The sequence below is a fragment of the Manduca sexta genome, chromosome 21 (genome assembly GCF_014839805.1).
Source record: "Manduca sexta isolate Smith_Timp_Sample1 chromosome 21, JHU_Msex_v1.0, whole genome shotgun sequence".
Taxonomy (NCBI): Eukaryota; Metazoa; Arthropoda; class Insecta; order Lepidoptera; family Sphingidae; genus Manduca; species Manduca sexta.
This window is the reverse complement of record NC_051135.1, coordinates 1,536,152-1,608,240: the sequence shown is the minus strand read 5'-3', so window position 1 is coordinate 1,608,240 and position 72,089 is coordinate 1,536,152. Positions and strand designations below refer to the sequence as shown.

Below are 72,089 nucleotides of genomic sequence, written 5' to 3'. Positions count from 1 at the left end.
TAACTGCTTTGTCCAGTGCCACTAGCACGAGTTTACGCGTTATTGTATTATAATAATTTCAATTAAGTAAATTTTGTATGGAAATTTTAATAGCGTCACGTATTTGAAACTTAAATACGACAACGTTAAAAATACGTGTAAACAATAGTAAATCGTGTAACCATACATAAGCATGTGTCTAAATGTATAGAAAAGGCAGCACGTGTCTCTTCTTAGACGTAAGAAATCATCTAACGAATACTAAATACGTTTACTACTCGATACGAATAAGTAGCTACGTATTCCCGCTACGGGAATAAACTGCGTAAATTCCTGCCAAGGGTATATAATATGTACTTATTTTAATGGATTTAATTTGAATGGCGAGACGAGCTTACCGTTTGCCACCTTGAATTACAAAGTATTGATTGGTATTTCACTGCGCTCGCCATCCTGAGACATGAGATGTTAAGTCTTATTATATCCAGTAGTAACACTGGGTATGTAAAAAAAAGAAAAGGTTTCAGTAGTCAAATCCTGTTAGCTACCTAAAAGCATGCTTTGTAGTATTCCTTAGCATTGTGACACTTTTTCATCTATAACACAAACAAATGATATATTGCTTATATAGAACAATGTTATTGTTAAACATAACAATAACAACCCTTTGCCAATTTTTGCCAACTACCGTTTCTGGTTTGTTACAGTTTTGTAATTCCCTGTAATTTATGGTAGCTATAGGTGGTCTGTTACAATGGTTTTGGCAAGTCATATGCCTTTGGAGGTCATTCGTTGGCTCCTTCCCTATATCGATACTGTAGTCGTATCATTTTGACAGCGGTTCCCAATTGGATTGATACTGTGATTAAATTGTGGGTTGCATGATAAAAATATGTTTAAGAAATATGTTTTTAAGATTGATGTTATGAATTTAACTTTTTGCTTTAATAGGAAACCTATAACTTGAGTACTGAGGACATTAAAAGAAACGTAAATATAAATGTGTCTTTGCATGTTGTCTATGGACTCCAAAATTACTGGAGCAATTTGAGTAATTTCTTAAAATATTTTTAGTAATCTAAACTAGTCTAGCGGGTGATCCTCAGAAGTTTCGTAACGATCAAACCACCACAGTCTTCCAGTTATAGTTAAACATTCGTAGATCTACGTGCATCAAAAGAATACACAAATTCTTAAAGCAACTGTCATCGCAACGCCACGGAACAAAGTTTGAACACCACTGTAAAAACTGCGTGGCATTCTCCACAATGGTGCGCTAATGATCGTCTTAACATTCAAATCGCCCACGCGCGCCTTTTGTCTCCAAAAACGCCAAGTTTTTCATTCGCACAGACTATTTTTCAAACAGCACGATACTAAATAAAAATTGCCGCAAAATGATTGAAGGATGTAGGTCAACGGGTTGTCTGAATGGTTAGTTTCTTGCGACATAAAAAGCTTTTAAAAGGGAGGTTGCCAGTTCATGGGCATTACGCTTCGTTGTTTTGCTACTGGCTGTTAATTAACTCGCCATAGACGTACGCAATTTAATCAATATATTTTTAGTTTAGATTTATTGTTGTTTCTTGCGCTACATATGCTAGAATAAGAATAGGTTGTCTATATTAGTCCTTAATTTTGTTAAAAAAAAAAAATTTTTGTTTATTGCTTGATGATTTAACAGCATTTTATTGAAACCTTTTCGAGCCGATGTCCCTGTCAGCTGAGCTGATAAATCTCGCGGTTTACAATTTTCTTAGATTTCTGGGCCTCTGAGTCAAGCAAGACTGCCGTACATTATACTAGTGGTCAAATAATATTTAGATTTAGAGTGGGTCCTATCATGGGAGTATTATGACATACTCTCTTTACTCAAGATTAGGATTTCCCCGTTCTATAATTGTTCATGCCACAAAAAGCTGGATAAGATGTCGATTTAATTAATAAGACTACAACAAAATCAGACACTTTAAGATGCTCAAATCGAACTACAGACTAGAATAGAAATTTATTCTTTGTATGAACTATATATATCTCAAACTCATGTAACAAAAATAGCGTTATAGCATTGTACCACATATCCCTTCATGCCTGGATAAATCCTAATGGATTTCGCAATGTGTACGCGAAAGACAAAAAATAAAGATTCCTTTGAGCGTATTCAGAGAACATCCAGTCGTTTCCGTACGGTACGTCTTGAAATAATAAGTTATGCGTGCGCCTAAGGATGAACCGCGTGACGTCGCCATGTGACACTACCACATCTATTAATCATGAACACAAGTCGTTTTATGTTCCGATCTCCGAGGAGCAACTAAAATAATACCAACTCGTACAGACGCGACGTTACGAAACGCGAACCCCGCTTCATTAACAAAAATTGTTTACGCATTTCTATAAATAACATGAGAAATATAGCCAACAAACGTCTTTGACGGCAAATGATGCGTATTTACAATTTTTATTTAATTCTCACAACTTTTTAGCGTCAATGTACGTAATCATTAACAACGTGTCACTAGTATTGTTAGTGAGGAAATGGAAAAATCCACGACCAGATTCCACAACGGAACAATTTCACGCGTCATAAAATATCGTTGTAGAATTCGAAAATTTCGCATCGAGATGAAAACGAATCGAAATGATGGCGTCCGTGTCGAATAATATAAATCGATTTGTTTTCAAAAACGATGTCATTATCTTTGACGAGGGATGAGGGGCTCTGATGGCAGGCTGTAATATCTTTGCCAGAAAAGTTTCGCTCGCCCTAAAATTACATACGTTTGTTGTTTTTTATTGTGTGGAACTCTTCTATACGAATATATAGATACAACTGAATGGTATTCAGTTTTAAATGAAATACATTCACAAAAAAAAACATATCACTGACGCATAATAAGTGTACAATATTAATTGTTGTGCTAGAAAAATAGATACAGCTATTTTGACAATAAACACGGTGTATACTACGCTGTAATATGCAGCACAAGGTTGCAAAATAGCTAAAAAACTGACTAAACTAGCTACAAACTACAGCTTGTTAAGTACAGCTGCCTAAGAAATTACTCATTAAACAAAGCTGCGGCCGCACTATATTAATAATTATCCACGTTTTTTTCATATTTTGTTGTTTTAAGGTTAATACAGACAATGGCGATATAAATTTGCAAGTACTAGTCGTAGGAACGAGGAAAGTTGCTCTTTTCATTTCTTATGGATTAAATTATCAAAAATTCTTAATAAGTAATGCTTAAGTATGTTACTAATGTTGATTTGCAAATCGTGCCTTGTATGTTCATTTTACTGCTTTTAGACTAAGCCGTTTAAGCCACGCAATATTTATTATATAGTTTTAAACAATGTATTCAATTCCTGGCAATTTAATTTCGGCTTGTACTTATTTTCATTTTTATGTTTTTAGACCTACCTGTTAAAGCCACGCATCGTGTTTTAGGTAATTTTAAAAAATATATAAAATTTCTGGCAGTTTAATATAATATAATTTTTAGTTGATATTTACCGATTCTATACCTATATAATATACATCGCATATACTAAACTAAACCGTAACTGTTAATTCCTTCGTTCCCAAGAGTATTGCAACTGCCCCTTTGTAATCCGGCGAAGCTTGCCAATCAACACTCCAGTCAGAGGGACATATGGCCCTCGGGGACAGAGGGACAGAGGGCAGGAGAGCGGGAATCAAAATGGACGATGAATTGTAAAAGAGGGGTGGAAGAGTGCATTACGTTTTTCGCTCCCTTGAATGAGGATTTGTAACGCGTTCCGATTAAAGCTTGTGTGTTTTTATTAAAAGCAGAATCTATTGAAAATACACTCATGCGTTTTATACACCAAAGGGTAAGCACAAACACAACCAGTGCACTTTCGTCGTATGTATTCCGCTCCATGCGATAGCGAGGTGTGTGTCTATCAAATATAATTAATTTTATAAATAATATTTAATTTAAATTTTGTTTAACTATGTAGAAGCAGTTGACCGTAGAATCGACTCAAATATTTTCACGTACAATAATATCAAAGTTAATTAAACCTATTGTATCCACGCACTATTTCAATACAAACTTTCACTTTGCTTTTAATCCTATCAAACTCAACAGGTAATGAACTCGGCTTAACTTACCCTTCGTTGAAGGTGCTAATTAATTGTAAAAGTATCCAGAGACCAGCGCAGTCCATTAGGCTTAAAACCCTAGCTTAACGTTAAGCATTGTTTTTCCATGACCCTTGTATTCCCAAAGTCCAGTTGAGTGCTACCGCAAACCAGTATGTTAAGACCCCGCCCGACGTAAATGGACCATGTGATGAAGGTTTCGAAGTATTTGGACGATCTGACCACAACTTTTGTTTTATTCATCAAGGCTTACCTGCTAAGAGGCGGCTGTAATTAGATTAAAGGTGAGGTGAAATTAAAGGCACTTACTGGCACTTTGATGTTTATTGTATAGTTTATTGTTAATTGTTTTTATTTTATTGCTGATAAATTACAATGTAGTTGATGCTTATCTATAAAAAAATAATAGTTTTGCTACGTCATTACGTATCTAATATGGCTTCACATCGGAAAATATCTTTGCCTCCAAAGATTTTAGTACGATTTTTAACTTCGGGATATTTTCCGAAGAATCTCTGTCAGAGTACCAATAATGTATACCTACATTATTACGACCTGAAAAAGGTCCCCCGAAAATAAAATAAAAATGAAAATAAAAGTGCCAAAAATCTTTTACATACCTAAAGCTGGCCCTAGATTTATATCTTCATAAATAAGCCTCCAGTGATTTTCAAAAAAAAACGCTTCTCCGCAAAAAGCATTGTCTCTGGATTCTCCGGTTTTCTTGCTTCCGAGGCAAATCCTAGTACCGAATCGACCAAAATTTGACTCGTGTAAAAAGGAAATTAAATATCATGTATAGAGACTGAACTACTCCTAAATTATTTATGGTTCTTACACATTTCAAACTGAGGTTCCTAATTATTTTTCCTTCTAGTAAGTTCTTGTAAGTAGTTTTGAATGCCAATACATTAGGTACCTACTGGTTTGCAAGCATAGCAATTTCAAGTAATATGAAATTTATATAATATTATCATCACTTCACGTTAAGAGATATAGCATAATAGGTCCCTTAAGGAGCGTAGTTAAGTACTGAACAGAAATTTATAACTCAAAGTTCTGGATGATGTTTTTGGCTCTTATCATGCCATCTCTTTGCACAATCGTAAACGCTACGATACGAGAATGATATATCGTAGCGATATATTTATCGACTGGATGTGTTATTCCTATACATTTATTCTATTTTATTAGCATTAACACGCATAAAAACGGATTAGTGATGCTCTCAACACATACAGCAAAAACAAATTTCAATATTTTTTTATAAGCAATCAATTTTATTAATCAAAACTGCACATTCGAGAGAGCATACGTGTGCTATTAATTTAGACTGGCGCACGCCGATCATTAATTTGCAACGAAATTATAGAAGTCATCTTTAAGTAACATTAATACGTAAGTGTTCGCCAAATAAATTGCTCCCTAAATCCATTTATAATCAGCGGGTACGCATTTACTAGTGTGATTAAATTTCGCTACGAAATTAATGCCTGTTAACAAAGGTCATGCCTTTCACACCTAATATAGAACTTGTTATTTTTTGTTGCCGATTGCCTACTAGGGCGTTGCGATGCTATAATTGCCAAGCGTTATGTGAGAATATGTGCGTCATTTTTTGTTATCGTTAACGTCGTGGAGTTCTTGAAGCAAAAATAATGTATTTTTTTTTTCTTATATACCGCGAGTATATATAAAATATAAAGGGGCGATATCCTAGTTAGGTGTGGAACGAACTGCCGAGACGAATGTTCGCAGGTTAAAATCCCAATGGCACACACCTATGACTTTTCTAAAATAATGTGTGTATTCTTTGTGAATTATTGTTTGCTTTAACGATGAAGAAAAACGTCGTGAAGAAACATGCATATCTGAGAAGTTCTCTATAGAAATTTTGAGCTTGTGTGAAGTCTACCAACCCGCACTCGGCCAGAAAATGGTGGACTAAGGCCTACAGCAGTACAGGAGGCCCGTGCCCAACAGTGGGACAGTATATAATACAGGGCTGATATATATTATTTATACTGCGAGTATTAATTTAACCGTAAATGCTAGGTGGAGTTGTGATATTCTTTGTACTTTGGGCTATTGAACTCTTGCTCGCTTTTGGTTCCAAACTTTAAATAACCGCTCTAAAACATTTTTATAGATTATAAATTATTTCATATTTTAATTACTATGTTATACATCAAGCTTTGTAATCTTGCAAACGCAATACCACTTAGAACAGCGGCCTAAGTCAAAAGTAGTTTTGGAATGAAACGGATATCACATAAGAATGTATTGTGAGTTAATTTATTATTTCTAAAACAGTTGGTGGATATGGCCTGTCAATCAGAATAAGTACAAGTTATAAACAGGTGTAGATCATGCCAACTTGACATGTATTTGATGTACTGCTTTAGGCAAAAATTATAAAGTAGTACGTATTTCATTTCGGGTTCCATCAATCCGTTTACCATTGAAGTATTCATAGAAAGAAGTGCTTCACGAAATGTTCGTTCAGTAGTAACATTTTGATTTGCAGTAGATTTCGTCAAGCAATCGAAGAACACCTTAAAGGCGACAAAGAATTTGAATAAATAAGGTCTCAATATCTAATGATTTCTAAGATGGTTGGAAGCTTGGAATCTAGTTCTAGATTTAATTAAATTGGAACCCAAAAGACTGGATGCCAGACTTCAAGACACTGTGAGCTTATTCTGCGTAGATCATACCGGTAATTGATAAAACAAATTAACATTTTGTATAATTGTAAAATGTAATGTAATGATAATAAATAAAAAAAACGCGTTAAAATTCGTGAAATAGTTTTATTTCAATGCCTCAATAGTTTTCTTAATTTTCTGCCGTGAAAGTTATAAATCGATGTCCTTTATAGACATCATTTATTCGATAAAATAAAGTTCCTTCGTTAAAATATTTATTCCTCAGCTCATCTTTCATTATTGTAAGAGAATCAACGAATCTAAAAACACAGATTAATATAGTAAAACAAATTCCAGAATACATAATGCCTTTCACATCCAGTGTACCAACATTAAACAAAATCACAAAGCTTTCCGAAACCGACCACATCAAACGTATAAATGGAAATAAAATGATATAATGTCGATAGGTATGTACATACGTCTGGGCGGAAGGCTCGGCCCGCCAGGCGGCATGTCAAACAGCGGGAGTTCCCGGTGAAATTGAAAAACAGTCTCCCACCATTTTCGCTCGGCGAACGTCATAAATCTATGTACAAAAATTCTACAAGCTATTTATGAAATCTATCAAACGGACGGTCCGATCTATCCGTTTGTAGTTGAGGCCAATGAAGAGTGTAGCAACATTTTATAATTTCAATAAAATATATTTTAAGACTGTTGTAACAATAATGTGGACCGAATATATTTTGACGCCAATAGATGTACTCTTAAGTTTTTTTTTTTAATTATTCCCCATAATATCATGTATTCTTGTGAAAATTAAATCTCATTGAACGCTCAAATTCAATGCAAAATTAATCTACTACGTACCAACAGACATAATAATAAAACTGAAAAATAGCCTTTGATTCCGAAATGCAAGTCGAAGTATACATTATGCCAGTCTTAAACTTAAAGCTGATGCAAATTCATCAACCGTGGGAAACTGATTCAGCAACCTAGACCCGTCTCATAATTTTATGAATATAAGTAAGACTAGAAAATTATATACTTAATCACGGTCGTTTTTTACTCAACCCATTAAATACATTTACGTAATAATCTCATACTTAGGTAATAATAGTTTAAACAAAACATTTGGCAGACAGTGTACGCCGATACGATGTGGCCATTGTGGGATTAATTGCATTAATCATGGCCAGTGACAGCTATTACATTTTTGGTGCTCGACTTTTGGTAAGCCCGAAACAATCAACGAAGTACCATTTGAAATACGAAACAATACAATGATCCATATTCATTACAACAATTACCATTTCCATTTACAATTGAAGTGTTGGTATTCTATATTTAAAATGAAATACAATTTGTTTTATTATTTTGTGCTCTGTATTATGGAGACAGATGCCAGCCAAGTTTATTATAAAATTTAAGATAGACTATCTTATTGTTAATGCGATTTTAATAATTTTAACATGAGTACTTCCACCTTGATATTAGATTTTTCTTCTCAGTATTAGTCTAGAGCCCCCCTGTCACATCATGGGACGGAATACACACGGCGGAAAGTGGATGCTCTAGTTGCGCCTCTGCCTACCCCTTCGGGGATAAAAGGCATGAGTGTATAACTGCCTCCAATCCAATAAATATATTGTTAACTAAAATATATTTGAAATTTCCACTAGCAAGTAAATGATGAAACTATATGCGGACAGTTCAAATAAGTTTTATTTTAAAATAAATAATTGAGCACATCCCTACCTACACTAAGTATATAGTAAAAGTTATATAGCTCATATTGCGAGTGTCAAATGTTGTTTGTTGAACCAACCCACATGAATTATAAACTATGAACTAACGACTTTTTTCGGAATCCAGGCTATTACACAGGTCGGCAGAGCAATAATGTAATAAGTTTTTACCAACTTTACATTGATATTAATGAATTCAAACATTAGATTTTACTTAAGAATAGGTATCTTAAATTGATAACATCAAAGTAAATTTTAAATTGCAACAGCCTTTAAAAACACGAAGATCGATTAAGTTTTAAGAGCTTTTATCCATTAAGTTGATGGTTCTTGGATATAATGACTTCATTACTACAATTTTCCATGTCGTAATGGCGCCCAGACTCCTGATGATTGAAATTTAAATACCCTTCGTATAATAAAGTGTCCACATATAATCAAGTGCAACAAAACATCAGATAGAATTTGTGGCTCCGTGCAATAGTTTGCACATTACTGATGAATTGAATTTGTTTCAAAATTCTTTTAATATTTTGTTTAAACAAATATACATTTTAAGTTTTCTTTATCGTTAAAATTGCTACATGTAACTGTGTAATAAAATCATCTTTTTTCTACCTACGTATTTAATTATTTAAACCAGGGCCGATTTTGCTGCAATTGTTATAGTTTCCCCGAATGTTAAGCTTCTTTTAGTATTTATATTTTCCTACATTATTTTTTGCTATGGAGTATATAAATTATAAATGCTCGTACATTTTTGATGCACCATCATAAAAATCACTTCATCTTACACAGTAAGTCTACGAATACTTCGTATAAATATTGACACAAACCATCATTAGTCGCCGACATCGAAAAGAAAAAATAAAATACTGAACCAAGTACAAAACCAACAAATCAATAACTTCGGGCTGTTGACAGTATCACATCGTCTTATGTACTCATACTTATGTTTTTTTATTCGGGTAAAGCAATTTACTATACAGCATATTATAATGTTTAGTTACTGCTTTGCTCAAAGAACCAGAAGACTATTAAAAGACTTTCGATGCCATTCATGTGAAACTTGTAATAATTTATAACCATATCAGCAGTAATATAAAACCTATTTTGCTGGTGGAAGGATAGGATATTCTTTATGCAAAATTAGTAACAACCATTGTTCATACTAAAAACCTGCTGAAGAGATTTTTTGTGAGTCATATTTCGGTGTCAGCTGGTATTACATCCAGTAAAAGAGACCAGCATAATTGTGATGATAATTGAAGAACTTAATATCTCATTGGTCGAAATTATATTTGGAGTACCTTGTAATTACCATTAGGCTTGGCATAATCCCTGTACTGCAAGATAAAAAACGGTGAATATAGATCTTTAATCAAATTTCTTTAAAAATACGCAATTGTGTAACAAAAGGCATATGACATAGAAATCTAGGTAGGTAAAGGTAACGCAAGCGGACGCGTGAGAGCGGCGCGCGCGCACGATTGGTCTCGCTGTATATGGAGACGGTGCTCACAACGCAATCATCAATTATGGCCGATTGTAACGGGGATCAAAGAGGCCGATCACTCATGCGCAACTCAAATGTAAATTATGATATACATTACATGTGCGCTGAAAAAACGCATGCGCTGATGACATATATGTGAATCATGAGACATTTGTTTCTCGAAACTTAATACTTTTGTGCCCGTTTATCTGAAAGTATGTTCTTGGGAAGCATCTTGAAAGAAAGTATTGAGAAGAGATCCAAAATATATTGTTTCTGTCAATCGTTTATGTAGTAATTATGAAGATATTTTAAATGATATTTAGCAATTTAACTGTAATATGCTAGATATATGTATCAATATGTGTTGCACGCTTTTCGTTTCAAGGGCTTTCTAAGAATTATTCATGCAAAAGCGCATATTTAGATCCTTTCTTTTGTAAAAAAAATATGTAGTAGTAGGAAATGAAACAGGTTTGTCATAAGGATTAATTAGTGAACACTCAGGCCTGTTACGAATTTAGAATGATATTGTAGGTGCTTGGTTAACCTTTGAGGGTATAAATGGGGAATTAGTAAGGAGCGGGGAATTTATTTGGCCTCTGGCGATCATTACCTATAGAAAGGACTATAATAAAAGTATGAATGAAGCAAGGAATAAGCGAATTATGGCAGCCATGATGTCAATATGTAAATTCGAGAGAGGCCTCCGCGACGCGACGTCCTCTTAGCACTCGCCCCTGAGGATGACCTACTTAATAGGTCGAAACTGGTCGGCGATTCCGACTACTTTTATACGTGAGTAAAACCGTGTTGTTTTGACTAATTTAATATGTCTCGCGTAAGTTTTAATAATAATATGTAAATTGCTTGCATATGTTCAATCAGACAATTTATCATTAATATAGAATCTCAAATATGGAGCAATCGTGGCGTAGGAACTAGCTAGTCTGGCTTTAAAAAGAGAGAGAGTTAAATTATAGGTATGAATAGATTAATTAAGGTGATTAACAAAAATATTTCAGATCTGAACTTTGTGAGACTGAAATTCCCTCATATACCCAATAACCTACATTCAGTCTGACAACTTACTGTAAGATAGCATATAAAAATCTGTATGTACTTTTAATACACAAGTTAATAAGAAAAATAATAACACGAAGACATATCGATGATTACAATCGAACAAACTGGGTTAACGGACATGAAAACGTTCGTCTCATTTACAAGCCGCACAAAACAAAAGGTACAAGATTCGATCGTGAGGCACCAAGCTGATTTGATATATTCTGTGCTGCGGAATCGTGCGCACTGGCGCGTACATTGATTTATTACACGTCCATTGAACACACGTCTCAAAACATTCAAACGATTTGATAAATATAACAGTTTTTTGAAAATATTTAAATATTCGTAAATTGATTAAGCGGCCGTAATGACAGCTAATAAATTCCTAATACGTGATTTGATTGATAGGTAATGAGAGATGTATAGTATGTGAAAGTGAAGAAGAAATTGTAAAATATAAATCACATACTATAACCATAATAATATATAAAAAGATATGTCAAATATTAAAGAAATATATTCTATCTTCATTTTCATAAAAATATGTGGAAATCTTTAGGAAGGGCCATGTTCAGCAAAGGACATTTTACGGCTGACAATGATGATGATGATTCTATATTCAAATAGATATAACATTTATTTTATCTTTTCTAGAAACAATCCAACATTTAGTTCTCCATAGGTTACCAATATATTATACTCATATACTTATATATAACTAATGGTTTCTGTATAGATACTCACCTACATACCGCCTCCAAATCAATCCGAAATCAGCGGAAGATATCAGGCAAACTATAGTTATTCTATAATTAAAACATCAGATTCCTCACCCATTATTTTTACCTCTAAGATCTCCGTAAACAGGATCAACACTTCAAGACAATTGTCTCCAAATTACGCGCGAATTAAGCCCAAAAAACAACTGAATGGCTATGTTTACAAACATCCTAACCTAGGCTAATGATGAACGACAGGGCGTGTTCGGCGGTAATCAGCGGGCCGTTGACCCCTGATAATGACTGGCCGATGACGCTGCACGTAAACCACGTGCGGCCACCGTTACGTACAATGGGAACTGGCAGATGGCGTATTAATCAGTTTTTTTTAAATTGTTTGCTGTTGAAACATTTGGAACTGCAAATAAGTTGGTAGACCTAGAAAAGGCTTGGTTAATACAAGATTAATGGAGCTAAAGTTAGGTCTAATGGTATTACTGATATAAGAAACGATTATGGAATCATTAAATTATGACTGAAAGTTGAGGAAACTTGGAAGCTCCAATAATTTACAGTGCAAAGAACTAAGAAAATCCAGAGAAATCCTTGAGCATCCAGGGTAGATGGTTAATAAATGATGAAACAGATACTCAGCATTACCAATTAACACCCACACAATACCATTGAGTGTACCCAATACCCAACGGTGTTGTGAGTTGGCAACCTTTACGAAGAAAGATTAGATTCTAATTTACATAGGTAGGTTTCACATTTTTATATACAGAGAGTAAAGCAACCACGCAACTAATGTAGGTACCTAGATACATTTTGAAAATCCATTGGTAAACAAAAACTCTAACTACTCCCATTCCTGCCGCAGGAACAATATTTAAAATAATTTCACCACTAACTATTACTCTTAATAAAACTGACTACGACTTTTTATTGTTCCCCATGTTCATTATACCAATTGCTATTCTGGAATGTCAGATTTTTGGTCGATCTAACATTGAGACGTCAAAGGAATGAAGACAAATGCCACAGCATGACTTTCAAAAAGAAAGTCACTGCGCAAATTGAATCATGTGCATTAACAAAGGATGTGACATACATACGAGCGTACATGCAATTATAAGCCATGTGCCTGATGTTCTACTTTCGCTTCATTGTTCACTCCCCTTGTGTACTTAGTCCTTTTGATGGTTGGAATTTGTTCTTCTGTAACTGGGTTTTGAAGTAAACAGTCTGATGCTTTATTTAAATTTTAACATGTATCTTGTAAATGTATTTTTGTTCAATGACTTGTGTCCAGTAGAAAATTTTAAATAAAGAACAATATCTCCTCTAAATTTAAGTATCACTGCATATTCACCTTTTAAACTTTTTTTAAGTTAAAGTATTTTTCTAGGGCTAATGCTATATTTATCATAATTATAGACGATTGTGTTATATTAAAATAAAATTTTGTATTAAGAACAATTTCTCAACGCCTTATTTTCACCACATTTTCTTTGCTTGTGGCCAAAAATATATCTTTTAAATAATTTGATTCTTATTCAACATGCCTATAAAATTTAAATTCAGGATCTTCTCTCGATATTTTATCGATATCTATTTGGCTATCACTAAATCATTCAAACACCTTACAATGTAAAAGTCACGTTTTATACCTACGTAATCGTTCAGAACCAGGGGCATAGTTATTGGCTACAATTGACATGTCCGTCTTCATAACGGAAGCCGTCGCATATCGTACTACCCACAACTGCTATGTCACCGCACTTATCAATACGATATAACCCTGTAGTGTTCAAGAAACTGTATACACTAATTCGCTTTCTTTGTATTTAAAACTATTATATTTGACACTTACTGCTAAGATTCTTCATGTCACTTATTAGAATTTACGCAGTTACGTAATCTATCATTTTTTTTTTCTTTTATTGAGAATTTGTTCACTGCATCTAAGTAAGAATTTGTATACACGTTCTAAAATTTTAGTAAATTATTTAGGCTTGTGGAACTTAGATCTCGCTGACTCACTATTACAAGGTCTTATCTTTTTACGAAATTAGGTCAACACGATACTTTAAAGATACTGTTAAATGCTGTATTTCTTGTCCTAAACAATTCAAAACTAAACACGGCTAGCCGTATTAAAGCTTACAAGATAATTACAGTAAAAAAAATACCGAACAACTCAAACACAGGTAATATTTTATCACACGTATAGTTCATTTAGATTGAGAGCAGTGTGAATTAATTTATCGTTTTGTGGACTAATTTCTTGCATCACATGTGTCACTAGTGCAAAATCATTAAGCCCAACTACAACAGGAACAAGTTTAAACTACCAGTTTTAGACGGTATTAGTCAAAATCTGGAAAATTGCGGACATACAAACATACGCGACGAGCAGAGAACATTCTATTTCCAAGTACATCCATGCCTTATATCTCCAAAGGGGTAGACAGAGGCGCAACACATGCACCCACTTCCCGCCGTGTGTATTCCGTCCCATGATCTGATGGAAGACGACCGTATCGTCATATCGGACACAAATTCCAGACTCAAAGCTGATACTGAGCTGAAAGTAGGAAAACCCAATGTTACTTTGCCCGACCCTATCGAACACATCGCAATACAATTACGCCACCAAGGCAGTCATCTTTGAAGCCGGTTCAAAATTTTAAACAAAAGCCTAAACATTGATAAAGGGATCAAACGTAAGTATACGTCAATGTAATACGGGCCAAATCCCTATTTCCATAATCGTATCATAGAATTATAGGCAACATGACTAGCATCAAGTTAGGTACAATCGGATATCAAGCGGTGCGCCTGACATTTAAATCGTGATCGACCGGGGACTCGAACGCGCTACCACAGACTACCGGAGCCCCCGTGATGACTCAGCGTTTATTCGCCACACCTGCCTAACTACCCGTATTAAATTTTATTGACCGTGACTTTGGAAATTTTGCTCTTATTTTCACATAATAAAGACCACATTTCAGTGAATGATGAAGTTTAGCCTTTTTGGTGGTGAAGCTTGGTTAAAATTTTATGTTAAACTACGTCATTACATCGGGTGTAGTATTGTCTTTGAATGCGAATTAATTGAGTCTATTTAAATTCTTTATTTGTGCATTTTAACTATTATATTTTAAAATATATATACAAGTCGGCAGGTAAACGAATTGTAGAACACATAATAAATACATATTCAACATTTCCCACCACGTTCGACCTTCGTCAAAACTTTATCTAACGCATCCTTATAATCATACGCCTTTGCCTGCCTACGGTTTTTTACAAAAAATATAATTCCTTGATCCTCTTAATGCTAAAAAAAGTAAAGATGGTGTATTTAATCTACAGTCACGCCAAGTTATCTGTGAATCGAATGGAGCCTTTACATTAATAACTTCGGAATACAGCAATGCGTACACCGGACATGATTAGAAAATACCGTATAGAAACTAATTCAGCTACCTACGTCGTTGAGAAATTAGTATTTTACACAGTTAGTAGCAATAAATTTATTTGTATCATCAATCCGCCATGACAGATTGAGCACTGAGATGATTTTGCTCGTTTAATGCTTTCTTTTTGCGTTAACGGCTTTTCGTTAATCTAATTTTAAAAATGCTAAATAACGTCAAGTTTTCGGCATTTCAATGACGGCAATCAAATTTAAGAAAATAATAATTGTGTATAATACAAAAATCGTGTCAAACACAATAAATTTGATTGTAATAGAAACATCTTTGTATATTTTCTTTTTCTTTCTTAAATAGAAACCATAAAAATCTCAAATTTATCCTTTACATGCAACTACCTTTCCCACCCATCAGCTAGATACATCAGCATCACTGTAAAGAGGATGTTTTTAATCTAACATTTGGAGATTGACAGGTGGGTTCGTTCCCGCCGAGCCGGCAGTATCAGGTAAAAACTTTGATTAAAAATATTTCAGCGAAAGCTCGCAGCGCTGCGATGTTATCGGGCGTGGCTACCTTTTTATCTTCACATTATTATTTTTTTTACACAAAAATATGTTTTGTGTGCTCAGCTGCTCAAAGCGTTTGCTTTTATGTACTATGGAATCTGTAGAGACTTGTTATGTACGGGATTGTAAAAATTATGTGGAGGTTTGTTGAATGTGAGGAAAACAAATGTTTTTTTCCTCTAAATATTAACTGATTTAAACTAATTGTAATTATTCTATTGTAATTAAAAATGTAATTCTTAGGGACAACGTTGAAATGAATGTAAAAAACGTATAGAAATAGTAAAAATATTGGCCCAAAAATATACTTTTCTTTTTCAACATGACCTTAATAAATTATACGACTTCTTACTTTTTTTGTACTGAAAAAGTGCACAGTTTGACTTTTATTCTGAAAAAGACATTCACACTAGCGGAACCGTAAGCAAAGGCTAGTATTTCAAACTTCAAAGAACTCTTAATTTAAAAACATAATACTACACTTTTCTAGGAAATGGATATTATTTATTTTATCCTTTTCCAACATTTATCGTAACAATTTAGGTTTTACTCAGAAAATATATTACACAATACTTATAAAATGTGAACAATAAATAATACTTCATTTCAAATACAGACATAAGTAAACATATCAATACAATAAAATGCATCCGACGAGCGGCCATATCTCAAATTGTACGGACGAATGCGTCCAACAGTGGCTCAGGGCACCCTCAAAAAAATACCGAACTAAAACCATCCCCCTAAAATAATTTGAGTGAAAAGAAAGGAACTTAATACACTCCCCTCCATAGCCGGCGCACCCCTCGACGTGCCGACATGATGTGTATGGGCGTGTGTGCGTTTGTGTGAGTGTGTGGGTGACCCTCAGTACGGAGCTGACAGCTTAGCACGGGATGAAGAAAGTTATGAACTAATATTTTCTTTGATCATGAATGTAAAATGTTTTTTATTTTATAAACTTTAAAAAAATCTTGTGGTGATGATAGTTAATTTCAGTGTTATATCTTAATGAGCATAACATTTATCAATATCTCCTCCCAACTCTGAGCTGGGAATATTTATCAAAAACACCTATTTGTTATTTTCTATTTTTTTTTCTCATTACATATATATGTTAATTACATTTACCGCGCTCTTTATTCGATTATTATTAAATCATTTCATTTTAATATATCAATAAATATTATTATTCCATAACATATTAAAGAGAAAAACCTTAACAATTAATAAAAGCGGCTTTATTAGTATTTTTCTGCTATAATAATAAATAAATTATTATCAAACTTATTTATAAAATCCTATTTTATTTTTATTGGGGCAGTCCATTGAAGGCTTAAAAATCACACAGTCTTAGTTTATTTGTTTGCATTTGTCACTCTTCCATAGATCATCACAAACAGTAAATCTTTCTTAGTTTCATAAAGATGTCCTTATTTATTTTTCATTTGCTCAGGTATTTCATAATTATAAAATATATTTTGGCACCCATCATTACTCAAGTATACAAGCAATAGACGTTTACTTACCTCCAAATTATTTTATAGACTTTGAAGAAAAAATCTCAAAACACATTCTAGTCATAATCTTGCTAACTATAAATACTGTTTAATCAACAGTAATTTACAATCTCGAGGTACGTAAAATATATTTATTTCTTTCAACAAATAAATTTCGTACTTACTACTATCCTGTACAAAACAAGAGGGCAACGCGGCGCTGTGTCGGGAAATCACACAAACACATTCATACTCGCACGCACACTACTGCAATCCCCATAGAAGGGCACAAAAGCTTGCTCGACTGACTACTGACATCAAGACGAGTGATATACATACATAGATATTGTAAACGAACCCTTCATATATGGTATCGTAGTTTTTAGTGGGTGAAATATTTGAACTAAGTTGTTATGGTGATTATAAATATATTTTATATTTTTCGTTTTTTATAAGTAACTAGTTGCCGCGACAGACGTTGTCCTGTCTTACTTAAAAATTTGCAACGCGCATTCTGTCAATCGCTGACAGTTATGTAAAATTAATTTTGGGGTTTAGTTTACTTAAATTTTCTAATGTTCTACTTCACTTCTATGATTTTTTCTTTTATAAAAACCTTTTCTTGATAATAATTAACAAAACAAAAAAGGATAAGCGAAATTGTTCCTACCGTTCACGCGTGATGCTATGGCCAAGGGAAATAGAGCTCCATTTTTATACATAGGTATATATATTATATTTAATAAAAAAAGAATTTGATTTTGTTGAGAATTAGGTTCCATTTACAACTATTAGTTATAAAAATAACTACGCACTTGAATATTCTAAGAATTCACATGTTTTACGCATACATTTATTTAATTTTTTTTAGTTTTAGTGGTATTAGTTATAAAAAGAACTACGCACTTGAATTTTCTATATAGTTTACGTATTTTACGCAAAAATTTTATTTATATTTTATTTTAATTTTAAACACAAAATAAAACAGATAACTCCATTAACAGTTTTATTTATATTTTTATTCCAAATAATTCTCGATATACAAACTCAAGTTATACAGGATAAATATAATTTGTCCCTCGTAATATGAGAATCAATTCTCAAGCTACAATAACATAAGCAGTCGTCCCCCACAACTCGCGTCACGTACGTTTCTGCAGCTCTCAAATCGACTTGAGTATGGATTACATTTCTCCAACGATTTCAACCATTCTAGCAAAAATGGGAACAAGAATAAATATTTAGCGTTTCTAAAAAACGTCTCGGATATTTCTTAAAGAATGAAAATTAAGAATATTAAGACTGATTTTGCAAGTCATGCTGACAGTTCTTTATAGATTTTAAAAATATCTAATATCTGTCTGGAGAAAGTATAAACTTGTTATTAATAAAGTATTTTCAAAATATCGTAACTTTTAAAAATTACAATCATAGTCATATTGTTATCAGATCATTGTGCAAAATTTTTATGTCCTTTTTTCTAAAACATAAAACACACTACAAGAGGTTATTAAGGCACCTTACGGCACTTTATTTAAAGGAAATTCACTCTTACGACCATTGAATACTCTAATATTGTAAAAGTAGAATTCCCTAATTGCTATCGCGTCTAACTTGACCCATAATCCAACATCCGCCATATTAATGTGGGGAGCGGTGTGCTCGGCGCTACGCTCTGAAAGCGCCCTGTAACGCGACGTCTCGATGTATTGAAATTTGTCGTCTCCCCGCCCCTACAGCCCTGCATTCGCCAACTTGCTGACTGGATCAACTATGACATTATTTATCGTATTATACGTTCTAAAACAGTTTTAATATATTATTTACAGTTTATTATCATCTAAAATATTAAAGTTAGTATTAATTATTGTAAAAATTAAAAAATAAAATGAATAATGTAAAGAATATATTATGTTACATGTTTGATAAAATTACTCAACCTTGCCAGTGATGAATGTAAAGAGAAAAAACGTAAAAAGAATAATATAACGGTAATATATCTATTTTATACACATACCCATACTGCTAAAATTCTGTTTAATATCTAATATTATTTTAATAGATTTGACATCAAACCATCTTAGGTAGTACTAGGTCGTATTCTAGATAGCCATGCGAGCTTCGAGAATTTATGTGAGGCTTAACTTGTTTCTTGTTTCTTTGTGAATTATCGCTTGTTTTAACGGTGAAGAAAAACATCGTGAGGTACCCTGCATGCCTGAGAAGTTCTCTATAAGAATTAAGAGGGTATTTGAACTGTGCCAATTAATGAGGGTATGTGAAATGTCCAAATATTAACGGTGGGACAGTATATAATAGAGGGCTGATATTACTATTTATTTTATTAACTTGTTTGGCAACATCGCGAATTCTAGAAAAAGTTTCTTTGAGAAAACAAACTTCGTTACTAACGCTTTGAAAGTTTATATATGTAGGTATATCTGACAAGTACAATTGCCAAAAATAAAATGAGTAAAAATTACAGACACACGCTTAAATTACTTGACATTGGGTTTTACTTCTTATTGTGGATTTACTGTATTATTATTGTAGATTAAAGTTATACGTCTGTATGCATCAAATTGTTTGCTTTGATGATAATTTAAAAGGTTAAATATGTTAAGACGTATCTGGTTTAGAATGTGTGTAGCAATCTCCATTTAATTCGTAAATGTTTGATACTTACGTGGAGTTTTGATTCACTTTACTTTCGTCCGCCAGATCCTTAAACGTTTTCTTATATTAAACAGTAATTTTAAATTATATATATTTAGATAAGTAATAAAATATACAGTTTTAAATAGTGAATTCATTTTTAGACTATTCCTTTGCGATCAACAAAAAAGCAACATCTTTTCCACATTATTTTTACCTTAGAGACTAAATTCAGCAAGTCACGGGGATCACGGAGGCCGACTCCACTTCCTAAACAATCCCGCGGGACAGTCCCGGGCTCCGGGACTCACCTGCCGAATGATCTCTAGATTGAACCGCCTTTTACTTTACCGCACTTTTGTTTCGACATGCTACCGCGCTAAAAGGATTGCTAAATAATGCAATTTCTTGGAAGAAATGTTTGTAAGACTTCTTTGATTGTATAGTTATGCGATTTTCGACTTTATTGAGGTATTTGTACTTAGGCGAAATCGTATTGCAAATTGTTATGTCTGTCTTTTATATAATGTCAATTCATTTTTTACCTGTACTCACCGTAGGTATACTAGTTTGGTACCAGGATATGCCTCTCTGCTTATACGCTGCCATTAAGCCCGATGTTGAGCATCTTCGCGAAACAATAAGTATTATCTACCACAATACACTATCTCGTTTCTATAATTAAGATAATAATTACTATCATCGGTGAATAGAATACCAAGACCACTTTAAGTATATAATAAATTTTATCAAAACAAATCACTAAACAAATACCAAAAGTCAAGATTAAAACCTTATATACTATATTGAATATACTAGCAAATTTTACGTCTCACGCTGGACATTATATTGTCATAACAGTATTTTATATATGGTATATAACTTGGACCATGACGCGACAATCAATAACCCGAAAAAGCTACCGACTAATCCGTTCGACAAAAGAGTCTCAAGGGATATATAAAACACCAAACACTTACAACCAGCGAATCTTACAATACATCTGTCAGAGGACAGTAGCAAATCTTATTTGCATACAAATCCTTCAACAATAAACTCTTTGTTTAGGAATTCTGCAAAAATTTAACTCTTTGACGCACGCACAAAAAAGGTTATTGTGAGAAATGTATAAGAAACTTCTGCAAATTAACAACAAAATGGTACGACTAATTGAGTCGTTTTTGCAATTTTTTTGTGCGTACTAACTAATTATGTTTTTGCTATCTTGCTGACAAATGGCTTTGATTTTTATGTTACTTGATTTGGCACTAGTTCGATGTCGCACGTATTTAATGCGTATCGAAATTGCAGCTTAAACTTTAATGCATTTAGACTGCAATTCGAATAACGTTATTTGTATATCGAACTTTTGTAGTATCAATACATATCAGTGGCGAAAGGTGAAATTATCCGAAAGGGAACCGACACAACATATAACTACCTTTAAATTAAACTATTTTTCGGATTTTATCGCGGTATTAATAATTTACTTTTCTCCCGACATTTCGAAGACTGCAACCTTCATGGTCACGGAGAGGACTGTCCCCCCGTGAAACAAAAATAGTTTAATTTAAATGTCTAACATTCGCGTAAACATAAGAAATCATTATATAACTACCTACTAATATACATAAATGTGGTCTGCAATTCGTTCTAATGATAATTAGATTTTACATAAATTACGAAAGGTAAGCCAGCAGGAATCGAGTTACATGAACACTTCACTATTGATACCTATTACAAATGCGAAATATTAAAAACATTAGTATGTTTGAAGTAAATCCCAACACCGCTAATCAGAGTCAAATGAAGGTTAGGACATACGTAGATAGATCATGTAGAAAACTACACAGTGGGACATGTACTTCAAGAATGGTGTTTCAATGCAGGCGACGCCGCTCGCTACAATTAGTTTAAAATATAAATAGATTATAACAACTAATATTACATGTATGAGTATGTCAACTTAGACTATACAGGTTTTTTTAAGTAATCTCATCTTGTTTTTAATATAAATGGTCAGTAGCCGACCGGTTGGCCAGTAACAACTTAGGATATACAGGTTTTTTAAGTAATCTAATCTTGTTTTTTTTTTAATATAAATGGTCAGTAGCTGACTGGTTGGCCAGTAAATGCTCGAGGCAATGCAGGCGGAAGGCGTAATTTTCAAATTATAAAGATTGTTATACGGCTGAGAATGTGTTATAATGATACAGATTATATCTTGCACAAGATGGATTCTGCATTTTGATGTACCACTTAGATTTTGTTTTAGCGGAGAATAAAATATTAGTGACTATCATGAAAAATGAAGAAACGCCAGACTTTGCGTGTAAATTTACTTTAATTACTAATGTATACTCGTAACCTTTACATATACCTACTCGTATATAATTTCACACATTTTTATGATCTTTAAACATTTTAAATTAACCCCTACTATTTTTTATTTATTCATCTAAATAAATATATCACTCCGAGCGCGAAGGAACACAAAATCATATATATCTTGTAAAAAAGCTGAAATAAGGACCAGCATGCATTGGAGCTTTGGTTTAATAAAACTATCCAATTGTACCCTGAAACTATTCTTAATAACAACAATTTATGTGCTCAGTTCACAATTCATTGGTATATGAAACTACTGGTTTTAGTAGACAGAATCCTCCAATCACGCCTCAAAAGATAACTTGAGTGTAGCAATATTTTAAAGATTTAAATATAGAACGCGTTCGCCACCAAATAGTGTGAGTTAAAATAAAACACAATCGATGTTCAAACTTGGCTTTATAATATGTAGCGATAAAGCAGCCGGCTTCGAAGCCGGCGCACAGCCGAAGATACGTTGCGTGCCGGCCACACAATGAGCTGACGACATTGATCGATGAACTCGCATTGAACGAATACATTACGATTTTTGCTTTCATTTCGTTCGATACTAATGTCACAAGGTTATGATATCGATGCGATGTTACGAATGAACGTTGGGTAAGCGTAGGATAAGGATTCAGTGGACCGTGATATAAAATATCAATGCTCGTAATCAGACATTTGCAATTAAAATACGTAATATATGTCCATGTGTGGTCGTTTGATTGTTAATAGGTTTTATGAAATATTCGGTTGTGAATATGGAATACCAATGTGCAAGCTAATGTGTTTTTTTCTGCGTTCTTTGGTATGAAGAACATGACATTAACGCTTTATCATAAAATCGCCTAAAAGTAGGTATGGTCTATAGCTTTTTGCTTTAGAATGCAATTCTTATATCGATAAGGAATAATACGTACATATTTATACTTATTACAAAACTTTCAATTATTTTGGTAATTTGTTACATTATTTTTTGTACTGACATTGAAAATATAACTAAAAACTGGATTATAATTTTTTTACTTTTCAGAGGGTTTTATTAAAAATTGGTTAGAAAATAGGTATTTGTTAATTACTTGTAATTTCTGTATAACTACCGTGTTACATCAGATCAAAAGGTGTTTTATTTAAAATAACCTTAATAGTCTCCTTTTCTAGTTCATCGTAAACGCTTATCTTTATGTTTATTCCTCACGTTCGAATCTCGAAAAATAAAATTAATTTTATAAATTAAACATTAAGGCTTTGGGTTTTGCACAAATTATTAAATTATTTTTACTTTTGATAACAATTATTGATTTATTTTTACATACAAAAGAATTAACAAGAATTTTATGATACAAAATAATTTTTAGGATGCGTTTTAGTACGTAGATGAATTTAATTTTTAAAAACTCGAAATAATTTATGAGATACGAGGTTGAGAAAGAAACGATTATTGTGTGAAGTTTTGGTTAATAGAAAAAAAGCATAATTCATATTGTTACTATATTTATTGGTTTCGTATTCACATTTCTCCTATTTTAGTTACAAAACAATTTTTCTCGTTTAAAATTAAAATCCACATTTTGTACCTAAACCTAAGTCATTGTCTACATCACATGAGTCTTGCTTACAAACTTGTATTATAGATTATTTATATACATATAGGAAACATCTACTTACCTGTAATTTATATTTCAAAATGTTCTTAATGTTGGAAATAATGTACACACTTTGTATTACGCACGTAAAGTAATATTGTTATATGGTATATTAAGTATGTATATATAGTATACCTTATAATTATAATACATCTTTACATGTTTTCCTGTTTCCTTTGATAAGTATTATTTAAGTGGGTATCTAGAAAACGTCATAACAAGCATGTTAATAGGAAAATAATCGTATACAAGGCCATGCTTGTTATGATCAAGAGTAATTTTTATATTGTAAATGTAATATGTCATTTGATAATTTATTTTTTATTAGATTAAGAAAATTTTGACTAGTATTAACTCTCTTCAATAGCCCAACAGCTTTAAAACCTCGACAGATAAGTAGATGTCTTAACAACATTTAAAATAGAAAGGAAAGTAAAAAATAAACTGGTAACTTCATTGTATTTGTTGAAAGCTCGCCAAACAATATTACACAATATTACAGTCATACAAAAATATAGAGCGCAAGGCAGACGTTGAGTCGCGGAGCCATCCACCACTCATGACAATGACTTACAAATAAAATATACAAATCCAACACTCAGAACATGTTTATAACTACACTAAAATAATAGTAATCACACTTTGACATTGTTCAGTTGTCTTATCTAGCCGAACATCCGATTATGACTGATTAATCTAAGAATACATACATAACTTAAAAATAATGCTTAAATTAATAATCACTTTATTACACCTTATCGACACAAAAGGAATGGTGAGAATTACAGTTTAATAATGAAAAATATAGTATCTTCTTTACACATCTAAAGATTATAAGGCGGTTAGACCGTAGTCTGATTTGATGACTGGTTGGTTGGGGTTGATGCCTGTGCCGCACCCGGCGGCGACCGGCGACCCGTGGGCAGAGAGGTTCGCGACCATGCCCGGGTCCATACCGTGCATGCTCATCATATGCAGGTGATGAGGCGTCATGTGCCCCGGGTTCATGTTCCCGGGATGCGACATGGGGCTGATGGCGGGGTCGTGCGACAGCTGCTGCGAGCCTACGCAGTGGAGGTCGTTCATGATATTATCAGTGACATTCTCTATGCTGTCCGGCCGCCCGTTGTTGTTCGATTTCTTCTTGTCGTTGTTGTTTGTGTTCTTATTCGATCTACTCTTTGGTGTGGCTCCCTTAGTCGTGGTCGTTGTCACTCCCGCCGGATTCGTTTTTCTCCTAACGTTTTTGGTATTAGGTAGCTTGTTGTCCTTCTTCCACTTCATTCGTCTGTTCTGGAACCAGATTTTGATTTGCCGCTCGGACAGGACTAGAGTGTGCGCTATTTCTATTCTTCTTCTTCTCGTTAAATATCTGTTATAGTGGAATTCTTTTTCCAGTTCTAATATTTGGTGTCTGGTGTACGCCGTGCGTTGTCGCTTCGGCTCCATCCCGGGTTGGAATGATCCATTGGCTGTGGAAAATAAACTTTGGTTAGAAATGTGTATATAATTTTGTTTAAATTCTTTTACACTTACATATCTAAACGTACTTTATTTCTTTGATTATAATAATATAAAACTATAAACGCTTGAATAATTAATTTTGGAATCCTATAAATATGCATATATTTAGTAAGTAGATTCTGATCAAATGACCTTTGCAAAGTGACATTACTAGATCAGTAATAAACTGACTAGAATAGCGACCTGCGCACAAATATTGTAAAACCCGCATTACAGATATACACCTATAAACACCCACAATATCGAATGAATATAAATAACTATCGAACTCTAACCTAAATGGGATACAGGGTATTTAATGTATGGAAGATCAGACTTCCTTGAAGTGCAACATGCTTGCAATTAAATCCTTATTTTTACGGATGAATTATTTCTAGCAATAATCGTGCGCAAATAACTTGAAAAAGTTGGCCCGTCTGAACATACGCAATGGCGAAGCATTTCTCACCCGCGTTGACAAGTCATTTGACAGATATACAAAAGACAATGATTGCTAGCAATAATTGCTACGTCTAAATGTGGCTTCAGCATTATTTTCTTACCATGTTAATACAATTTAGTTTCGTTTTTTTTTATAATTGCCGCCTGCCTGACGTTAACTTTAATAATTCAATACACAAAACATGTTGTTCTTGGATTCGAACCTGATATCTAGCCTACACGGTCAACGTACACTATACTAAGGTGATTAAAGGCAATAACTCAGCTTAGCAACTATCGAAAGAAAATAAAAAACACACTTTACATAGTAAAAACATTATAAGACGCGCGCCTGGCGCTTAGTATAAATAAGCCGGCTATATCAGGCTTATATCTAATATTATCTCTTGAGCAGGCTGGATTAAACTTATACTAGCATATTATTATTATGCCATTACGTAAAGACATGTTTATTATACTATAAATAGCTGTTTTCTTAACTTTCTTATATATAAGCGGGATTCCATTTGTACTAAATATATTAAGCAACTCATTTAAAGAACAACGCTTTATATTGAATTCTAAAATAATTGTTATAAAGTTTATAATAAAATGTTATAAAAAAATGGTATTGTCATATACAGTAACTATATAAAGTTAATATGTTCAATATATTTTCGCAACCAAAAGAAAATCATGATAAAATTTTCTTTGCAACGTCGCGTCGCGTCGGTTAGATTTAGCAGTAAGATTTTTTTTAATTCGTCTAGCTATTACCAAGATCAAGATTAAGCACCGACCTAACCTTACGTAGTTGTTAATAAATTTAGTAGAACTGGGATATTTAAATAGTTTCTCTTCAAAACAAAGTATTATTAATAATCTTACTAGGTGATATTACCGCGCATAAAGACCTTTCTCGGTATAAAACTCCAACTGTATAATTTTTCGGAATAAAAATTAATGTATAATTAAACCAGAGCATAGTGTATCTGAGTGCCAATTTTCATCCAAATCCGTTCAGTTTTTCTATATTTAACTCTTATAAAAATCCCCACTTTCAACAATCTTCACAAACTTCCGACTTTATAATATTAATATTATCTAGTCTTGACTTACTATTTACTAAATTAAGATTCCTTATGTACTACTTTAGAGATCTATTAAAAAAAATATTAAGGGTGAGTAAATGATAAGGCTGCAGTCTTCGGAAAATCGGAAGTAAAAACTAAAGTAAAGGTAGTGACAGGGAGTAAAGTAGTTTTATTTCAAGATAAGATTCCCCAAAAAATATGGTATATTTTTTTATTTAAGTATATTTATAATTTTAATTACATTATTATTAAAGGAGTGATTTCGGAGTTAAATCAATTATTATTTGAATTATGTAATATGCCGCAAAAAAATAACAAAAAAAAATAAGAGAGAACCTTTAAATTAAATATTAGAATGGAGTTTTCTATACACACAAAATTCTGACTAAACTGTAAATAAAATCACTAAATTAGTGTTATTAATTCATCAAAATAAGATTTGATCAACTTAATGTTGTAAAATAAAGTTCTAAATTTAAAAAAAAATCTTCAAGCTATGCAAATCTGTACTACAAATTTTGAGAAAAAGTAAAAACTATGCTCTACATTGTTCAAAACGTACGGATCTGTGATACAAGCCTATTTTCAAAAGGATGATATTATAAGTTAGGATGGTGCACAAGGATACCACGACTTTAATGTCTGAACTCAAGCTTAAAAGCACGGCTCAGCTAAAAGCTACTCCAAACGTAAAAAAGCACAACTTACATAACCATGCAATTATAAAATATAAAAGCTTGCACATCCAGATTAAAACACAAAATCAAACATCGAATTACGAAGATTTTATCCACAATAGTGTAATACCGGCCGTCTAACAGTACACGGCTCGCGTGTCGTGTGCTTGAATAATGTGGTAACCACCAAGCGGGGTGTGTTAATTAATGTGCATAATAATTACATGTACAACCATGAGCTTCCTTTTTTCTAGTGATTAATTGCTTCTAGTAATTTAGTTCGGTTTTCAGAATTCTATGTTTATGTGCTCGTGTTATGCTGTCTTCATTAAGCGTTAAATGTTAATCCGCGTCTCTCGACCCGCGATGGCCTGAATCGAAATTGGAAAATGGAAAATGCTTTCTGTTCTTGTAAGTTCAATATACTACTAATGCACCATGCATTAATGGTATACTGAACTCAGAATATTATGTTGTGTTAGATTGAAACACAGTAGAAGTAACTTTGAATTGATCTTACTGAGAGATAAGTATTTGATATTTTCAAGTATATTGAAATATCTTAGGAATACTATATTGGTCTATAATAATTACATACAAAAAAGAAAATTATTTCTAAACATTCCAAAGCTGACATTACGGTAGTAACTTTTGGTATGTAGTTAAACTTTTAACAATCCTAATTCCTACCTATATTATAAACGGAAAACTTGCTAAAAATATTTGTAAGTATAAAACGACTTTACGTATCTTATAGAAATTTCTAATTTATTAATTTCCTAACCAACATCAAGTCTCTATATTCGATATCAAACACATTTATCCATCTGCTAGACGATGACTCCAATGAATGGAAATTGAAATGGCATTATTCATGTATTTTCAAATTAACGTCTATACATTGAGCGATCAATAGCTTTAATACAAAGCAGAATGGTTCCATTGTGACTGTAAGTCCTAGTAATTTCGTAATTTCCTCCAAAGGAAATTGCTTTTATGCGCGGCGTCGAAGAAGCTTAGAGGCGATATTTACAAGTCAATCAATCCTTTTAATTTAAATTAGTGCCTTTTCTGGTATTAAATAATTTTAAGCCTTGAGTTCAATGTAATTAGAGTCCTGTTTCATAATATTTGAGTTAATGCTTATCGATAAATTTAATGTAGGACGATCAAAAGTCAAACTCCTAGATAAATGGTAAATAAGTGTAAGTAATAAACGGTATGCATTAGTTGTGTTATCCGTTATCTAGCGGGTAACATTAATTGAGCATTGTAAAACAGTCTCATTTTGAAGTTACTAAGAACTGTCATCTACTGTAGTAAATAAATCGGTCCCGTACCTATATATTTTAGTCAAGGATGAATAGAAGTATCAGATTTTACAAAATAGTCAAACAATAATCATAATATCTAATCAATTATTGGGCATCACAGGAAGTAATTCGTCTTTGTGTCTCAATCAGAATTGTTAGGACACTGGTTAATAATACTTATAGTACTTGAGGGTGTTTGTAAGATTTTCCTATATAAGTAAATACTTGAAGTTTAATACCTTTTAAAGCCAGCCAGAATTTTTTTATACATCTTAATTCTTAAGATCAGTTTCTAATTTTTATCCAGCGTCATAAGACTCTTACTACATTTCCAATTACAGTATAAAGTCATTCGAGAGAGAGATATATTTCTTTATTTAATTAATTATTTATAATATAATACAAATATCAATTGGTCTTCTATTTATTTAGCAAACTTTATTACTGGTTTCACAAAAGAGCTTATTTTTCTTATTATTCGGCACTATGTTAAAGAACGATTGCTAAAATTGAACATAGTGAAATAGCCTATTGTCACGTATAGTCACACAACTAGTTTGAAGATTTTGAAGCCGTAATGGTCTAATATTCTAATCAAAAATATATTTTGTAGTACATTTTAGAATTATTGACACGAGAAATCTCGAGAAATTCTAGTCAAGAATTCCCGTGTCTGGAAAAGAAAGAAAAAGGCGAAAAATTATATACTGTAATACCAAATCTAATCAGTTTAATTACACCCGTTATGATGGAAAATATTTACCTACACTAATATTAAAAACGCCGTTTATTGGTGCTTGCTAAAATTATTAATCAAGGAGCATACTGTATAGTATCTAAATGGACATGACAAACCTTGGCTTATCTCATATAACTGCAAAATTTAAAAAAAAATCAATAATTTACTAGAATACTTTTAATATACAATATTTCATTTCATATTATCATAAAACAGGAACGCAAGGATATGAATTGTAAAAACATATCTTTGATAAGATAGTGTTAAACCTTGTTAAACAAAGTATAAATAGCAAATAGCATAAATTGGAGATCAACATTAATTTTATTGATAAGTAAAAAGCAATAACACCCACTTTAAATATTAAGATATGTACATAAACTACCAAGCGACATACGTAACAAATTGAACCCATTCATTGCATTCTTTAAATTCTAAACTAATATAAGCAAACAATCCATAAGTTTCAACATTACAATTATATCTGTATATATTCTTACTACAACAGAATAACAAAATACTGATGCAAATACAAAATCACAAGATGAAATAGATAGTGACTCTCGCAAGCTCTACTTCTTTCCCATTGCATAATTCCGTTTTTCCTCAAACGGTTATACAGTTACATACACAAAACATATAGAGTGAACGACAGAGATGGGAAGACGCGATGAACCGTTGGTTAGAAAAGGACGACAGCAAATAATTGTGTTCGTCCAGGAATTTGTTAGAATCTCCGCGATGTGGGCGAGGTTGGTATGTGCGGTCGGGCGCCCGAGATTTCAGTGGTCAGACGGACAACGCCGCCGATCCCGCTTTATAGATGTTGTAACGTATAGTTTAGACATTTAAGATCAATTCATTCAGACATTTAAGATCAGTTTAAGATGCTAAAATTGAAAATTATGCAGAAGATTTTAGTGAAATAAGTATTTTTGCGATAATAATAATTTATATGTCTCTTTAACAAAATTACTTGTAGGGATTTTATAAGATACATATTAAAATTAGTGACTTAAATGACTGTCATAATATTATGTACATCGTGTTCATAAACCAATTAAAATACAAAAGATTGAAATAAAATTTTAAAAAATTATGTAAGTTAATAATATAATATTTGTTTCAAAATGAAAGACTAACTTTAGGACAAATTTATTGATCGATTTCAATAAATCGGTTATCTGATATGAATTTGACATAATATAAGTCATATCTATACATTAATACGTGAATAAAGAACTTTGAAAAATAAAATGCATGCATAATAAACCAATAATTCGCATATCGAAATTCGGCTACTGGACAACCCCAGTCTATTTAAAAATTACCTCAGTTAATTTTACAGTGGTGATAAAGCAGTTTACCTTTAGATGTCTCTTTGAAATTCCTAAGGTTATTTGAATTAAAAGTTAATAGACATATCGAATATTTAAAATATTTTGTTTCCGTTTTAGATTTATTCGGTTCCGTTTAGCTCACTGGATAATAAGTTTGATTTCTATTATGAACTATATAACGTAAGTTAAAACAACCGGATTGACATTTACATATGCCGGAATAATTGTTTAACGTCTTTTCGTACGATTTAGAGGCTGAGCAAAAAAATTGAAATAAAAAAAATGATTGAGAAATGGATATCAAAAACAAAAAACTAAGGATATGGAAAACTATCAGGATGTTTAAAGGCAGTTTGTAATCGAAAAGTGCACTAGGTAGCTTAACTCGCTTAGCTGAGATATTTTATCATGCTTGTGTGCAGACCACAAACTAACCCCCTTATTCATAGACGTTCTTTATCTAAGGACAGGGTAAAGCTGTCATAACAAGTCTGTTTCTCAATGCTGACGACATGGCAACCTTCGCAGTGTGTAGACATAGGGCCTTTGTGTTTGGCTTATTAGCCAATATTTTGAGATACAACAATATGAGTAAGGGGGTAAGTAAACAAGGCTATGGTTCTATAATATGTAATTTTGTTTACTTAGTCCTACGAGAACTAAATAATTTCTGAAAGTGATAAACCTTAAAGTGCCCTTGTGCAAAACTACTGCGCATTAACCAATATCATACTGATCTACTTAATTCAAAACAGAATTGATACAGCCCTTCTTTTTTGAAGGTGAGTGGGCTTATCTTGTTCTTAAATGTACAATATATCATTGTGATAAAAATATATATTATTAAAGTAAATTTTAGTAATCAAATATTCAGCCAGTCAAATGGAAGAGATCTACTAATATAGAGTTTTAAATAAATTGTTAGATCATTAATATGTTCCGATTCATTAAACAGACCGCTTCTAGCAGGTTAGACTGGAAATTTTTAGGAGATATCTATATTTAGCAGTGAATTTTCAAAGACTGAAGCAGCAGAAATTACGTTTTTTATAGAAATATACTCTAAAACAAAACTATTAGTTTTGGAGTAGAGAACTATACTAGGGATAAATCTATTTGTAAATTTATATAATTTTCCTCTTCATAGCCTTAACAAGATTCACGCATAGTCTTTTAACTATAATTTCCATTAATAATATAATAATATCAGCCCTTTATTATATACTGTCCCACTGTTGGTCACGGGCCTCCTCTACTACTGAGGCCTTAGTCCACCACGCTGGCCTCGTGCGGGTTGGTAGACTTCACACACCCTCGAAAATTCCTAATAGAGAATTTCTCAGGTATGCAGGTTTCCTCACGATGTTTTCCGTCACCGTTAAAGAAAGCGATAATTCACAAAGAATACACACATAATTTTTTAGAAAATTCAGATGTGTGTGCTGTTGGGATTTGAACCTGCGGACATTCGTCTCAGCAATCCGTTCCAGAACCAACTAGGTTATCGCCGCTTTTTTTTTCTTAGGTACTAGTATCTAATCCCAGGACGGGTTTTTCTACATAATATCAGTCTGAAGTCAGAAATTAATGCTCGGTATAGCGATAGGCTGGCCCTTTCCACATCATGGGATAAAACATACATGGCGAAAAGTGGGTGTCCTGGTAGTAACCCTGCTTAATCCTTCAGAGATGAAGGCGTAATATGCGTTATGTTGTAACATTTAGTCATGTCGTAGGACCGTTTTATCAGATTACCATTTATTTTTTAATCTGAAGAATCAAAAGGCTAAATATGCCATCCGAATCGATATAAAACAAAACGTAACGCCCGATTCCGTTTTATATAATACTAGTTTGAAGCGATTGGTAAAGGTATCCGATACACCGATAGGACTAATGGAGTTTTAAATTGGGGATCGGGTAATTGCAATGTAATTTGGGAGATTCCTAGATTACTTCTTGCGGTCAGTAGATTGCACTAATTATCTATGGAAGTATTACGTTTTTGGTATACGATATAAAAGATCGATTGGTTATAGATTTCTAAATGTCGAAGATGTAAAATGTAACTTTAGCTTCAAGTTTTTTTTTTTTTATCTGAATGACGAGACGAGCTTGCCCTTTGCCTGATAGTTAGCGATTTGACCGGCTATTAACAGTAAAAACACCATCTAATTTGAATTACAAAGTATTGTTTGGTATTACACTGCGCTTGCCATCCTGAGACATGAGTTGTTAGTTTTATTATGTCCAGTAGTTACACTGGCTACAATGTCCTTCAAACCGGAACACAACAGCGACTACACACCGCGGCTTTGCGGCAGAAATAGACATTGCGGTGATATCTACCTACATAAACTCTCACATATGAGAGACCTACCACCAGTAAAAAGTAAATTTTTAAGTTGATTCTATCATTGACCCATCATCACGTTTTTCAGCCGGGTCATCAGACTTTTGACTAAGGGATGAGGATCGATAGTTTTACTTCAGAGGATGCTCATGATGAGCGATATGAAGTATAAGCAGGAAAGTAAACTTAAAACATTCACAATAACATCAAGCGGATAGGTTTTCAAAGTCGTCGTCCATTTCGATCAAAGGAGTGCTGTCGTCTTACATTAATTCAACATCGTATAGCAAATGCTACGGTTTTAGTATGGCGAATGTAATTGCTTGAGCTCCAAAATATTCCCTTTCCTTATCAAACCTCAGATAATTCCTTAACGTCTATAATGAGTGATGAACAGAATTTATTACGTGATTTTCAAAGTCGTTAACTGGCCTTGGGATATAAAAATGCATAAAGCATGTAAGGTTAGAAATAAAATAACTTGCTTTACTTTAAAAATAGTTAAATCCTTGTTCCAATGCTTTCAAAGCTTAGTGTAAAATTTAATTTTTATTTTGTTATTTTTCAAGGTTTTATATTTCTTTTAGGTAAGAAGCATATTTATAGACAACCTCATTTTGCACGTGCAACCTTAACATATTAATAACAAATAGCAAAACAATGAATGAAACTCATTTTTAATGAGCATCTTGACAATATCATCTGCATCAGCAGCCCGACCGTGACCGTACCGAGTTATCATTGTTACATTCGTAATTAAATCGTGAACCTTATTATCTTGCAATAAGCACCATAACGAAACATTAATGAATGTAAACGACAAAAACATGTCATTATTTTATTTATCGTGGGATGCAAAACACGAGTCCCCGTTAGTTGGCTACCGGACGAACCGCTCCATCTTCGCTTCGTTAGGCCCGCTATCACATCATCGGAACGATGACAATCTGAATTGAATTACGAGCTACCTGCGACGAGCGTGTGGTCTTATAACCAATGTGTTAATCTCGAGTCGATCTCGCGACGCATGCGCTATCGAGCCCGCCTGGTGGTCCGCCTCATTACGTCGAACTTACGATGCTCTAAAGCCCCTTTGTCCCGCTATTGTGTGGCCGGTGAAAAATGTTCATCCAATGACAGGTGTCGATAAGGAAAGTCCGGGCTCGTCTTGCCCTCTCGTGAAACTTTGGCGCGCTCCTGATAATAGCAATTTCCTCTGTGATCAATCAACTAAACCAGTTTCGGTGCTCTTGACCCGAACGATTGTTACACATACATTGGCACTTCATCATTTTGATAAAGCTGTTCGCACACGACAACCTTCGTTGCATTGCCCTGTCACTGACCTACAGCTCGTCTTGTATTAATTTGAATGATGATGGAAAGTTGGTCAGTTTGGATATTACTTTAGTTAATTAAGTTTAGACAACTGATATTAAAACTGAAGTTGGAATAAATTTCAAGTTTGCTATAATCGAGATATTCTTGTGGAATAACTTTTGGAAACTAAATACGTTTGGGATGAAGAATTTATATATTAAATTAAAGTAAATTTCAAAGACGTTCAGTGTAATAAAGCGAAAGGCTTCTGCAAAGTAGTTTTAAGTAAATCGAGGCAAGATTAGATCAACATTGTAACCCTTCTATATTCATCGCTGCAAACTGTACTTTAAAGTGACAAGTAAATTATGTGTTTACCTTTATGTCCAACAATCACAAGACATTTACAATATTAAAACCAGTTTTGAGAGCATGTTGTTAACCCGATTTATTTACCTAGAAATAATGATATTATAAATATAGGTAGGTCAAATTCGTTATTGATGGTACAAAGTCCATGCAAATTGGGCAAAATTTCCAACGAGAAAGATCGAAGCAATCGAAAAAATCGAACAAAGTAACTAAAACTGTAGAACTGAATCATGTTTTGATTATATTGTACTACGTGTTCTCATTTACCTTACCTTTATTAAGAATTCGAAAGTCAAATTGTTTGAATATTTGTTGGAAATAAACGCAAAAAACCCTGAACAAATTTATATGCAAGTTATGGAATTAAGCCATGTCCTGAGTTGACATACAAGCTATTTTTATCTCGGGAAGTACATTTTTTTATTCTCGGAAAGCTCTTCTATACTGCTGGAGCCGCGAGGTCAAGTTTTTTATCATTTTGTTTTTAAACGCTCGGTACTTTATTGGGCCAAACATTCTTAAGAAACATATTGTGGTTACCTGTATTCATTGGCGTACTGATAAACACAACAACAAAACGATGATCCCCTACTTCCCATGGGAGTAGGCTTCGGGATCCCATGAGGCAATATCCCTCGTTAAAGAGACCGATCCTACATCACACAAGCCGTCCGTCGATATAAGCCTGGGATACAAAAGGATGCCCTTGGCGCCAATGTAATTAACTTACCTAAGCCATAGTAATTATGAGTAATATTTATATTCTTTTCCAGAGTTTAAGTAAATTTGTGCTGTAATATATGCCACCAAATGGTTTATTTTTCTTTGAATATTGCTGTAAATAAATCGATAATAAAGGTCAAAATGTCTTTCAATATTCACAAAATTAATCCATAACATTCCGTGTCACTACATAAATCAGGCAAGAAGGAAAGGATCGTACACAAAACAAATACCCAAGACTCCTTAATATTCATCAAATGTATCACCCAAACAAATTCACATTTGAATCTTAAACGACAGCCACATCAGAAATCAAAGGTACGACAAAAACTAATAATCCTCACGGCAAATGTACCACCACAAGCCGCTATTTAAAAGCTATAAAAATAAACGACGCTCATTAACTTGAGCGTTGGGTCCCATTGTGGCGCGACAAAGGTCCTTCTCACAACGTTTTAATGACATCACATTAGTAAAATGTCAAAACACATCACAAGACACGAGGCTAAAAGACGTCGAAAACATTTCAAGTGTTATTGATTGCAAGCGATTTGTTAATTTCTTTAACTCAACCACCACTAAGGTTTTGCACTCGTCGTGGACGGCAGTACAATGGTGAATCAAGAAAAAGGACCCAAAATTAATGTGTTGATATTAATCTTGTAAATCTTTGATTCTGCCCCCTCATCGTGAATTACTTAAACTGTATTTTGTATTGTCGACTAATTTTTTCCACTTTTTTCTTTGGATCAAGTTTTGTTGCCGGCCCGCGTGAAGCGTGTGTAGGGCTATTCATTAAGTGGGTATTCTACTGCTGACGATACGCAATGCATCAAAGTAAAGCAGGAAATATCGTATTGTTACATTTTTTTATGTGGATCCAGATTATTCTCTAAGTATGGAGATTTTGAAAGAAGTGGATTTAATATGAATTTTTATTTTTTATCAACGATGTGTTAGTCTGTTCTTACCTATATACATTAATGTATTTAAGAGAGGCAAATACAAAACGTAACCTTATTTTTTATTATACAGGGTCATTTTGACATTGCGCTACTAAATATGTATAATGTATATGGTCTATTTTATAAATTTAAAATGCATAATATTACATTGCGTAATTAACAAGTCTGATACAAGTTATGTTACTGTACAATAAATGGTCAAAAACTGTATAAGTTTATTGAATCCTACTATCTAACTAATATATATGTAGAAGTTTGTAAAAATATACATACTATATTTAGATATTATTTGGAAGAAACCGTAACATTTCGATTTCAAAGTAATTTAGTATACAGTTAAACCAAGTCTCAGATTACCACATTGTATTAACCAAATGAAAAGCCCTTCCGCAGGCGAATCCGCTAGCATGACTTAGTGATTTATGTAACTAATACTCATTAAGCAACTTTTCGTGATGCAAGGAGTAACACATACGAACACAAAATACTACTTATTAACGATAAATTTACCTATATAAATAAAAATCAGTTGCCACATGTATATAAGAGCATCAATTGGGAACAGCTCGAAAGGCTTGACTAATTTATTTTTTATTCTGTTCCTAATTATCAGGACAAGATTTGTACTAAAGAATAATTTTGAAAAATCAACGGAAAATGTCGGGAGAAATTTGCAAATTCCAGTGATATTTATGCATGATTTTTTTTTCGTACACGTTAATCTTCGAAATCATCTAACCGATTTCAATAAAAAAATTATGAGAGTTTAGATTGTTCCAGCCTGAATCGTGGGATTATTTTGACTCGATAGGTGGCGCTGTTGTTGAGACCTATAAGATGAAAAGTAATTTATATAAAATGCTGTCCGTAGCAGATCAATATCTGCCGGTCCTACTAATTTTTAAATAAACTTTTATCGTCTTATATCTGCAAAACGTTATTAATTGCTACTTCGCATTTATAAATAGCGAAAGATGTTTCTTAGTCGATTTAAAATAGATTTCAGAAGTTTAATGTTGCCAAGTTTTATATAATTATTTTTAGATTTCGGCGTATCCTGAGCTTTACACAAAGAAGTATTTTCGAGTTAAAGGTTTCAATATTACGTTTTACCGTAAATTATAATTTGTTTTGAGTTTTGAGTAATCGAATTTTACGTATTGTAAAAGTTTACTTAAGGAAGAAAACTTCGGAATATTAATAATGATCCTAAAGTACCTACTTCTATTACTAATTTCAATGAACTTCTTAGATATTATGAATCTAATGTAAAGTATGTTTCCTATATGTATGCTATTAAAATAACAAAAACAGACACATCACGTCGATATACCCAAAGAGGTAGGCAGAGGTGAAACTGGGGAACTCACTTTTCGCTTGTGTTTCATCCCATGATGTGTTAGGAGGGAAGCCTATCGCCATATAGTTATTGAAACAACGATGACCAGATGTTTTTAAGATATCTTAAACACAGATCGAACCGTGTTTTATGAAACACGGTTTCTTCCTTTCATTTCGTATGAATTGCAACCTGTGAACCCTATTGACACTTTACATATGAAAATCTGTGAATATATTTAGATATTTATGAGAAACAAAATACATAAACTGCTGAACGGATTTAGATGAAATTTGACACCCAAACTGTTTTCTACACCAAAAATGTTAACAATAGGGAATTAAATCAATAAAAATAATTTTACGCAGTCGCAACCGCTATCAAAAGCTAGTATGTACCCTACGGTTGTCTGTAAGAGATCGCTCTTAGCTATAAGACCGCCTATTGTTGCACTAGCTATAGTTAATTTGTATATGTTATTTTTATTTAACTTATATGGTGTTCCATTAAGAATTATCTATCTATGTATGTACAATAAAAGATCAGTATTTATAACTATGGTGATTCCTGGTGCGATAGAAGTATAAAACAAGAATTTGTTACTATTTCTAAATTAAATAATTGTTCTATGACCTTGGTTACTGCCCCATTCAAGTATTTTAAAGGCCACATTAGAGAAACTTATTTGACAAAAGCCATCGTATCTACCAAAGCTTCTAAAGTTAATCAGCACAATAACTTCAATACAGTGCTCGAATACGCCAATCAAACAATATAATTGATCATAATAGCAATAACTTGCGGTGAGAATATGATCGAAGCATACGGGCAGTAGCGACTAAGGCTGTATGTCCAATTTTTCATCACATTGTGTACAATTATAATTTTTGTTTTATAGCCAATCTAAAATAGTGTGGAATAAGCTTTCGTATCAATACAGTTGGCGGGCCCTAGTGTTGCCCAAATGCAAGAACAAGACGAGACTTAGCCAGTCTTGGTCTTGGTCTTGCGCCAATACACCTGATCTTGGTCTTGGTCTTGGTCTTGCGCTCCCAGTCTTGGTCTTGGTCTTGGTCTTGCAGCAAGAGTCTTGCAAGTCTTGCCTACCTATTAGTCTATTACTATTTATTAAAGTTTACTTTAAATCTTAGAAAAACGTATTAGAATTGGAACATTGTGAGCTTGAATTAACATAGCCATAGTAAAGATCAAGCAGATTAATAAATAACTGAAGATTTGATAAGAAATTCGAAAAATCAACTGACCTATATGTCGTTTTCCATGGAAGTAACTGTTTCTTAATAAACATTTATGATTTATAAGCTTACATTTGCTAAAACATGTAAAAAACAAATTAATTACAATAACTTGACTGTATTTTAAAGAACAATACTTATCTGTCTAAAAGAGATTGAACCTTCAACTTATAAGAAATTTAATAAAAGAGTTTTACGATTTATCATTGTATCCCAAAGTAAAAATGAAAAATTATTATTAATATTTCCCAATTGGGACCCGAGTGGGGCCAAAGTGGGAAATCCCAAAGTAAAAATGAAAAATTATTGTTAACATTTCCTAATTGGGGCTTGAGTGGGATTTAAGTGGGAAATCCCAACGTTGAAATAGTAAATTATTGCTAATAGTTCCGCTTGAATAAATCTAACTAAGATAAACGAAAAAACAGAAACAAATATTAAACATTTAACCGCAATATTAGTAATATCATCTAGTTGATTCGATGTACATACAATAAAGCGACGAATGTAATATTCCCGCTTGGACCAGTGGTAACGTGAACGACTGATGATCAAGAGGACCCGAGTTCGAGCCCAACTGACGACAAGGATGCATTCAACCAATAGTTCACTTTCTAATCGAAATATAAAGTTATAGTACCATCAGAGTCCGTAATTCAAAATTATTTTTGATTTTTTGAAATTTTAGTTTTTTTATAAATTTAGATTGGGATCTGATGGGGATTTCCCAATTGGGCCCCATTTGGGATTTCCCAATGGGGGCCCATTTGGGATTTCCCAATAAGGGGCCCAAGAGGGCTTTGCGTGACATCCCAAAGTGGGCCCCAAGAGGGAAGCCCAAGAGGGGCCCCATTGGTCGCACTTTTAAATTTCTAGTCGGGCTATCCTTACCATTTTATCCCAATCATAATACTACTTGCGTGATCAGTATAATGTATTCATTTTCATTCTAAGCACTCTGAAACTTATTTATTCTTTGGAACACCTGTAGGTACTCTTAAAATTCGAAATTATTTTGCATGAGTATACCTACGCCCTATGGCGGCAATCAAATAGTGTCAAATGTTATGATTTCGGCGTGGCGGCAACGATTGTTTTAGATTTCAAAAGAAGCCGCCGGCGCGTGTATCATAACCATGTACTTCCGAAAAGCGGCAAATTTCTTTGAGAAGTAAGTACAAAACCTTTGATGCCGCATTATCAAAGTGCCGATGGTTAAAACATAGCTATGCATGCACTCAGTTTGATTTTAATAGATCTATTTTTATTCGCTATGTTTATGGTATTAGTCGTAATGCGCATAGGTCCAGTTTTTCATATTCTTTGATACAGTTTTTGCGTCTTATAGAATTCCTAAGCGTACCTACCTATACACCGAACTGTTACACCTAACTACTCAGTGAAATAGCGCTAAGTCCTAGCTGCAAGACGCAAGAGTCTTGCAGGCTATGTCTTGTTCTTGCTCAAGTCTTGCACGGTCAGTCTTGGTCTTGGTCTTGCTAAAAATACGCGGTCTTGTTCTTGGTCTTGGTCTTGCAAAAACGCAAGAACAAGACCAAGACTGCAAGACCAAGACTGAATTTGGGCAACACTAGCGGGCCCTCAAGCTATACTGAGTCAATGCGGGTTTTGAGTTATTGATTGACAAAGATTTAATTCAGTTTTTAGATTATGGCTCCATCGTTGACATACGGATTTGATTGACAAAGTTAATAATTATGATATTTATGTTTTTATTTGTTTAGAGGATACTCACACGCTCCAGCCACATGTATTTTCTTCATCCACGGATATATCACCCTGTCTGTATTATCCGAACATATTGAGGAGTCGTCGTCCTCCACTGGTGGACTGTCCAGCAGAAGTCGCTCGTCATCCATCTCCGAAGCCGGAGAACCTTCTCAGCCCAGCGCATGGAGTTTTCTTCCAGCAGGAGCCGCTTCTTCTATATGCCTCTCTAGTCTCAGTCCAAGCTCTGCTAATCCAGGAGCCCCCTCAGAGTTATGGGGAGGGACGTAACCATGGTCGGCATCAGATGGATGCGAGGGCTCCGGGGGGCGCGGGGGCGGCGCGACCGGAGGATGTTGGGGCAACGGGTGGTAGTACCCGCCGTAGCCATATCCGGTACCGATTTGGACAGGAGCATACTGATGTTGGTAACCGTATTGCAGGTGTTGGTGTTGGTAGTATTCCCCGGGCGGTATGTAGTCGGCCTGGCTGTACTCTTCGGAGGGCGGGAACTTGGGGTCCGGCTGCGGTTGGTAGCCGCCGTTCATGAGGAACGAACTCATCGTGGGCGTGGTCGGCTCGCATCACCTAGCTCTCAACACGCCTAATATGGCCGCCATTTAACATATGCTCAATTTATATTTTAGCTTTTGTCTTTAATGATAATCATAACATAGAGTGCAGGATACTAGCAAAATAGAAATTATATGAGATTTAAAAGTAACTTAAAACAGCAGTTATTCCATAGTTTATTAGGGTCACAATTCTATTCTGAAAAGTAGATATATATTTGTATACTTTAACAAAATAACTATTGTAATCTACCCTTTAGTTTATACAGACACAGATCCATTAAATAGAGTTTGTAATATTAATCTCTATTACTAATTGAAATATAACCAACAGTAACATAAGTCTTAAACGAATCTGTTTCAATAATCACAATATCCCAGATATTAACTTTCAAACGAACCTCTTGCCAATCTCACTGTATCTCTTATGTTATGATTACCACCAGCACAAGCACTAATCCACTAAACACTGTCACAAAGTTTCAATTACAAACAGGCTATACAATGTTATTGCAAAGTCATTTGATTTATCACTTTTTAATAATAAACAATGAACGTGAGCGCGCGCTATCCGCCGACGACATTTTAAGACAATACACACAGCCCGACACGCCGGCGCACTCTGTCACTTTAAGGACTCCCTATACATGTTCATCAATTTTTACATACCACCTTCCATTTTTAAGGCGGAGCTCTTCTTCTGGTCTCTTGTTACAACTCTATTATACTAATATCAATCTTATTCGGTAACGTTTAAAGCTCAAATCAAGTTGCTCTTTATGTCGGTACAATTCAAAGGTCGGTATGGATCTCTCGCTCTCGCATGTTTAAAACCCGATTTGTATAAGAGGAACACCGCGTTCAACGATATTTAAAGCCACGTACATTTTTGTATGTCTGTCCCTTTTTAACGCTAAAGCTTTTGTGTTAGAAAGATGAGAGAGAAGTTAACCATGGGCACATTGGATTAAGAAGCTCAATAATAATACAGAGCGAACGCGGTCTTCGTACGTAGACACAGGCGTTTTAAATATTTAATATGCAATTTCCTTTATTTTTCATTATAATACTGTTCATTATTTTAATGGTACAAAAGAAAGATATAATTAAATAGGTATGAATAATTAGTTGGTAATGTCCGTGTCGAGACTTCAACGATATGAATTTTATATTAATGATTATATAATTGACCTTTTCGAATATACTTGCTAAGTAATATCCAAAATAGCTCACAAATATTGTGAAAGAGGAAATTTTTTTAATAAATTTATTCCGTATTTATATTAGAGTAAAAAAACCGTTAAAGAACGTACAAAAAGGCATTAAAGACGCAATAAAAAATCAATCTGACAGATTTAGCTGCATGAACGTTATTCACTTCTTTGATATTTTGTTATGGATGATAGATTAGTGATTAATTTGGTTTTAATGAGGCCTTAGTAATAAAAAACGTGTTACATACTTCGCAAATATTGTATGAGTATCTTTTTTCTGGAAACGATATTTGTTTTCTTTTACTGAAGCTAACCGCCAAAAATATCGTTAAAGGGATAAGTTTGAAACTTTTTTATCAAGAGACGTTTAGAGTCTGTTAAAACCTATATAATATATTAAATACACACTAACATTATGCTTTGTCCCTTTTCAGGGGTAGACAGAGGTGTATCACACTCACATTTCGCCTATTAAGTATCTAAGGTCTCATGAAATGGACATATACAGGCCTATACATTTCAACAATGCGCAATGTATAGAAATTTTGAATGAAGAATATCAGTAAACTTCAACATTCGCGTCTATTAAACTTACAAATTTGAAATTCGAAGAGACTAGTCCCTCTCTTTATAATTACGGTTTGTTTGTCAGTGTGACAATAGCGGGAGACGGGTTCCCCAATTCCCGTACTAATTAAAACTTCTCCCAAATATCGCGAATTAAAGAAAACGATACTAAACTTTTATTTATAAAACTGTAACTCCTCAGAAACAGTCATGGAAAATATTTAAGCAAAATGTACAATTGTTGGCCTTAACTATTGAGAGAAAATGTTACTGGCAAACCTTAAATGGAGATAAGATAGGGAGAAGGACTAAGAAAGGACAAAGTCAAGAGCAATCAACACTTTTATCATCTCGTAATGCTCGTCATATCATTCTTCACCGCAGTCTTACAAACGGAGTAATGGAAAATCTGGAATTCAAAAATCCTTTTTTTAAAATCTTCAACTCAACATTATCCAAAATCACCTGTAAAACAAGTGAATCCCCAATAAATTTGATAAGAACGACAACTTAACTAAAGAAAACAAATATCCAAGTCACGATACAAGCTATCACAGGAATAAGCCGCTAATACAGCAGTGGGACCGACAAGAGCCGGCAAATAAACAAATGTCCGGTGATTTTATTGAATTAGACGATCACAATGGTAGGCGGTCAACAGTTCTGCCGAGTCACGGCTCCCGGCACCCACAAAAGGTGGCAACACTCGCTCAATGGATGTTTGATCAATAAAACTTGTATCTGCTTGGATGATTTGGTGTTTCGTGCTCCGATATCGTTTACATCTAGATCTTTTTAGTTGGAGTTGTTTTAGTATCGGAATTGGTTGTTGTTACAAACTGATTTGCAAATTTGTTTTTCGTTGAATACCCAAATATATATTAGGTGTTGCTTGCGGCTTCGCCCGCGTGCAAATATTCCGATACAAAAGTCCCCATAACCATGACGACGCCAAGGCTATTTAAAAAATTAAATTTAAAATTCAAACATTATCCATAATAGCATATTAACGGTATAAAATTATTATAACGGTACAAACATGGCTTATATCTTAATATCAAGTATAGAAACATAGACTAATATATTTCATAGTACATTTTTGAGTAGATCCACAACTCTCGATCATGTATCAAAACCCATAGCAGAACAAAACTTCGTTCAAATTTCGAATTTAATTTAAATCATTGACACCCAATGAAGACGTCCAAGCGGTAACAAACTTTCTTAGCCGAAGTTGCTCCCTCCTCGAGTGCCGTGTTTTGTTTTTTCTCGTGACGTTAACTGGCTGCCAGCTCGTTCTATCCAGCACAAACTTAATCCAAGTTTAATGAACAATACGACAGGCCCTTAATCAAACTTTGGATTTCCTGACTTTATTGCCAGGCAAATTTGAATCGTGCGATCTAGTTTCGGTAATCCAAATTACAATGCGAACGGTAGAAAGGATATGCCGTTTTGGAATGAAAAAAATGCCGGAGAAAAACCTATTTAGCTGACTTGATCGTATTATTCGTTTCTTGTTTTGCTTTTAGATACTGAAATATCGCGACGAAAGACTCTTATTTAAAGATTACATCGGATCCATTGTTGTTGAAATATTCATTTTCAGTTAACTTTACTCCAGAGTTTTTATAGACGATGATTTGCAAATTCAGAAATAACTTGTTATCTTCTAAAGGTTAACCAACTAATCATCTGATTTTCTATTTAGTTATTGGGTAGGCATTTTTGAACAAAATAAAAAACGTGTATGGCTCAAAAAAATCCATCAATTAATGCACTTTTTAAATCGTTTGTCATATTAGTCTGTCATGAGCATTGTATCATGCGTTTAATTTTATAAGAATACAAAAAAAAGAAAATTATATCTGTATCGGCAGATGTAAACCCAAAAAAATGCTTTACAAAAAGAGTCAGCTACTACTTACTAGAATTGCTGGTAAAATTCACATTAATTACGATTGATAAACGTTTTAATATTAAGATTACAAATGCTAATTCGCAATGTTTCTTTTAATCCACGCCGTAATAGGCGATCTTTGGAGACTATCAAATATACTAAATAAGACTCTCTAGCGTCGTATGTTCGCATCTTCTAAAATAACATTTATTTTATCTCTCTACTTATATAAATAATTGAAAGTCATATCCCAAAACTCGTACTTATATAAAACTTAATATTAACGAAGACATCTGCTCATATTTTTTATAAAAAGAATTTCTTTAAATTCGCATCCGAAATATTTAAACGTGGAACTGTTTCGAATTTATTAAATTTAAAATTCGGCATCGTTCCAATCATCCTTTTTTGAGTAGGGGACCGTGGAGCCAATTTTCTGTAATGGCGGGTTGCGTTTCCTATCTTTGTACCGCCGAGTGCCGACGTTTTTTGCAAGCGCGCCCCTCCCACGGCGAGGGCAACATGCGATGCTAAAATTTATGGGGTACATTATATATTTTATCTACACATGCCTTTGTTCGGAATGCGCATATAAGTGTTGACGGGTCCTATAAATCTTATGACAATGTTTATAAGACTTTGTTTATGGAGTATATAGAAATATCGACAATTATTGCTGTATGAATTTATTTCTTGTTTATGGAAAATAACTGACAAATATCACAGATGGAATATCCTAATTATTTTATCATCTTGTGCATATAATTATTAAATTTAGAAACAAATATAATAAAAACCCCACTGATAAAAAGTGATACCTACCTTTTTTATAATCCTCCACTAAGGTAATGTCGAGCGATGAGTGACAAGAGCATCTCCCGACAGTCGCCATAATTGTGCCGAAATATTTAATTGCTTCTTCATATTTCACTTAAAATCATTTGAGTAAAATAGATATGACAATTCATCATCCTAAAAATTGTATGCATAATAGTTCTTTTTTCAAAGTTTATGTTTAGAATGTACAGCAATTTATTTTAAATAATGGCCAGTTATAATGTCAATATGAAAATAAACTAAATACAGCCAGTGCTCATTGACTTACAGAAAATATTATCTCCTCCAAGCACGTAACCAACTCCCATCGTCTCATTTCCTTCAGTGTTCAAAACCTGACTTTGGACATCGATGTAAAAATATAATACGCCGTCCGCAGTCGGCCAAATGTCCAATGTTCAATGTCTTTATTGGACATCTGAGTGTGCAGCTGCTGCAGGTGATAAAGGCAGTACATGGCACATATAGTAAACACGTTCATTCTTAATTTGTAAAGCGTTAACTAGTAGCCAACTGTATGTTTGTAATACAAATAGTCAAGAGAAATAAGACATCTTTATGTAACTTTTTTTAATCAAATATGCTATGAACGTGTTTTAAAAGAAGCTTTGACGTAAATTAATTCTGTTTCATCCAACGACAAAGATGATTTTTTGTAAGTAATCATTGCATTTATGCACTAACTACATAAATTGAAAAATTTGTCTCCCACTTTATATCTTATTTTCCAAATATATTTTGAAATAAATGTTCTTTTTGCAGCACTTTAACTCTACTACAACACAATATACCATAAATACCAAGACAATAATTTAAACCTTGGCGTACTTATGACCAATCTCTACGTTTTGATTTATTAACATTGTACCAATAATCGTGTCTCCATATAATTGCATAAAGAATGATCAATACATGAAAAAAACCATACCATTATACATCATACCTACTTATATAAGTATGCTATATAGTATACGCTAACAATGAAAGCAAACTTGTGAGCCAGCGTTTCGAGCGCGGCGTCGCGTCGGTACGTCAGCGTGTGTCAGACGTTTGACAGCCGACAGCGCTCGCTCCTACCCACGTCTCCTGAGTGACGTCAATCTACAAAACAAAATTTATCTTACTGGATATAAAAAAAAAAACTTTAAAAATAAATCCTTTTTGAAAAAAGAACATTATTACTCAAGTAGATACGATATAACATTAATTATTTATTCATTTGCTATATCAATAGAAAAGAATATTTTTTTCTAATATTTAAATAAAGAACATTTAAAACATGATATTATTTGTATTTCAATATTGAATATAAGATTTATTCAATGCCTTTATCTGTTTCAACCATTCAATATGAACTGTATTTGGTTCTCTAGTCCCTACACCGAAAGCCGCAACTCAATGGACTCTGAATACTGTATTCAGCGCTTGAACGGTCTACATTACGTCATCTGTTCATCTTGCTAGTGAATCATTTTATAATATGAATCAACCATTATCGAGGCCCTTCATCACACCGCTAGAAATAAAGGAACAATGTTGCTTGATTTGTTAATACAAACATTGCATTCAGTAAAATGGACTTTTTATTTTAAGGAATAAAGTAGCATATTTAATACTCTATTCAATTGCAAGAGAATGCAAGAGATTTATAAGCAATATTTTGTAATAATATCTTTAATTTTAAAAGAATTAGCCAAGTGTTAAAATAATTTTAGTATAAAAGTATGTTTAAAAATGGGCAAGTCACTTGCCTGATCAACTTGACTACTATAAACAGCAGCACTAAATTAAATCACAAATTGTATAGCATCGTACTTCTCTCGTGGTAATTACTCATTTAACACTCAATACTCTATAGTTAAAATTACTGTTCTACTTTTGAAAAATAACTTTGCTTGGACATTACTGCTTGATGGCGGGAATACACAAACCAAAAGTACCTACAAAGACACACTTGTATATACTATTTTACAAATTAAATAGACAATAATTAATTTAAAAGAAGAATGATAGTCAACCTACGTCTTGACGTAATACTAATTCATAGTGCTGCTTGGTCAATAAGGAAGTATTCCCGTAATTGAACACAGAAGGATTGTCAAGATAATCTATACTAATAAATATAGCTAAAAAGTTTTTTTTGTTTGAACCGGCTAATCTCAAGAACTACTAAATCGATTTTGATTTTTTTTAACAAATCAGAAGCTACATTACTCCTGAATGCTATAGGCTACCTTTTATCTCAAAAAAATAAAACGGGACTTTTATGCTAGAAAAACTTTTTCACGCGGACGAAGCCGGAAGCAATGCTGAATAAAAGCGAATCATTGCATCGCTTTCAGCTAGTAGGTACTGTGAGCTCCCAGAAAAAAACATGATATAAAAGTAAAGGATTAAAATTATTATAACTCCGTAACTCCTGTCTATTTATAAATAAGAAAAATAAATAATAATTTTAAAAAATATGAAAATATATTATAGTTAATTTTCTAAAAGTGTATTTCAGCGCAATAATTTCTTAATGAACACATTTTTTTCCAATATACTTAAATAGCATATTGTAAAAAAAAGTATATAGAAATGTATATAGTATACTACTAACTATAACACTCCACACAAAAATACAGATTTACGCACATACAAGGAACTAAAGCTGATATTATTTTGCCATTTTATGTGTATGTTTCACAAAAACGTCAAATGTTACAGTCGCGAGGGGAAACGTTTGGTATTCTTGGGTTTACCAGTACCAAATGACGTATCTGCAAAAACTGCCACCCGAAAACCAACTCTAACTTATTGTAATAAGGTTAAATTTTGTTAATCGATACATATGCCTTTTATAGAAGTTTCCGGCTGAATAAGCAGCTCTTTCATTAATCAGGAAACAGTCGCGACAGTGAAACGGCGCTGGCGTCGCGGCTCAATTTTTTCCTCTTTCACCCTTAGATTGGATATTGGACACGATTTCCTGGGAAACTTGCAAGAGACTGGGTGGTCGTTGCTAATCAATAGCTTAGATTACTTACACATGTATGAAAATATATGAGACTAAAGTGTCGTACTACATTCTAGTAGTCTGAAACGTAATATGTTCTGTTTACATCTCTTTGTGGATGGATTTACGCTAATTATCATTTATATACTTGCCGACGCAAAGAAAGCGCCGTTAGGGATACAACACATCATCGTTTTCATATCAAAATGTCGTATGTTTAAATACCCTGTTTCAGGAAACACACAATTGATTTGATTATAGTATTATGAGACAGTCTTTTTTTTTCGGAAAGGGCATAATTTACTGTGTCTATTCAACCGTAAACGGATTGTACACATTATTAACATTTGCACTATCTTTTTATAAAACCAAACATACCTAGTTACGACATTTTGATATGACGGCGACGACATATGATAACTAAATAGCGATTTTGTAACCGCATAGATCTTATGTTCATTTTGACGACTTCCTACATCTCATTAAAATTAGTATGTTTATTCGGTTGCTAAATGTAAGAATCTTGAGCTCTTCTTTGTATCAAGCTAACGAAAAGCGACTGAAACCGACAAAATAATGTTTAATTTAGAAACCCTTGCGCTTAACAAATAATACGACCGAATTTAACTCTTCTTTTATATTATGGCTTCCCCGTTTAACTACCGGTGATTTTGCGAATTTCAAATAATAATAACGGAAACAAAACAAACTGACCAAATAATCGTACAGGTACTTGATTGAACAAAATTATAAATATCAATTTTCGAATTTAACTCAATAAATTCAAGACTCAAAATACTCACAACCGAGGTGACAGTACAACAAACTTAAGAATCAAACCTCGCATCAAAGTAATTTCAAGCCGACAGAAAAGTTCAAAGACTATGAAACGTGTTGCCTAATATTATGGCGTTTTAAGCCTTTATAATGTAAATAACTTAATGTTAAATGATAAAATTATCCTTCGCTAAAAACCTATTTGGCCGATAACATCCCTTCAAAGGAGATTTGCATTTCAATGCATAAATTTAACCTATGTACAGCGGTGCGTATCTCAAATATTGCTTTTATCTCCTCCCCTACGTCACTCAGCACTCCATCCCTAGAATTATCCCTCCTTGAATACGGAGGACTCGGTTTTCAAGTTAAGGCGGTAGGGTGAATTATTATTTTTTCATATTTTGCAATGTAAATTTATTTTTTGTAATAATTAAAAAGAGTATTATAATAAGTAGAAGAATACTGGTTTAAGATGAAGAAAAAGGCCTTGAAAAACCAATTTGACCAAAAAAAGCAGGATTCTAGATGAAAAAATTGAATCCCTACATTTATAAAACTTTCTTTGTGATAAATTACAAATATATTTGCACATGGACATCTCGACATAATTACTGTTTTAAATTAATAATTTTCTGCAACGAACCTTTATTTTCTTTCTCTTTACATTACCTTTTAAATTTAGAACATAATGTAAACTAAACACTCATTCTAATCGATATGGACATTGCATGAACTGCTAAAGTATAACCGTCATAATCAAATTCCCAAGTGAAGCCATCCCTACCATTGTTAGACGCAGAATTTTTGCTACTGTTTCGAACACCCCCGAGACCGATCCATCAAAACGATATAAACTTTGTGCCCCAACAGAACTTGGATTCGAACCCGATTGTCTCGTCATACGATGCTCGGCTTGTGTCAAAATGTTTACGGTGATTAGGTATTTTCCGCCCAATCGATCTGTATTAGTTGTGAGATTCGTGAAAGCGTAAAGTTAAAGTTTGTTTAAGATTTTGATCGATTGACTTGTTTGTTAGCGATTGTCAGACTTGGTACGAGTAATGTGCATTTTGGGCTCACATCACATCACTGAAAATGAGCTTTTTAAAATGACAAAATGTACATTGTACATTCCACATTACACCATACAAAAGAAAATGTTGGATAGTCCAAATTTAAAAAAATATTAAATAATAAAATTAGTGCCAAAAGTGCGAAATATACACTGTAAAATTTAAAACACTAAAAAAATCTGTACTCAAAACTGGAATCGAAATTTCAAACATTAAAAACCCTGAACAAATCGCAATTATTACATAAAACACTGATCGATTTTTTTTATTTTACATTAAATTATTATATTTGCTTTATCTCTGCACTTTTTTACCCAAGTAAAAGAAAATCGATTTTATATTAAAATTATCATTTAATTTTAAATTAGTAGTAAACAAAAAGTCGGAATCTTCGCAAATCGTTTCGCCGCTGCATCGCAGTTTTTGAGTCGAAGCGATCGCAAAAAGTATCGCAGCGCCGCGTCACCGCTCTACAATGACAAATGATGTGGAACGCTGTGGATTTCGAGAAATACCTCGCTTCTGCAGTCTTAAACAATGACATGGATTTAAATTTGTATCAATAAATGTAGATTATTGGATTGTGGGTGGTTATTGACAGCTTTAGATACGATTCTGTTTATGGTATTAATGTTTTGTACTAAAATATAAATTTAAAATCATATAAAGTGGCTACATCAGTATTTTTCTATCGGGCCTGAAGCCTAGTGTACCGCCGTGAACAAATGTAATTAAATTATTGTATCTATTAATAAATAAAATAATTAAAAATAAAAGCAATATGTAAGTTATAATTGGGTGTAATACTCCGACATACATATATAGGTATGAACATTACATAAAACAAACATTTTATACTTATCTTGTCTAAAAAATTACGTAAGACATTGATTGGACATTAAAAAGATATTTTTCCAAGAATCCTGCGTTCACAGCAGTGGAGAAAGATGAAATTTTCCCAAAGGGAACCGGACACAACATATAGGTACTTATATGCATAAATTCGATCTGCAAATCGTTCAAATCATAATTCTACATAAAGGGATGCCTGCAAGAATTGGGTTATATGGACCCTTTGCAACTATTTTGCAATAGACTATAAAAAAATTTACTCTATCTATATCTGTCCCCGGCGGGCTCGTCAAGTACAAGTCCGTCGTTGCCAAACCAATGTAGGAAGACACTCACCCATCCCTAGTCTGTCAGCTCTCTATAACCGGCTGTCTATTAAAGTAAAGAATTTAGACATTTACCATGATTCCTTGTCTACATTCAAACAAGCTGTTTTGGCAAATATTGATGAGGTATAATATACATTCTGATAATAATAAACTTTAATATTAGTCATTAGGTATATAGAATATAGATTTATATTGTTAACTATTTCTCTTTTTTATTTTCATATGTTTATTTTTTTTTTCTAACCTTGCGCATGTTGTGGTTGCCTATTATTAAAATAGCAATTAGTCCAGATGTCTTTTTTTGTTTTAGTCATTCGTATGTAATATTGTAAATTCTGTTGGTGATCCCTAATAAATAAAATAAAATAAACAATAAACGAGGGAACTTTTCAAGTATAAGAAAGTTTGAATATAAAGGTCATCTGTAAGATATCTTAACGTACTAGGCAATGAAAAATAATAACTAGGACGTTTGAAATAAGCTTGAAATTTTAATGTAGAGTCTTAGTGGTCGGAGATGATAATGTCAATAGCAAACACAAACTATAATATAGCAAACATTGTAGAAAAATGGATAATGTAGACATTATTGAAAAAATAGAGAAAGCAGATTCCATTAAATTATCTTCAAAATAATTTCTGTCGTTTACGACATATTGGGTATTACCAAATTTTAATATTGGTATACCAATATTTGTAAATTCTTATGTAATAAAACTAATTCATTATATATTAAAAAAATATAATTTAAAGAAATCGATGCTTTGTCCTTTCATTAAAAGTAAACCAAATAGGTACAAGACAAAACTTGACAAACCGGAGTCTCTACTAAAGTAACTAATTAACGTCAATAGAAGATCATCAGTCCAAGATTGATTTAGGTCTCGTTCGATACCAAACTACTATTCCCATTTACACTTACTGTTTATTCATGAACATGTTGTGATTACCAATAGTAAGATTTGAAATTACCTAATTATCGAAAACATGAACTTTTGCAATATCTACCATTGTATATTCGGTTGGTAGTCCATAAAATAAATTTATATAATACCAATTTCTATCTTCAAGCCTCCTGTTACTCTATATTATCGATCAGCAAACATTGGCTACAGGCCATCCGAAAGCTGAACAAAGAGCTAGTGGTACCTAAGCCGATCCTTCGCAGCGGAGAAAAATAGTAGGAAATCCATTAATAACTGTCACCGCGGCTCCTTGTTAATGCATACAATACTCGAAGCCTTTTAAAAGACTTACAATGGAGACTTGGCTAAATTAAAAGTTTTTCGATACAGCCGCGAACGCGACATTGCACGGAACCGGAGGACGGGTAATTATTGTTCGCCATAAGTACCGTCAGAAGAAAAATGTAATTCCGTTTTTTATACGTTTTTGCTTATCGAATTGCTCTAAAAAGGTTGGTGTTTTAATGTGGTTTCTTGCGATGTGTAAGAATTTATAGGACACTTGTGATTGAAGATTATTTAAAAAACACAGAAGTCTGTAAGGAATTTTACTATTTTTCTAAATAATTTCCGAGAACGTAAGTTTCAGATAGAAAGTTTGAAAATAAAGGTCATCTGTTAAACTTTCAATGAGAAAATATGAAATTTAATACCAAGTCAAAATACGCCCTTAAGATTTTTTATTTGTATACAAACTATAAACAGAAATAATTCAAATACAGTTTTAAATGCTTTTTGATCGTAGAAATACGTACCTCAAATCTGTGTATTATATACAATAAATGTGTGAATGTTTATTCTCTATGATCTGATGAAAACTACTGGAGCGACTTCAATGAAAGTTTTAGGTATTTTTAAAATTAGCCCAGCAGGTGATACTGTGGAGTTTAATAGCAATCGGACAAGCAAAAGTCATTTGGCTAAAAGTAATGAATGCTACCGTGCAAAGCCAGGGCAGGCCACTAGTTTTCAAATAAATACATTTCCCATTGCACTATGCTTTGTCTTGAGTTTTCATAATTATCTTCGTAGCACAGTGTTTAGTATTTTTTTTTCCTACCTAATATTGTTAATTTTTAATTTAACGAAAAGATATATGCAGATTCTGTAATTATTATAATCATACAAATTACGATGTAAAGAATACAAATATTTTAATATTTTACCTTCCTTTACAAACTTTTTTCATTTATATGCGAACAGTACAAAGTTAGTTGGTACGTCAACCAACACACAGGTCTGTAAAGACACATTTAAGCGGAAAAAAATCAAAATTAATGATATCGGTGGCAGCCAGTAGGGCACACGGTTCAATGCTCTTTTTCATAGGAATACCAGTCATTTCGTGATTTCCTTACGTTTCATTCTTTTGTATGCGGGATAATTGTAAAAAAGCAAAACGAGTAATATTGAAAACTAAAAAGGCGATTCGTCCTTTTTTGTATTCATTTTATTTCAACAGTAGGTAAAGTAATTCTCACACGAAATACAAGGTAAGAATTATATTTGTTTATAAATTATATCAAAAATATGTTACCCAAAACCAAATTCATATAGCGTTTCAATTCTTCCATTCGCCTGTTCAAGTGCAAATATCAAGCAAAAGACAGCACAACTTAGAGTATGACGTCACCGTTATCAAGGTACGGACGAGCGAAAGAGATGCCGTGATGGTGACTCGCACGCCCATTAGAAGAATCATGCCAATTTAATTACAATGACTTTATTTCCTATTTTTAACAATTTTTAATAATGATAATATCAGACTTGTATTATATACTGTCCCTCTGCCGGGCACGGCCCTCCTCTACTATCGAAAGGAATTAAGCCTTAGTTAAACCGGTCTAGTGCGGGTTGGCAGACTTATTTCTCAAATATGCAAATTTCCTAACAATTTATTCCTTCACCTTTAAATCAAGCGACAATTCACAAATATATAACTTTAGAAAAGTCAGAGGCGCGTGCCCTTGGGTTTTGAAGCTGCGGACATTCGTCTCGGCAGTCTGTTAAATTACCAACTAGGCTATCACCACATTTAAAAATTGTATTGTTTAATCAATCATCAACTTACAATTTATAACATGACAAACTAAATCATTTCCTTTCGGAATGAGTGTCGTAGCGAAACACAATTTTATAAGGAGACCGAAAAGCTTCGGTAATCTTATCCAGAACTGCAAACTATCAGTAAACACTCTTCTCAATGAGTATTAAAATAAAACTTAAGTCAAGATATCTTATTCCTTCCTACAAGCTGCTCATAACTCCCACACTCATTTGACAATCAAATACTTTACACATCGATACCTACCATACTTACACACAATAAACTTGCTCCACATCTACGATCTGGCGTGATTGACTTATCAGTGGATCAGTTGGCGAGACCGCGGGGGCACCGCCTCCGCATCAGATAGCATCTGACGAGCTGATGCTGTGCACGTCTGCGCTCGAGTGGCTCTTGGTAATTGAAGCATGGTTTCATAACTTCAAGGGATGGGCTAAGGTGTGGATGGTGATGACTCTTATGTAGTTTTAGTTCGGGCAGTTTGGATAAATTCGGCTTTCCAAATCGTAGTTGACACTAACGAAAATCGTTTAACTTAAAAAGCTAAAATAGCCGATATTGTCTGATATCTATTGAAACAAATGCACAGTGTATAAAACGTATGAACAAAATGTTTAAATATTTTTTTTATTATCGTTTATGAAGCAACGAATACGATCATAGCCTGATAATTGTATGAGCCTAATTGATTTAATTAAATAATTAAACGTATTTCAAAATTCGAATAAATTCAACACAAATGTGGAAGGAAGTTCGTAGAATACAATATTTACGTGCTATATAGCCTGGAGCAAGATACAAGTACCTCGCATACACAAATACGACAGCATTTGGTCAGCGGATATCCGCCAAATGATGGATTACTCTCAGCGCAACCGTTTAAAACCCCAGATATATTGTTTCAAACAGATTTATCGATTTTCAAATTTTAATTACTCAAGCAGTGACTGGCGAAGCAATCGAAACCCTGTGACCCATTTTAAAAGTTTTATACGATCCGATTGAGGAACGCACAAAACGAGGGGAATGATAAATGAACAACATCAATCAGGCAAATTTAAGTGCTGCAAATTTTCACTCGCATCCGAGAATTATCGTTATTAAAGAAACTCGGTTTGTTTTGAATAATAAAATAATTGGAAATTAATTTATATGGTGTTGCCGTTCAGATGGTTTTTAATTAAATTAAAACTTTTATGTCACAAAAAAACAATTGATTTATTGAATTATACAATCATGAATATTTAATTGCACACTGTCTATTTTAAAACAATGTATTATGGCAAGAAACAGAACATAAATTTTTTGAGAAAAATTACAAAAAATACACAGGAGTAAATTCTGTCTTGTATTCTTTATATTAAGGCCATACGTAATTGACAGCGTAGGTAACATTTATAAATATTGGTTTCTAGAACATTTATCTAAATTAACATAAATGAGTACAGATTTTTTGACAGTTTATGTCCACCAGAACATATGAATAGGAAGGGTTTTCATTAATAATATGTTATCAGTTATGAGTTGTGACGACTGACAAACGGCTACTGTGGAGACAATTTCTAATTTACCTCCCAAGAATTATATAGAGTTGTTTCAAAATATTACATTTATGATTTTTATTAAAATAACCGTTACCATAGTAGGAGCTACATTGAATCAGCGTCGTAAATATATTTTTTTTTTCTCATATTTTTCATGACATCTACACTAATACCCTAAAATTAAACATGTTTAAATATTTAGTTTTATAATTTTAGTGTTAGTTTGAAATCGCTGATCTCTGTAATTTTGTTCGGATTCTGAAAATGCTTACGCAGATTATTTATTTATTTATTTATTTATTTATTTAAGGAAAACTTACAACTAGCATAACAAAAAGTAGTAAATATAACAAAAAAGATAAAGGTCAATTAAAAGTTTTCACAAATACAATACAATAATATAGAACAATAATAGGCAGATAACCAGCCTAGAGACCTACATATTTTAAATGTACATTACGATATGTGAAAAATGCATTGCACAAAGTTTTCTTTAATTTAGTACAGTTGAAGTTAAAGAGATCAATATCAACATTAGAGGAAACATCATTGAATGATCTGCACGCTCTTATTAGGTACGAGTTCTGCCGATATGCTGATTTAGCAAATGGAACATACAAGAGGTTCGGTTTTCTAACCGTAGTACAAGGTGTGCGCAGTCCGATTTTGCTTAATAGTTCAGGGCTATCAACCGTGCTATTGAGAATATTGAGAAGATATGCTAGATCGGCTATTCGCCTACGCTCCTGCAATGGAAGAATATGAAATTTCTTACATCGAGTAAAATAGTCATTAAAATAATTGCCTGAGCGGTATTGCAAATATCGTATAAATTTTTTTGTACTTTTTCAATTTGGTTAATGTAAACATCATATATAGGGTTCCACACTTGCGAGGCATATTCAAGGTGGCTGCGGACGAAAGAACAATAAATTATTTTGAGTGTCTTGATGTCACCAAATTCTGAGCACAGTCTAAAAACGAAACCAAGTGCCATGGAGGCCTTCCTAACTATGTTCTCAACATGAACATCGAACAACAGTTTGGTGTCAAAAGTAACTCCAAGGTCACTTATAGAGTTCACACGTGATACAGTGGTGTTTAACAAGAAGTAGTTATGAAGATATGGTGTATGCTTCCGTGTGTAAGAACAAATGTAGCACTTACTGGCATTGAGATCTAGCTTATTGATATAGCAATAACTTTGAAATCTGTCAAGGTCGTCCTGGAGACGAAGGGAGTCTGCAACTGAGCCAATTGGGCAAAGTATTTTCATGTCGTCCGCATATAATAATATTTTGGAATGAATAAAGCTGTGAGATATGTCATTAATGAATATAATGAACAGCAGTGGCTAACAAGGACCCCTGCGGAACCCTGACGGAATAAACATTGCTCTCGAAGAAAAACCGTTCAGAACAACAGTTTGACACCTGTTCTCAACGTATGACGAAAACCATCTATAAAGGTTACCTCTAATTCCCAGGGATAGTAATTTATGCAGTAGAATTTTGTGGTCAATACGATCGAAGGCCTTACTAAAGTCCGTGTATATAACATCCACCTGACCACATCGAGACATGTGATGTGTTAAGAAGTCATTGCACAGAATCAAGTTTGAAGTGGTGGAACGCCCTTTTAGAAAACCATGTTGATAATCGCTAAAGCTATGTTTGAGAGCACTGTATAGTTGTTGATAAACAATTTTTCTAAAATTTTTGCGAATAAACAAAGCTTCGAAATCGGTCTATAATTTTCAACAGAGTTTTTGCTCCTTTTTATGAATAGGCGTAATAAGTGCGCATTTCCATATGCTCGGCACCACGCCAAGATCAAGTGACCGACGGTATAATATTGTGAGAGGAACACTGAGACTTTTCGCACATTTAACAATGAAAGATGAAGGAATGCCATCAGGCCCCGCCGATTTATTGGAGTCGATAAATTTAAGCAGTCTGTACACCTCAAGTTCACGCACTTCAATTGATGGTAAATCTGCACAAACATTGGCAGACTCATTGATATCGTAAGTGCCTGACGAACATGAGAGAAAATTTGAGTGAAAGTAATCACCAAACAGATTACAGATCTCCACTCCATCCTCAGAGGACCGATCTCCATATTTTTATAACAGAAGGATAACAATGTGACTGCTTCTTGGATTTAACGAAGGACCAAAACGCCTTGGGGTTCTTACGAATGTTATTTTCGATAAGTGAGATATATTTTACGAACATCTCATTTTCAAGAATCTTGGCTCTTTCACGTAATAGAACAAAAGACTGATAATCGGAGACATTACCATATTTTCTGAATTTACTGTGGTATTTAGTTTTTTCTTTTAAAATTTTAATTAGAGGGCTTTTGTACCAAATAGGGTACTTATATTTGGGAACAATAGTTGATAATGACAATATATATTTTTATACATACTCGTAGGTGTTTTTGAAGTATATTATTTCTATTGAATATGTGTAGAGCTTAAACATAAGTACAGCTAATCGTTTAAAATTCTACATAACTTCACAAAAATTATAGCTATGTACTTTAAGACTTTTACTATTATCCATTCAAAACAGAATTTGCAAGATTTTCGTATCGAAATTTTTCTATAGACATAAATAGCATTTCAATTCGCGTTTCCTTGTCACGGGCTGCAAAACTTAAAATGCAAATCTGTTATCCTATTGCGACTTGGATGATCAAACTTGCAAATCCATTAGCTAAGTTAAATCCAGCTCAGTAAAGTTCAATATCGTGACACATTACATTAGATATTAAACCAGTGACAATTTTTAGGTAACTATTAAAAAATAACCCTGTCACGGGCTATTAATCAATGTTCGATAACACGGATCAGAATGGGCGGTCTGTTGTAAGCTAGGTGATTTATTTATATAAGTCCAAATGCGATCGAAAGGTTAACTCAACCAATTTATGCTGATCCTTTCTTCTTTCATGAATGCCCTCATAACTTGCACTTTGTACGGACACAGCGGGGAGGGGTGGGTCAACAGGGCTGGTCGTGTTATATTGGCGATGGGCGATAACACTGGCTGTATTGACAACGTCGTCGGGACAATGGGCAATACATTTATCGGTACATCACGTGATTTTACGTGCGAGTATGAAACGCTAGATGTAATCGCAGGGTTGCGTGAGCGACTGCTAGTAACAATTGACATTAAAAAATAATAAAAGAAAAAAACATTTCAGCCAGCAATAAGTTTAGTAGCTTAATTAGTGTCAACAGATACGAATGATTTCAATATTCGCATTCACATTTAGATCTTTTGCTAAGCCAAGCGCCAGTAAATAGCAGTCAAGACTAGTGACGCCCTCTATTGTTATTTTAAAGTATCTATTTACTCAAAAGGAAACGTAAATGCAAATTTTCTACGTTCTATCGCGCCATCTATTAGGGAATAGCGAGAGCTGTGTATGTAAACTACGTATTGATTAATTTGTACGCATATAATTATTTATAGCTATATAACATCTATATATATGTACTAAGAATATACGTCTATGTTATATACATAATGATGTAGGTAGGTTAATAATAACGTTTAGATTGATAATTAACTTGTAATATTACGAAGTGGTAGGTCTACTCAGATCGTCCGGGTAGCTACCATCGTTTCATATATTCATGCCGCAGCATTGGACACTATTGTATTTTAGTTTAAAAGAGCTCTTATTAGGCATTGTAGGATGTTAATCTAATATATCAACAGTTGCCAGCCTAATTGACTTAAACGAAATTTTCTTTATCATAAAATTAAGACTAAGTTCGAAAAATTGAGAATTTGGTTTTGGCTGATTCCAAATATGTATAAAACTCAATGTCGCAAATAAATGTCGGTTAAGTCAATATACCTTTTTTTTCGCTGGCAAAAAACGCGTTACCCCTACCATCACTTCGGAGGTAAGTGGAAGGGTTATGTTGTTTAGACCGGTCTTAGAGCCCCATGTTGGCATTCGAGAGTATAGCATCATCCGAGCGAGCACTGTCCTTAACTCCTGTATACCCCACACCGGCATACCAAACCAAAACCTACGGTAACCTTCTTCGGCGCATACAAAACTGCCCCGCCAAACAAAGATATTATCACGAACGCCTTGCATTATGCAGTACTTAGTAATTAAATTTTCTAGGAAGTATTCCCAAGCAAGCTTGATGAAAAACATCAGCTTATAAATATCACTGTTAGCAATCCTATGGCGGTTATATTTTTTTTAGTTCATTCACTATTGAAGGTTATTTAAAATAATAATATCATATTTATTATTGTAGCGCATTCATTTCGAAGTCATTTACTGAATGATTTCTTCTATTTTTTCAGAAAATAGTTTTCAAGTAATTGATTTTTAAAAAATCTACCTCAGTATTTACTACTCATCTTTCTGAAAAAAAAAAACTCGATTATAATTATTAACCGTACGGTTTCTAGTATTTTTATAAATATTATACCTACTCATTACAATACTTTAAGGTTATTAAATAAAGTAAATAAACAAGTCTTGTGTTTGTGTTCAATTATCTAATACTAGCAGGACTCTGTAAGGCCTTTGGTTCGATTCGAGCTTAGTGTAGAGTAGTATATATAGGTATACTTATATTATCTTATATAGTTTTGAAGCCCTTACAAAGACCTTTTAGGTATGAAGGTAAGAAAAGTACTACAATTTTTAAACAGTCGATTAATATATTAACAATGAATAACTTCATAATTTTACATACTTTGAATTGAATGTGAGGTATTGTTAAAAAAAGAAGGCGGAAAAGTAAATTTAATACAATTTTCGTTTTTCACAGTTAATTGTAGTTTTGATATTTGTTTTATTTATGGTAAATGGTTTTAGCTATTCAGTCTTTGATTATATAATTAGGTTACTCAATCTTATCGATAAGAACAAACTGTAGGTGAAATAATTCTTTTATAGGGATTTCAATTAATTAAAACCATTATATTTAAAAGTTTTATGTCAGTATTATTTTAGTAATGATTTATAATGGAATAAAAATCAATAACTTATTTATTTTATTGTACTTTATTTAGCTCGTGACACGTTGACCCTCTCGGAGGAGATGAAAATGGCATCTGAAACATAAATACATAAACACACGGACATAAATATAAAATTAATTTCAACTCAAATATAAACCATAATAACAATTTATGTGAGAGTTTAGAATATTGTTTATCCTTAATTCAGATTATCACCAAATTTACTAATAATTTAGTTGACAAATGCATACACATGACATTAATATAAAGAAATACAACAAACAAACAGTACTGTGTAATTTTCCATTGTGTCTATCCTAATTAAAAACAAACGAGACATAATATTCAACAAGTCAAATTATATATTATGGGGAAGGCATTAGATATCTCTTCAGAATACCCGTGTATTAAAGGATTTTTGTTTTATTTATCAAGGAAAACAATTGTTTAACTCCGTTCCAATAACTACTTTTGTAGGTATTCAGATGCTTGCTTAATAATATTAAACGATTAATATTAACTAAAAAATACCTATGAAGTCTCTATGTCATAAAATTATTAATTATTCAATTGAGCAATCAATTTACAGCATTGATTCTCAAAGTAGTCAGAATTTTGAAAGGGGCCTATGAGACGTAAAAGTTTGGCAATCTTTGATTTACATAAACATCATAAATATCTCCAGCATTTTTTTGTATTTTTACATCTGTATTACCTAATTATAAATCATGAATAAATTAAAATCAATTTTCTACATCCATAAAGTTAAGTTACATGTTGATTAATACACATTAAAACATAGTCACATATTATACAAATATCTTCGTTAAATGATTCCTAATTATTTTCATTTAATGAAATATTAAAAATTGCTTCTATTACAAATACCCGAAATTAATTTATTTTACCTAAGCAAAAGCTTCATATATCCAAATATATATGAAATATGAATATAATTAAGAACATCATTTAATTGTAATTATAATAAATAAAAAATATATAATACCAAATTCAAATATCATTCGTCAATACATCATTTAAAAAATCAAACTGTAGGTACACTTTCAGTGGCACTACCATAAACCAAGACAAAGGACTATGAAACAAAGTAACTAGTCATTAAAGTGCATAGTTGCGTCAACGTCATAAATCTCGTAGAATCCCGTAAAAGCGCTGAGAGCTCGTGGAAGCATTACAGTGCAATAAAGCACATCGGCTACGCGATTGGAAATACAATGTGCACTTTATTGGCCATAACGCACGGTCTGCTATTGGATTGAGATATAAAATATTGGGTATGATCCGGGTATTATTGGTATGAAATAGGTATAAAACGACAGATTTTACGTCCATTTGTGAACTTAGATACCTAAGTTCACAAACGGAAACTAGAGTTTTGAAATACAAAGTGCTTTGATTTTATTTAGTGTGGAGTAAACAGATCATTAAATTTATTTTACTCTAATCTAAAATAATATTTTTTTTTCACGTTATAATATTTAAACTTAATATGAAATACTAAAACAGAATAAAAGCACCTGAGAAATACTATAAAGTGATATTATAGTAAATCGAAAATTTATTATTGAATTCATTTTTCATCAGAATTCAAAGATTGAGATGAATTCTTTTATAAAACTATTTGTTTTTGCAAACTTGCAAACACGTTATTATGTATCTTATTTATCTGAATACTCATCAAATAAAAACACGGTTCTAATTTACATAAAAAAGTCCGATGATAATAATCTAACGACACAGAATATAAATGATGACACTATAAATTCAATTTGCAACTGGATAGTATTAAATTTGAATATGGAGCTATTCTATTTATAATAGTCTATTTCAAATTCTATTAACTAATATGGCCAGTATTTTTGTTCAAAGTTAAAAACTGTAAAGATTTCAAAATAAAATAGCAATTTCATACCAAACCCCATATTAATAAATCGTAAAACATCATACATTAGACACAGGTCTAGTTTAAAAAAAGGTTAAACTAAAATAAATACATTTTCTCTGATGTCCCGTGCTAGATGTCTTGTGTTCTGAAAGTCTATATAGTAGCGAGGTCTTCCAGCCGTGAGATACCTGTAGAGACGAGCTTCTGATGCGAAACTAAACTACAAAAGCCCGGATCTACAGGGTAGATCACGAATGTGCCATCATTTACTTCTCTTCGAGTTTTCGTTCAAGGTACGGCGAAGTTTTCCTCCAGATGTGATCTTCGAAGTTTGACCTGAAACTTGGAAACATTTTTCATTACTTTCTTCTTGTCTACGAAGATTTTACGACATTATTATAAATAGAAATAGTTATTTCCACCATGGCAAGTTTAAAAGAAACTTTGTCATTTTTATTGCAAACGTAGAAACTTTAATAAAACACAGACAATACAAGATTTCAAAGTTTAAAATTTAAAAATCGTAAAGAAAGTTAGAGTTTGTTTTCTTCTATTTATTTTGTGTTCTTTTGCTATTCAAGCAGGAAAAACATTTTATTTCTTTATTAAAATTACTTGGCAAATGATTTTGTAATAATAAAATTAGAATCAGAACACGCAAGTCAATTTCAAATTAACATTACGTATCTAACTCCGTAGAATAATAGCACAAAAGCCTACCGTATGTAATTAACAAGACAGCGTACAGAGCATTTAATATGGAAATCTCATTACCCGCGACACGCGTAATCTATCATTTATTACTTGGTAAATACCCCAAATGTACGCGAAATTCGAATTGTAAAGCGAAATGTTAAATGGTTTGGATGTTATTGTTAATTGTACGTTTAAATAGAAACATGTGTTCAATAAACTGGGAATGTAATGAGTTTCTGTTCAAATGTATCTGTATAATTTTAGCCAGAGTAATACAATTAAATAAGTTGTTTGTTTCTGTATTTGCTCGTACTATTGTGAGCTATTCTGAAAATCTCTGCATATTTTATATGATAAAAATTTAATATCTTAATTTCATTAACTATAGTTCTAACGATCCCTAAGATCAATTTTTCAAACTATTTTATATTCTAAAATACATTATATTATATAACTAAATTTTGATATTATTCAATGTTAGAATTGAAAAATACACCGATAACTCAAACATAAATGATACTCGCAAAACCTTCGCTTCACAGATAATGTATAATTGAACAATACACACCTCACCCCGATCTGATAGCATGACGAAGGATCACAAATCAGAGGAGCCTCCCGCGGGATACGCCGCAAAAAATAATCTCAGCGTTTCCGCAAATCATGGCCACCATTGTATACTCGATAATGTAGAGGAAAGCGGGGCCTAACAAAAAGGCTCACTTAATTGCACGGGGGAAGAACGCTGAAAGGCGAGCGAGTATTGTTTCCCGCGAGGCCATTGTACGTAGCCACCCGATCGGCTGACTCATCAATTTTCTCAGATTGACGGAGCCGACGATTGAGACTCCGATTCGTTCCAAACTAATTTCGCCTTGCGGTTTTTCTGCGTCGCAACTCGACCGGGAAATAGTGCAGTCGCCGCTCGATCACGGCGTCATTAATCTAGCTCGGATTTAAGTGTGTTTTGAAGAAATTCGAGATTCCTTACACGTTTAATTTCACTCGGGAAAACCTAGTATTGACTTAAACTACTGGATTTAGGAACGCTTTAATTGAACCTCGTTTATAAATCTAACAAGGCGTAAGTGGCAAACCTAAATATCTACAAGTAATTAGACCGAATGCAAACTTATTACTTTATACGAGCGGGGAATAGCAGAAATCCTCGGTAGGTAGTGATCCCCGCCTTCCCCTTCGCTTGTAGTGTCCTCCTGCCATCATTAATCTTGCATGCCGAGCAAACAGCCTTCTCTCCTAAGAGCAACTTTAGAGCTGCTCGGTGTCGATAATGTAAGTAAACTATCGTAGATGTAACGATAACTGCCGGGACGGCAGCCCGAATGGTAATAGATTATTGATTAGAATCAGGTGTAGCTCGTCATTTAGATGCTCGTTATTGAGAAAATTAACTGAGTAGGTAACCCTGGAATATATTAAAATAACATTAATAACCTTATAACTTTCATATTAATCCGATTTTTATATTGGAAATAAAATGTAAATTAATGGTAATTCTATCACTGTACTTATCGATAAAATTTTATTCCGTTTATCGACATTGGAAATCCCAATGTCACTGTCGTATTTAGAGATTTAGATACAGCTCTAAGATTTCGTCTCAAATCCCGTCAGCCTAGAGTCTAGACATTTTTTATCCCATCTATTGAATCGAACGGGATGTTAGAAGATTTATGTTGTTTACAGATTTCATTGCTTATCGAGGCAGACAATTTGTAATATAATTTGAAATATCATTGTCTGTAATTTGAAATACAATTAATCTAACTCGAAATCGTTTTTGTACATTTCATAAACAATTTGAATATAGCATAATATTTTAAATTAAATATCCAAGCAAAGATATATTTTAAAATTGCTATTGACGCGATCTCCAGAGATCAAACCCTTTCAAAACTTCTAACACAAATAACCAAGTTACATAATTGACGGGATGCCGGTAAATCACATATCACATACCTGGATGTATTCGCTGCGAGTTGTTTTCCCCAGACATTGGCCCTGGAACATTGCGAAACATATGTTACATCAATATGCTGACTCTAGCAAATAACGTTTGCCCGGGCCGTGTTTTATGCAAAAAAGATATACCTTCGCCTGAACGTAATTTTTTTTGGGTTTTGCTGTAAACATTTAACTGTAGTTTATAAAACGAACATTATAGTTACTAGATTTGCGGAGGGTAATGAGATTAAGCGCCTTTCACACAATACGAAATTATTTTTAAGGTAATATTATTTGGTCTAAAAATTTAAATAACTTATGTTCTAAAACAATAGTGTACATTCTTAACAAACATTACTATTAATAAATTTTTATCTTTAATAAGGATTTTAGCAAATTGAAACCTAGCGAGTTCATTTACATATTCATTCGTAGAAAAAAACTATTTTTCGTTGTGTTATGGATATTATATTAAAAAAATCCTTGCTTCTCGTCTCGTCTTCATACAAAACAGATTACTAGCAAATCTTAACCTGGTATTTACTGTACAAGAACAGCGCCTAGAAAACAATGACTAATTAAGGCAGGTTGTAAGGAAGGTTGGTGGGAAGGATCCATTATTACGCAAAGCCGCACACTGTATGGTCCACAAATTGTGCGCACATTAAACTTAATGCCATTAAACAAAAACTTTTCTCTTAATATTTCAACTAACGAGTTAACTTCGGACATACGCTCTTCAGAGATTACATATTAAACTCGGTAAATGTAACCGCGAATATCTAACTACGGAACTCATTTGTGAAAAAAATGTGGTCGTGGTATATATTTTCTTTTATATAGCAAAGATCTTTTTGAAATATATTAGATGATATGTTTAATTTATTGGTTAAAATATGGGTATATTTAGTGTTACTAAATTCCCTGTAAGTAACCAGTTTCATGCAACGTACTGCACGAATTAGAAGAGCCACTGATGATTTTATATTAAAAAAAAACAACGACTGCACACTATATCAATAACCGTACATGATAAAAATAATGACAGGTTTTATATCATTGTATACATGTACATAGATGACGTTAAAACAATCTCTAATCGCGTGCCAATATCAAAACGCTTTAATCCAGGATTACCCGTGCCAAAAATCCTAACTATTATGAAACTGACAGGCTTAATTAACTGAGACCTAAATCAAAGTACACTAGAGCACAAAATCCGATACGTTGGCCCGTAGCCAGTCACCACACGAGATTTATTCAACATATTTCCATATACACGGCCCGATCAATATGTTGTGCGGGGGTGGCGTCGAACGTTTAATATTTGACACGAAACATCCGCCAGTTTTCATGTATATGTAATTTTGTTTCCAGCTCGATTGAGTGTATGAAAGCGGCTTATTTAAAGGGTTTATTTCTGGCATTTATGCAGCTTTGTTTATATTGAATAATATATGTTAAATAAACACGGAATGCAAAATAACTAAAAATATTTAGAGAAGAAATCGGAATAAATAACAACTCAATAAATATCATTTGGTTTTTTATCACAGCCCATTGGTAATACGGTTGCGGACCTATTTTCTTTTTCTTTACGCCTAATCATATGTTAATTATTTATATATTTAAACTTTAAACAAATGAGAACTCAATAAATAACATAGTAGGATTTTTTTAACTATCCGAAGTACTTATTTAGATGAAAAAGGAGACAGCGATGAAAACTAAACTTTGCCGGAACAAGCGAAGAGTAAAATTCAATCCAAAAAAAGTCTCCAACAACGGACACAACTTTCAGAATTGTTTTTCTTTAAAGTAAAAGCAAACAAAAAACCGAGCGACACCGAGGAAATTAAACGTGCCGTTAAATGAAACTCACCCTTAATGGTTATCTTTTTTCCTTAGTCAGTGTTTTTTTATATTTTTAAGGCTCCGTACTAACATCAGTAATGAGTTGGCATTAATGTCGTGCAATTAGTACTTTTTATGATCCTATATTTTTAATATACTAGCCCATAAAAATCATGTGCTTGGTAATCTTAAAATTTCATGATTAGGACACTTGCTTTAACTAACAACGTTGATCCGATGCCTGTTAATGAATAATCAAAGCCACGCTTGTTCGCCAGGAAAGTGTATTGATCATAAACTATTTTGTGTTGTTTTCTATACTTCGGAGATAATCTGTCACTTTTATTGAGAATTTAAAAAATCATTCAATTGCTTTACGGGTTAAATGTAATGATAATTTCAATTTTTCCTTGAAGTATTTTTATAAAAAAAATAATTATCTATAGTTTTCCTGCTGAAGCGATTAAAACTATTTTTAAATTTAGAACACAAAATACAAAGTTCCTACGAGAATGGATATCCTATAAAGCTATTGTTACCAACTAAAGTTCTCTGAATTTACTGCAATAATTATACAATACACGAACTGGCAAACTTATCGTACAAACTAGTTCGGGGCGTTTGTATGCGAGGCAATGGCTTGAACTTAATTCTGTTCCGAAGTGCACTTTATCTGCATAACGGAACGTAGTTAAGCCGCGTGCACATTTGCAACCCGGTAAAGTTAGGCCTGAGCGGGATCTCTGTTTATTGCTAGTGTTTCGAGTTTGGAACGTGTAAAGGGGGAATAGATGGACTCCTAGTTGTTACTATGTTAGTAACATGCAATAGTGTGCATTTGTGAATTTAAATTTCGTGAAGGTAGAGAGGCGAGTGCGTTGTAAACCAGTTAGTATGCAGGCAACTCTCACAAAACCGATTTTTGGCGTACCTTAGTAGGTATTGTACTAACGTGGGGGTATAAAAACCTAAACAGTCGACTGTAATAGATATGTAGGTAATAAATAAATATGATGTGGTTTAATTATAAAGTAGACATCCATACTCAAGTAAGATGTTATTTACAGTTATACTAGCTTGATAACTTTGGGAATCTTTTTGTTTTTCCGAAAACCCTATCGCCATATTGTCACAAAGTAAACATATAAACTTTGGAAGCAATTTGTTGATTGGCTGCAAAGAAAAGGAGAGACAACCAATTTTTCGATTATTATTATAAGTATAGGTAAATCACAATGTATGAGTAAATTATACATCAATTTATTATTATAGAATCTGTTCATGTATACAGAATTCATAAAAGGAAATTATAACTTACAAAAAATGTGTATGTTGTTAAGTCCCTCAACCATACATCTTTTAATTTATGAATTTAAATACAAAATGCAGAACTCTCCAACTTAAATATCCCATTTATGCGACAAACACATTCCAAATACAAATTAGCTACATGAATAGCTGTAATAAATAGTTGTAGCTAGCTAACAAGGCATGAGAGCTACATTCGCGACTCGCACCGCAGCCGCAATGTATCCTCGGCTTAACATTAAGCTCGCCGGCGCGCTGTTAGTTCAAATTGCATTTGCATAACGTGCATTCGTTGCTTTACATATATAAGACGAGGAAGCCATTAAAATTTATATAACACTGTATGTCTAGACTTGCCGGATACCTAATAATGTGTCTCCGCAAAGATAGTCACATCTGCGTCTGAAAATGGTGAAACGAATTTAAAATTTTCGCTGAAATGGCACTTTTAATTTTGCAGGAGACAACTTTACCGTCTTACAAGGTACAAATTCAATTCCTAGAAAATTCTAGATAGAAAATTCGACGAGTTTAATATTATTTATAAGAACTAAAGTCGGAGTTAAAAAGCCAAACTTGCATTTTATTTTCTCTCGGTTGGTCGTTTAGGTCGGTCGAGTGCATTTCGTGTTTGTGCTTTGTGGACTGTGATTGAGAAGATTTTGTTTCACTACAAAACTCGAGTAGAAATCGAGTGAATTAATCAAATTTAATTTGACTTATAAAAAGGTAGGTTTATTTTATACAAACCTAATAAGTTGATTTCATTTTGAAGAGTAAAAACAAAGAAATAAAAGAGAAGAACGTTTTAATCAGTGCCTATGTATCAAATTATACTATTATCTTTAAATGACCAGTGAAAATACCAAACTGTATATGAAACGATACATAGCGATCGAATCACATTTAAAAAAAATGACTGCTGGAAATTAAAAACCCAAAAAACTAAACATTCTTCTGTATCAACTAAAGATTACATTCATCGTTCCCACAATATTCTAGTCAAATGTGAAATAAAGAATAACTGTTACGCTGAAAACACTGAACAATAATTCACATCAAATACTAACGGCGAAGTTTTCAACGGTTCGCAAAACCGTATGAATGGAACGTCCATATATTTGACAGTCGATATTTCTTTAGTAACCAAGACGTTCAGATAAATGATATCCATCTCCGATCCTCATTTATATTTATGATAAATGTCAATAAGAATTTTACATGTGAGAAGCTGGCGAAATGTTTTACTGTACCTATTACATTTAGAAAAGATCATGTCTTTTTGTAAAAATAAATACTTATTTGAATAAATATATTAAATACAATCATTTTTACTCTAAAATGGAACATGATCGTTATAGTATCAATTTAAAAAAGAATTACATTAATTTGGTTACTAATTACAATTCGAAAAAATCCAAAAAATAAAACTATACGCTATCTAAACTGTAGGCAGTAAAAAGGACATTAGCACTCTAGTATTGTAGGTTTACTGCATTTTAATTGTGCTCGCGTGTAGAATCAAATGCCAAGATGGCGGCGGGCGGTAAGGGAGCCGGTCGCGGGAGGGGATCTCGTAATTTCGCGCTCCGGGCGACATCTATAATTCCAGAGAGCTATCATAAATTAGCATACGTATTAGATTGCGCGGTCCGCAAGCGAGAACAAATTCCGTGCACGAATGTACGCAGAGAAATCCCTGTGATCTGCTAAATTAAAGCTTAATCAGAAAAAACATTGGATTTTGCTGTAACGTTTATTCGAGTGATTACGCACGTGTTTTTAGGAACTAATTTCCTCTTTTTTTTTAATTTGTTTATACATGTATTGAGGTGAAAGTAACTAAGATATCAAACTGAAATCAACATTTTTTTTTTTTGTTTATTTAGGACACAAACAGTCATTCACTTAATTAAATTACAATCTATGTATGCAAAAAGACCTACAGGCCCATTTATAGTTATAAAAAAGAAAGAAACTACATACGAGAAACTATGTATTATGATGCATATTTTTCGCACATTTAACCCTAATCAACTTTTACTAGTCATTATCATACAAGCGTTAAATTTTTCAAATATACTCATTAACTTTATCCCAATAATATACTTTTGGTAAACCAAACACTGACAATAATTTTGATCAACCATAGTGCTGTACTTTCATTAAAATCTCAAGACATCCATTACGAATATCGAATAAACGAAACATTCGCACATCTCAAACGTGTTAATACCCAATCGATCTTAACGATTAAAGCGATAAGGCCACACAAAGGACGGCTGTAATATCGTAGAAAACAGTAATTTATCTCCAACAGACAGAGATGAGGGGCGATCGATTCGGGCATGTGAAGGGGTATTAAGAAAACGAATGGACGTGTTATATACAGGATTAGTACGGGAGAAACGTTCAAATGCATTGAAATCTTGTTAAGACTTCAGACGCTGTTATCACGTCAGGACCCTTATTCTGTATGATAGTGTAAACGCGTAACGCGGCCGTG

The 72,089-nt window shown here is 33.2% G+C and overlaps 1 protein-coding gene across 1 annotated transcript; it reads right to left on the bottom strand.

The window, feature by feature from the left end:
- Positions 1 to 23,811: 23,811 nt before the first annotated feature.
- On the bottom strand, positions 23,812 to 42,333 carry LOC115445595 (homeobox protein Hox-C4). The gene is given in 2 exon segments (XM_037441152.1): positions 23,812 to 25,452; positions 41,172 to 42,333. Coding segments are annotated over 2 exon segments (1,176 nt in total). The 5' UTR covers positions 41,707 to 42,333; the 3' UTR covers positions 23,812 to 24,811.
- Between the last annotated feature and the right edge of the window lie 29,756 nt (positions 42,334 to 72,089).